General features: G+C 35.1%; 6 protein-coding genes across 36 annotated transcripts; 4 read left to right on the top strand and 2 right to left on the bottom strand.

The window, feature by feature from the left end:
* Positions 1–7120: 7120 nt before the first annotated feature.
* Positions 7121–7444, bottom strand: LOC146883570 (uncharacterized). The gene has a single exon (XM_085666621.1). It carries the CDS (start codon positions 7442–7444, stop codon positions 7121–7123), a length of 324 nt encoding a protein of 107 aa, XP_085522747.1.
* Positions 7445–9604: 2160 nt separating this feature from the next.
* LOC146883569 (uncharacterized) lies at positions 9605–10162 on the bottom strand. The gene has a single exon (XM_085666620.1). The coding sequence runs from the start codon at positions 10160–10162 to the stop codon at positions 9605–9607; it is 558 nt and encodes a 185-aa protein (XP_085522746.1).
* Positions 10163–16138: 5976 nt separating this feature from the next.
* Positions 16139–18098, top strand: LOC114163461 (putative pentatricopeptide repeat-containing protein At1g64310). 4 transcript variants are annotated; one of them, XM_085666267.1, is made up of 2 exons: positions 16139–16786; positions 16954–18098. In XM_085666267.1, the coding sequence occupies exon 2, from the start codon at positions 17126–17128 to the stop codon at positions 18074–18076; it is 951 nt and encodes a 316-aa protein (XP_085522393.1). In that variant the 5' UTR covers positions 16139–16786; positions 16954–17125; the 3' UTR covers positions 18077–18098. The 4 variants fall into 4 exon arrangements, with proteins under 4 accessions (XP_085522393.1, XP_085522392.1, XP_027903572.2 ...); XM_085666266.1 differs by having other exon boundaries at positions 16942–18098; XM_028047771.2 differs by having other exon boundaries at positions 16145–16786; positions 16887–18098.
* A 2314-nt stretch (positions 18099–20412) lies between these two features.
* LOC114163459 (BTB/POZ domain-containing protein At5g03250-like) lies at positions 20413–23312 on the top strand. The gene is made up of 4 exons (XM_028047770.2): positions 20413–20767; positions 21277–21346; positions 21504–22721; positions 22803–23312. The coding sequence occupies exons 1-4, from the start codon at positions 20709–20711 to the stop codon at positions 23310–23312; spliced, it is 1857 nt and encodes a 618-aa protein (XP_027903571.1). The 5' UTR covers positions 20413–20708.
* Positions 23313–26445: 3133 nt separating this feature from the next.
* LOC114163380 (uncharacterized) lies at positions 26446–27910 on the top strand. Of its 2 annotated transcripts, XR_014984554.1 has the most exons (4): positions 26447–26693; positions 27000–27126; positions 27203–27510; positions 27599–27910. XR_014984554.1 is itself a non-coding variant. In XM_028047686.2 (3 exons), the coding sequence occupies exons 1-3, from the start codon at positions 26533–26535 to the stop codon at positions 27278–27280; spliced, it is 366 nt and encodes a 121-aa protein (XP_027903487.1). In that variant the 5' UTR covers positions 26446–26532; the 3' UTR covers positions 27281–27795. The 2 variants fall into 2 exon arrangements, 1 of the variants encoding a protein (XP_027903487.1); XM_028047686.2 differs by having other exon boundaries at positions 26446–26693; positions 27203–27795.
* Positions 27911–28837: 927 nt separating this feature from the next.
* Positions 28838–47342, top strand: LOC114163376 (putative pentatricopeptide repeat-containing protein At1g64310). Of its 27 annotated transcripts, XM_028047683.2 has the most exons (10): positions 31728–32181; positions 35298–35326; positions 36018–36080; positions 38964–39159; positions 39256–40013; positions 40125–40974; positions 41358–41406; positions 44032–44141; positions 46516–46624; positions 46753–47342. In XM_028047683.2, exons 4-6 carry the CDS (start codon positions 39132–39134, stop codon positions 40929–40931), a joined length of 1593 nt encoding a protein of 530 aa, XP_027903484.1. In that variant the 5' UTR covers positions 31728–32181; positions 35298–35326; positions 36018–36080; positions 38964–39131; the 3' UTR covers positions 40932–40974; positions 41358–41406; positions 44032–44141; positions 46516–46624; positions 46753–47342. The 27 variants fall into 27 exon arrangements, with proteins under 27 accessions (XP_027903472.1, XP_027903484.1, XP_027903483.1 ...); XM_028047671.2 differs by lacking the exon at positions 31728–32181 and adding an exon at positions 28838–29063 and having other exon boundaries at positions 39256–40974; XM_028047682.2 differs by having other exon boundaries at positions 31732–32181; positions 39259–40974.
* Positions 47343–62331: the final 14989 nt, after the last annotated feature.

The raw sequence follows: 62331 nt of genomic DNA, 5'->3' as shown, positions 1-62331 counted from the left end.
AACAATTGATTTATTTAGAACACATTCGCCTATGTATCCAAGCTCAAACTTAGAAAGTTTTAATTCTCTTTGAAGATGAGTGAAGATTTCTTTATCTTTTAGCTATTGACATTCCTGTTTTGTCAAGTATATATTTCGTTTGGGGAAAAAGAAGCATTTGAAAGATCTTTTACTTCAATATTTAAAAGGTATTCAAGATCACTAAGTTGTTTGAGGACATGAGTTTAGTCTAGATATTACATATTGCAACTAGAAAAGGAGCCAATGAAAATTATGTAATCTAAATAGATGAGAACATAAACACAACCTACATAAGATTTAAGTATCAACAAAGAGGGAAACACTTGCTTTGAGAAAAACCAAAACCAACAAGAATGGTGGTAAGCATTTCATACCAAGCTTTAGGAACTTATTTTAATCTTTGAAGCTTGCAAGCAAGAGTTAAATTTGTGGACGCAAGTAGGTGGTTGGGTCATGTAAACATATGCTTCTAAAATGTCACTTAAAAAGGTATTATTGATATCAATATGTTGAATAAACCATTTGTTTATAAAAGCTAAAGTGAGAATAAGTTGAACTGTGACAAGCTTCACAATTGGAAAAAAGTTTTAGAATACTTACGCTTAAATTTCCGATGAAAGTTTTGTCAAGTATACTTTTTAACAGTATTATATGAATTTTATTTAATTCGAAATACCCATTTTGCAACTAACAACAATTCGTCCAACGAAAAGGGAGATGCAATACCATGTACTATTAGCCAACAAAGCACCAAATTCATCTTGCATGGATTTTTGCCAAAGAGGTGGAGGATAAGACCTGCTTTATAGTAGATGGTTTTGCAATTGTGAGAAGTAAAGTAGGACAACAATAAGGATAACAATATCATATTTGGCACATGTTTGCATGGATGAATAGGATTAAAAGATAATAAAGCAAAAAAACTCAACAAGATTAGGTCTATAGAAGGACTAGATGTAGTGGGAATAGGAGAAAGAACAACAATAGATGATTCACGGGTAGCATGCTTAATTGGAGAGTCAACCACAAATGGAATTATCCAAGAGGAAGTATATGAGAAGGTGAGTAAGGCATCAAAGGGGTTTGTGTTTGAGTGGTAAAGGAAAAAAGTACTCTCATCAATACAAAATTTTTATAACAATATTGTAGTGTATTGGTATTATAGGGACGAGTGTGGATAATAAGTATAACAGAAAAAATTAAAAAAGTTATAGTTGAGATTTTTTGTGAAAAATAATGAATTAAGGGATAAAATAGGGGAAAGCATAATAAAGAATCATGTTTATAAGATAAAAAACAATATGAAAAGCATGATCCTAAAAGATCATATTTAGGATAATAGGAAGATAAGATTGAGAAAGAAGAGTAAGACACATTTCAACAATACGATCGTTCTAAAACATTGTTTTGATGATGTGTGTGAGGAAAAATAAGATGATGATACATTATGAAAGAGGTAAGATATTGAGTAAAAGGTCTAAATTTAATCTAAATAATCTGTTTGAACTTCTTTAACTTTCTAATTTAATTGGAGTTCAGTTGAATCTTTAAATTGTTTAAAAGCCTATAATGTCTCAAGTTTATTCCTAAGAAAATAAATTCAAGTGTATTTATTATATACATCAACAAAAGAAGCATAATAATTATCCTATTGAAGATTGAACATGAGAAGATCCCAAAAAATCACGACAGATGAGTTGTAAAGGTTGATTATAAGTAGTTAAAGAGGGTTCATAAGAAAATTGATGGGACTTTCCCATACAACATGCTATACAAAAATCAACAAATGTTCTATTTGTTGGGGAAATATTACAACATTTGAGAACATTACGTAAAATGATTATTGAAAGATGACCTAGTCTATTATGCCAAAGAGAAAAGAAAGTGAAATTGTGTATGAGTATAATGGAGTAACTTTTTCAACAGTAGAATTAACACTTGGAGAAGTAAATGATGGATCAATTTTATTAGGACCTCGATTAAATATTTAATAGAATTAAGGGAAATTGATAAAGACTATCTTGACCTAAGTAGCCTTCATGCATAACAAAATGATCAACCTAAGATTTGACAAAGCCAAGAGACAAACACAATTTAAAATAGACATTATTATCTGTTCCTGCAAAGAACAAACAAAATATGTTAGACACAAGTATTACCTTACTCTGGTCCGCCATCTCCACAGTAGGCTTCTTCCCGGTTGATACATGTCGCTCATGGGTATCTCGGTGTGATCGGTTTGGTCCCGAGAGGGGTTACCTGCAGAAGGGACTCCGAAGCTCAAGTCAGCAAAATCTCTAAGAAAGTCAAATCTGGTGATTAGGGAAGTAATGAATGCGTACCTTTAATTCGTGGGGTCCATGCATGTTTATAAATTATTAATTATGTCTGGCCACGTCATGGGCTGTAGGTGGGCCTGGGCCCTAACCCAGGCCCCTAGTTTGATTATTGTAGGCTTGATGAATCTTAGATGCGTTGATTTCATTAAGTTTTCCAGAGTGGCCGGTTTATACCGGCTACTCTTTTAGCGGCTTAGGCCACTATTATTCTTCTGTCGGCTTAGGCCACTATTATTCTTCTGTCGGCTTAGGCCGATTACTATATAGATTATTAATTATGTCTGGCCACGTCATGGGTTGGGCCCTTGTTTAGGCTGTAGGTGGGCTTGGGCCCTAGCCCAGGCCCCTAGTTTGATTATTGTGGGCTTGATGAATCTTAGAAATGCTTTGATTTTGTTAAGTTTTCCAGAGTGGTACCGGCTACTCTTTTAGCAGCTTAGGCCGCTATTATTCTTCTGTCGGCTTAGGCCGGTTACTTTATTTGCTCTGCGTATATATGGTGATTGTTTATTATTATTATTTGGTTAGACCGACTAGGTGTGGTACACCAGTCCCCCAGCCTTTGCCGATATATATATATATATATATATATATATATATATATATATATATATATATATATATATATATATATATATATATATATATATATGGTGGTGAAGGATGATAAGTGCTGACGTGTTAGCGAGGCCGGCTAGGTGTGGTACACTAGTCCCCCAGCCTTTAAGTGTGATGAACAATGTTAAGGCTAAAAGTGTAAAGAGGTTTGTGGCAGGTGAAGGGGTTTGTGGCAATTGAAGGGGTGTTAGAAGTCTAATCTAAAGGGGTTTTGCGTCGTCATTTTTGATGCTTCATGACTTTTGGTGTGCCTTGTGACGATTGGAATGGGTTGTGACTTTTGGCAGGAAGGAGTTGTGACGTTTGGAATTCATGTCTATAAATGAAGATGTTATTGGTAGTGTGCCCATATTGCTTCATTTGCAAAAAATCTGAGATCAGTTACTTCGTGTGCGTTAGAGTTGTCCGATATCTTCCTTATCTCCTCCGTCATCCTAAAAAGAATCAGGTATGTCTAGTAGTAGTGATAGGGTTTCCATGTCGAGTTCGAGTAGTGAGAGGTCTGGGGGAGCGGGAGTAGTCGGGCGGATAATAGTGATAGGGAGGAATCAGGAAACGTAGGGAGGATCCCCATGGAGAGGTTAATTGAAGTTAGGGAAGATCCACCTGAGGAATTGGCGAAAAGCAGCTGGCCGGTGAAGACTGGGTACGAGTGGGTAGCGGCAGACGTGTGAACACAACAGTCGTTATTTCGGTGCTCGCGGTTACTGAAGTCGTGGCCAACTGTACGCCAATCTTTGAGAAAGGTGCTCGAAGGGACATAGTGGTGCCAGAGAGGGTAATTGTTGTGGAATGTGTCTGCCATGTCCGAGATGGAGCTGCCGAGGAGTTCTTTTATATGTACATGTGTCACTTCTCACAATTACACATCCGGCTGTCGTTTGATGAATTCACCATGGGAGTGTTACGATTGTTGAATGTTGCTCCCACCTAACTGCATCCGAAAAGTTGGGCGTACTAGCAGGTGTTCCAGTTGCTGTGTATAACATTGTATTTGCAATCGTCTCCGCGGACGTTCCTTTATTTTTTTGTTATGAGGCCGAGAAGTCTGACGACGTGGTTGTCGCTCATAAGCCGGCCTGGTTTTAACAGACTGGATGCTTTTACCTAATCTTTTAAACACTTTAAAGATGGGTTCTTCAAGGTGGTGATAAAGCAAGCTGGTCGTCCACATTTTTATACTGTTGATGGCAATACTAAGTGTCAACACCCAATTTTGCAATTCCGGTTGCGACACCAAGTTCTCGTTTTTCTCGACCGGTAACCCTTGGAGGTATAAGGTGATTTCGAAGGAGGATTTGTCTGTGGTCAACAAGGAGGTGGTGGATACCGTGATGCTCTTTAGCGATAAGATGTCCACTAAGGGCTTAGTTAGGGTTTATAATTCGGTTCACCCGATTATAGATATTGAAGTTATCTTTCTGTAGTTTTGAGTGTTATTTTATGTTTGAGCATTCTGATGGTTGTATCTTGTGGGTTGCAGGACATATGGCACAAATGGGAAAGAAGAACTTGACACTTTTCCAAGCATTGCGAAAGGAGAAGGCGGCGAAGGCTAGAGCTGCTGGGAGCACTGAGGTTCCCAACCTGCAAGAATCGTTAGTAGACGTGCATGTGCATGGTGGGACTAAGAGGAAGGCGGAGTTGCCGACTAGGCTCGACAAAGGAAAGGACGTGAAGAAGGTGCGGGCCGCCTTGATGGGGCCAGGATTGTCAAGCGGAGGGAAGGGTTCAGAGGCTGGATTAATTGAGCTTCCAAAGACAATTGTACGAAAGGATATTGAGATCAATATGCCGGAATCGCTGATCGATTCGATTGATAATATGGAGCTGAACGCTTTGGTGAAGGCTATGGTCGAATTTAACAGTAAAACACTGATATTGAGCCAGCGTGTTGGATCTTTATATCAGAGAGAGCTGAAAGAGGGGAGTCAGACGAAGGTTGAAGAATTACAGGAAAAAGTGGACAAGCATGCGGAGGAAAAAGAAGCCTAGAAGAAGGAGAAGGAGGAATGGGAAGAAGAAAGGAAGAGGCTGGCTACATGGAGAGTTCGCTGCCTAGATTCAGAGGAGAAGTTGAAGGGCCGGATTGCAGACCTTGAGGCCAACTATGATGAGATGAAGGAGAAACATGACGAGTTGGAGATGGAGATGGAGGATTTAAAGAGTTGTATTATCCAGGAGCATATAAACGGCTTTCAGAAGGGTTTGCGGCAAGCAGTCTTCTTCTATAAGAATGTTGATGGTAATGGCGCGAGGTTTGATGTAAATAAGGATGTGGTTGATGGTGTGCTTGTGGAAGAGGCGGAATCTAGTCCCGAGGGGGATGCGAGGAAGGGGGCGGAAGATGCGGATGCGAACGTTGATGGTGCGACTGCGAAGGATGCTGACCAAAAGGCGACTTAGAACCGTTATTTTAATACTTCCAATTTGATGTTGATTCTAAGTTTGTAATAAACCGTACACTAATTACTTTTGTACTAATGTGACGAATGCTTTGTGTATGCTATGTTAATTGTTTCACATCGATAACTTGTGTTATAGCGACACGTTTATGGTATGATATAATTGTGAGTGGGAGTTTGATGTATGTAGTGTTTGTTTTAGAGTGTTTAATTCGATAAAGAAGTGTTTTGGTTTGCAAATACGATTTTACATTAAGGATGTTCGACCTAGGCCGCTTACTTGTGGTAAGGGTGGGGAACTAAAAACGAATTAACATCAAGTTAAGGGTGTTCGACCCAGGCCGCTTACTTGTGATAAGGGTGGGGAACTAAAAGCGTGTTAACACCAAGTTAAGGGTGTTCGACCCAGGTCGCTTACTTGTGATAATGGTGGGGAACTTAAAACGAATTAACATCAAGTTAAGGGTGTTCGACCCAGACCGCTTACTTGTGATAAGGGTGGGGAACTTAAAATGAATTAACATAAAGTTAAGGATGTTCGACCCAGGACGCTTACTTGTGATAAGGGTGGGAAACTTAAAATGAATTACCATTAAGTTAAGGGTGTTCGACCCAGGCCGCTTACTTGTGATAAGGGTGGGGAACTTAAAACAAATTAACATCAAGTTAAGGGTGTTCGACCCAGGTCGCTTACTTGTGATAAGGGTGAGAAACTTAAAACGAATTACCATTAAGGTAAGGGTGTTCGACCCAGGCCGCTTACTTGTGATAAGGGTGGGAAACTTAAAACGAATTAACATCAAGTTAAGAGTGTTCGACCCAGGCTGCTTACTTGTGATAAGGGTAGGGAACTAAAAGCGAATTAACATCAAGTTAAGGGTGTTCGACCTAGGCCGCTTACTTGTGGTAAGGGTGGGGAACTTAAAGCGTGTTGGAAGTGAGGTAAGGAGTAGTCGTGAGGTGAAGAACCCTTTGTTTTATTCATGAAATTTGGGGTGCCTTGTTAAAACGTCCCTGGCGCAAACCCTCCTTAGGGAAAAAAGACCAGGTGAGGGAAAAGAGTACACTCAGGGTTACAAGTATGTGCTACAAGACATGTCTTTAACTAAAGTAAAACTTGAGATGGGACACATTCCATGTATTGGGTATTTCTTCCCCCGATAATTGCTCAAGCCTATACGCTCCTCCTCCAACATCTTCACATATTCGTTATGGGTCGTCCCAATTGGTGGAGAACTTGTCATCCTTCTTTCTTGCACTACTGGTCATTCTCCAAACTAAGTCCCCCTTTGCGAACGATCTTGGGCATATGTTCACATTATATTTTCTGGTCGCTCGCTGTTTGGCAGCTAAGTTGCGTATTTGAGCTTTTTCTCTTAACTCGGGCAGGAGGTCGAGGTGGGTGCTCATATTTTGATGATTTTGGACTGAGTCGTTTAGTTTTCGGCACAGAGATGGTTCACCAATTTCAACGGGTATCATGGCGTCTGTGCCGTATACTAGATTGAATGGAGATTCGTTTGTTGCTGATTGAGGGGTACACCTGTAAGCCCATAGCACTTCCACTAATTCTTCTGGTCATCGGCCCTTGGCGTTGTCCAACTACTTACGCAGTTCTACTAGTATAACCTTGTTTGCTACCTCAGCCTGTCCATTGGTTTGTGGGTGTTCAACAGAGCTGGTTACATGTTTGATGCCTAGGTCGGTATAGAATTTAGCAAGTTCTTTGTCTATAAACTATCGGCCATTGTCGGTGATGATTGTATGTGGGACGCCATACTGGCATATAATATCCTTCCAAACGAATTGTTGGACTTGTTGGGCTATAATGGTGGCCAATGGTTTGGCCTCTATCCACTTGGTGAAGTAGTCGACGGTTACTATCAAGAACTTTACTTGACCTTTGCTGAGGGAGAAAGAGCCAAGGATGTCCATTCCCCACTTTGCGAAGGGCCACGGGGATAGTATAGAGTGAAGTTGCTCCTGTTTCTGGTGGATAAGGTTGCCATGTTTCTGGCATGGTATGCATTTTTTGACGAAGTCGTGGCAGTCTACCTCCATGATCGGCCAGAAGTAACTGACGCGAAGGATTCTAGTAGTTATGGTGCGTGCGTCGGAATAATAGCCGCATATGCCTTCATGTAATTCTTTAATGATGTACTAAACTTGTTATGTAGTGACACATTTGAGAAGTGGTTGGCCGTATCCGCATTTGTACAGGTCATCGCCTATCATCGTGTACCTGGTGGCTTTAGTTATCCAAGTCTTGTCAGCGTCAGGTGGGAGGTTACCGGTTTGAAGGTATTGGATGTAAGGAGTTGTCCAATTGTCGGCTTAGTGTTGGGTTAGGGTATGACAAGTATTTGTGATGGAGGGGGCGGACAGTGTTTGATGCAATAGTGATCGGTGGCAGCTTTTTAACTTGGTGCTGGCTAGTTTGGATAATATGTCGGCTCTGACGTTTTCGGATCTGGGAATGTGTTGGATGCAGACTTGTTCGAAGGTAGACTGGACGACTTTCCGGACCAAATGGTAGTATTGTAGGAGGGTAGGGTCTTTGATCTGGAACTCGTCATTTAAATGGCCAACGGTAAGCTTGGAATCGGTTTTACATGTTAGTGACTTGACACCAACCTCGCGAGCCAGGGATAAGCTGGCGAGGATGGCTTCGTACTCGACTTGGTTGTTAGACGTCTTGAAGGCGAAATGGAGGGATTTTTCGATGAGGATAGTTGCCGACACCTGCCCCCTTTAGGTTTGACGAACCATCAACATAAAGTGTCCATTGGTCCTCTTTAGGAGTTCGTTGGAGATCATTGACAAAGTCTAGAAGGCATTGAGCCTTGATGGGGCCGTGAGGTTCGTAGCGGATGTTGAATTTGGATAACTCAACGGCCCAGGACGACATCCGCCCCGCAAGGTCTGGTTTCTGCAATATCTTCTGGATCGGGTAGTCGATTTTGACGATAATGTTATGATTTTAGAAATACGGGCGTAGGCGTCGGGCTACGTGTACCAGCGATATGGCTAATTTTTCTACCATCTGGTACCTGGTTTCAGGGTCCTGCAGGGTTATGTTGACGAAGTAAATAGGATGTTGGGTGACGCTGACATCTTGAACCAGCGCGACGCTTACGATGTGATTTGTGGCAGTGATGTAGACCAGTAAGGGTTGATGAGTATCCAGTTTATAGAGGATGGATGGTGAGGTGAGGGTGGCTTTTAGCTTTTGAAATACTTGTTCACAATCATCATGTCAAGTGAACTTGGCGGATTTTTTGAGCAGCCGAATAATGGATTAAGTTTGTTCAGCTAGTTTGGGAAGGAAGCGGGAGATGGCAGTGAGGCGGTCTATGAGGCGTTTTACTTCTCTGACACTGGTGGGGCTTCGTATTTCAATGATCACGTTGCACTTTTCAGGGTTAGCCTCTATGCCGCGCTGGGTCAGCATGAATTCAAGGAATTTATCGCGGTCGACGTCGAAAACGCATTTGTCGGGGTTGAGGTGGAGGTTGTACTGTCGTAACGCGGAGAAGACTGCTGATAGGTCCTGAGCGTGCTGGTGATGGCTTGGGGATTTGACAACCATGTCGTCAACGTATACTTCGACACATTTGCCCATTAAATGGCTGAAGACTTTGTCCATCAGTCGTTGGTAGGTTGCTCCTGCGTTTTTGAGACTAAATGGCATGACCTTGTAGAAGTAGTTGGCGTCGTTTGTGATGAAGGCGGTTTTGTTCTTGGGAATTTGGTTATAACCGGAGTATGCATCAAGAAAACTGAGGACCTTGTTACCGGCTGCGCCATCGACAAGTCGGTCAATATTAGGTAAGGGGTAGGCATCCCTAGGACAGACTTTGTTAAGATCCATGTAATCAACACACATCGGCCACTTGCCATTGGCTTTCTTGACCAGGACCACGTTAGAGAGCCAAATGGTGTAGTGGGCTTCTTCGATAAACCCTGCGTTTAGTAACTTATCGGCCTCGACCTTGGCCGCTAGGTGTTGTTCTTCACCAAGTTTGCGTTTTTTCTAGGAGACATATCGGGCCTCCTTGTAAATGATAACTTGTGAGATGCCACGTGAGGGTACTCTTTAGGTAAGTCAACAACTGACCAAGAAAAGAGGTCCGTGTTGCTGACAAGGGTGGGTGTTAGGATGTCACGTTGTTCAAATTCTAGCCCAGTACCGAGTTAGATGGTGCGGCCATTAGGGAGCTCCTAGGGGCTGGTTTCTTCGAGAGGTTCGAGGCGGATATCCCGACCCACTCTGGGGTCTAGATCGTCACGAGATAAGGCGATCTCAGAGCCGGGTGGTCGTTCAATATGATTCGTTTGAAGGATGGGAAGCTGTGGGCGTAGACTGGCCATGTAGCATTCGCGTGCAAGGCGTTGGTCGCCATGAATGGTGAGGATGTCGCCAGATGGGAAAGGGAACTTCATGGCCAGATGAGGTGTGGGAACAACAACGCCAAGAGTGTTGAGTGAAGGGCGGCCGAGGAGGACATTATAAGATATAGGTGCGTCGACGATAAGGAAGCGAATAGGAATTGTCTTTGTTTGGGTGCCATCGCGAAAAACGGTATGGAGGTCAATGTAGTCGCGGGTGAAAACTTTTTCCCCAGAAAAGCCATATATCGGTTCATCGTATGGGACCATGGCGGTGTTTGGGAGTTGAAGTTTCTGGTACGTAGCCCAATAGAGGATGTCGACGGAGCTGCCTTGGTCGACGAGGACTTTCTTGACTGCGTAGTTTCCTATTTCAACGGTGATGACCATAGGGTCATCTTGCTAGTGATCAAGGCCTTGAAAATCGTCGTCCGTGAAGGTTATGGGGGGCATGTGACGTCTGTGATGAGAATGGGTTATGTGGTTGATGGATTGGATATGGCGAAGGTGTCTCTTCCTGACAGATGAGGTGGATCCTCCACTAGCAAAACCACCAGAGATGGTGTTGATAGTGTTGCGTAGGGGAGGGTCGGTGGGGTGACGTCGGTGTGAGTCGGTTCGGGGTCAAGGTTTGCGGGTTGGTTTGGGCTTTTATCGTGGCGAGAGTCGCGGGGAAGGCGTCGGTGGTCGAAACGAGGAGGGTGATGGGATCAGGAGGAGTGGTCATCTTTGTGGACAAAGCGACGGAAATGGCCAGCACGAACTAGTTCTTCAATTTTATCCTGGAGTGCTTTACATTCCTCTGTGGTATGGTCGCGTTGGGGGGAGTGGTCTTCTTGTGTAGTGGTGGGATGAGGTCGGCCTGAAAGGCCTCATCAAGGAGGTGAGATCTGGGGACATTTAGGGGGGCGTATCTGGTGAAGCGGGGTTGTCGGGGTTCTCGAGGTCTCGGATCAGGACGGGGAGGTTGTGGAGTGGGGGTGGCAGTAGAGGGTGTGTAGTCATTGCAAAATTTTGTATGGAAAGTTTGCATTTCCTCCATACGGACGTAATCGGCACCATGCAGTTTCAATTCATGCATAGAGGCGAGTGGGTGCAGGTAGACATTATTGGCGAAGGGGTCGAGTTTAAGAGTGAGGGCCATGCACTGAAGTATCATTTCTTAGTTGAGGTGCGGTGTGCGAAGGGCAGCCTTACTGAATCGATCAATGAATGCCCGGAGCGTCTTGTCTTGTTCTTGTCTGACGCTGAGGAGTGATATTGTGGTAGTTTAATGCAGGGGGCTGCCGACGAAGTGAGTGGCAAACATGTGGGAGAGGGTGTCGAAGCAGACAATGGAGTATGGCGAGAGGGTGGTAAACCATTCAAGGGTAGGGCCTTTCAAGGTGGTAGGAAAGACTTTGCAAAAAATGGCATCATGGGAAGTGTAGAGGGCGACGTGGGTGATATAGACTTTGAGGTGTTCATCCGGGTCGGTTTCACCAGTGTAACGTTCCAGCGTGAAAGGTTCCCACTGGATGGGGAGGGGGTGTTGGCGATGAAATCATTGAAAAGGTGATGGCGTCTGGGTTGGTGAGATGGTAGCGGGTGAGGAGGGATGTGATGGTGGACGAGGGTGGAAAAAGTGGAGGTGAAGTTGTGAAGAGGGATATGGGTAGTAGGGAGGTTGTGAGGGTTGTAGGGTGGGATATGAGTGGTGTGTAGTGTGGTGGGCATGTTGTAGGGCGGGATGTGTGTGGTGGGCAGGGTGGCGGCGGGGGTGGGAGCCGTAGTATTTCCTGGGAGGGTGGAATGGAAGTGAGTATGATAGGTTGAGAGGATGGGAGTTTGTTGGGTGGTGGTGAAGGTGTGCGAGGTAGGGTTGTACTCGCTTTCTTCTTCAGTAGGTTGGAAAGCTGGGGACCCTGCGGCATCCGATGTTTCCTTGGCCTTAGGCGAGAATTTTTCTGTCGTAGTGCCTCCATCTCATCAGCACTACGCTTCTTCAAGTCATCCAGCTCCTGTTGCATCTTGGCTTGACTGTCTAGGATGGCGGCCAGATCCGGGGTGATGTTAGCAGGTCCTGAAGGGCCTGCTTCAACTTGTTTGTTAACTCTTGCTCTGCTGCGGGTAGAAACCATTTTCGAAAAAAACGGGTGGTAAGGTATTATCTCGTGTCCCACGGTGGGCGCCAATTGTTCTTGCAGAGAACAAACAAGATATGTTAAACACAAGTATTACCTTACTCTAGTCTGTCATCTCCTCAGTAGGCTTCTTCCCGGTTGATACATGTCACTCATGGGTATCTCGGTGTGATCGGTTTGGACCCGAGAGGGGTTACCTGCAAAAGGGACTCCGAAGCTCAAGTCAGCAAAATCTCTAAGAAAGTCAAATCTGGTGATTAGGGAAGTAATGAATGCGTACCTTTAATTTGTGGGGTTCATGCATGTTTATAAATTATTAATTATGTCTGGCCACGTCATGGGTTGTAGGTGGGCCTGGGCCCTAACCCAGGCCCCTAGTTTGATTATTGTAGGCTTGATGAATCTTAGATGCGTTGATTTCATTAAGTTTTCCAGAGTGGCCGGTTTATACCGGCTACTCTTTTAGCGGCTTAGGCCACTATTATTCTTCTGTCGGCTTAGGCCACTATTATTCTTCTGTCGGGTTAGGCCGATTACTTTATTTGCTCCGCGTATATATGGTGATTGTTTATTATTATTATTTGGTTAGACTGGCTAGGTGTGGTACACCAGTCCCCCAGCCTTTGCCGATATATATATGGCAGTGAAGGATGATAAGTGCTGACGTGTTAGCGAGGCTGGCTAGGTGTGGTACATTATCTTTGACAAACTTTCTAATGCTAACAAGATTCTTATGTGTGGAAAGTACCAGTAAAATATTGTTTCCATACTTATATATTACAAAAATAATACTACATCCATTACAACTACCTTTACAACCATGATTGTTTGTGCCTTGTTGGAAATAACTACCACATATAAAATTTCCATTCAAGTTGACTATATTTTTGAAGTTAAAGTTATTTGGTGTGAGTAAGATTAAAAGAAATAGTGTCATTAGTTTGCTTAGATTTCTTAATTCTTACTTCTCGAGCAACTACTACAAATTCAATTTCATCAAACAAAAACAAATCTAACTTATTAATAAAAGAAATGTATAATTCATACTCAATAGGAAGACCTTGAACAAAAACATAAAGTTATTCACATTCAGAAATATGATCTCCAATAGAATTAAGAGAATCAATAAGTAAAAGAAAATCATTAATCACTTGATCTCCTTTTTTATATTACATAATGTCAACACCCAATTTCGTCTGGGTGAATAAATTTATTTTTGAAAAAAAAATGAAATGTTTTTTTAGTTAATGGTAAATAAAAAAGGTGAAATAATTTTTTTTTCAAAGATTTTCAAACTTTGATTTTAGTAAAAAAAGAAAAAAAAACGAGATATAAAAAAAGAAAAGAAGAAGAAGCAAGAGTCCAATTTGTTTTTAATTATTACACCACTTCTCATGAGTCCAACAACCCAACATATCATATCTTCTACCTTTGCTCCTGATAGAAAAAATAGTTATATGATTCTAATAAGTAGAACCAATATATCTTATAATGATTAGAATCAATATTATTGATGGTGATTGATATTGTGCTCTGATTTGCTACGATTTGATTCCCATAATGTACTGCTATCATGATCAATTCCTTTCTTATATTGTTTATTACAATTAAGGCTATAATTGCATTGATATTGCAATGTGTGAATATAAATATGCACTCTGTCATAGGAAAATGATTGAAAAAGAAAATATTCTCTACACTTCTATCTTTCTCATTACCACTCACACGTCACACCTCCTTTTAATCTGTTATGGGAGAAAAGCAAAATTCTTATTGGAGGAAGTAGGAAAAAGAAGAAGAAGAGAGAAGGAAGTTATAGTGGAGGGAACAAAAGAAGGGAATTGATATAAAAGAAGAGGAACTAAAAAGTTTAAAAGATATGTCAATGTCAATATTTTTTATTTATACATTCCCAAATTTTCACTTTATTTTGTTTTAATATTGTACGTTTTTTTTTCTACACTTAATTTTGGCCTTCTTTTTTTTTATTTTATTCTAAAAATCATTACAAAAAATAGTTTTCCTCATTTCTTTTAGTGTTTGTCCAACACAATTTTCAAAATTCTTTTTTTTTTCCAGAAAATATAAAAAATATATAAAAAACTAAAATAAAAAATAGTTTTCTTTGTTTACCTTTTAGTGTCTGTCCGGTCGCTCGTGTCGTAGAACACTCATTTCCAAATAATTAAAAATATAAAAAAAATAAAAAAAGGTTTTCAAAATTATAAAAAAAGAAGTCAAATTAACAATTTTTAAAATATTCATATTAAAGAGTTTTTCCGACGTGGAATATGAGAAAATGATTGATGATGGAGTTGATGAAACAATTGTAGGCAACAAAGGTGTTGGTTGAGGAATGATAGCCATGAAAGACAATTTTCAAGCTCTGGATATAATGATAGAAAGTGGCATGCATAACATAGAAGAATCATATATATAGAGAATAAGAATTTATACTTGATTGTCAAAGGATTCAAAATGTACATTTATATAGGCAATTAGGAAAGTGCACAATACATGCAAAGACTAAAAGCAATATAACAAAAAATTAGTACTAGTAGAATAACAAACTAATAAAATTAGATTTCACAAGATCATAAATTGATATACACTAACAATTTCACATCATACTACCTATGTTTAAAGAGAAGGAATGAGTATAACAAGTGACTTTTCAAGAGGGGTAAGTCTGTGCAAACTAAGTACTTGACAAAATTGAGAGAAATATACTATAGTGCATATATAACAAATGGTAATTAAGGCAAGTTTCCTTTACTTATTTTGAATGAGTAACCAAACTTGATTTTGAATGAATAACCAAAATTGTAAGGATATGAGGTAACAAAAGATGGAACCATGCTAGCAAAAACATACGAAATGATGAACTTTCCTTTATAAAAAACATGTTATGGGTCGTGATCAATTGTCCAAACTACTATTTCTCCCATGAAGGTTCCAAAAACATTAAGACAAAAAAGACTCGTATAAATGTGGTTTCATATCATTGATAATCAAACTTTGGGTTGTATTGATATATATTCTCATAGACACAATCTCGAAGATCATCTTGAAGACACATGAAAACAAGGTAATTGTAAACTTGAGAAAAAAAGTAGTATATGTGATATTCCAAATACAACAAAAGAAAAGGAAAACATTTATAAAATTGTAACATTTACAAGATACATCTTCATACATAGTTCTAAGTACTATTCACTTAAAAATTATGTATAAATTCTACAAGTATAATATAAATTATGCAATTCATATGTGATTCTATAAGAAGATTATTAAACAACTTGAATGACTAATGTAAATCTATCTCTAACATAATACTACACTTTGGTCTCTAAAGAATGTGAAAAATTGATTCATGGAAATGAGAAGTGTTGTATTAGGATAAATGACTTACCATGAGATAAGATTTGCATAGACCTTAACTTCAATTGGAATTCATCTATCCATCTATCCTTTTGGCTCAAAGATATGATCTTCCTTTTTCTTCTAACACTAAGTTGCATGCAATAACATCTCACACAATTTCCAACTTCAATGTTTGTTCGTAAATGTAGCAGCATATTTTAAACTCATGCATGGATGCATACTTAATTACTTTCTAAATCTTTATGTCTTATCTCAACAAAATGAAAATTAGCACTTTGTGAAAATTCTACCCAAACAACTTTCACCATTGTACATTGTTTTCTTCTAATAATTCACTTATCAATGGATAATGTATGTCTTTTAAGTAAGGATGATCATGGATCAAATTTTGGATGATCTAAACCAGATCCAGAAAATTGGATCAGATAGTGAATCCAAATATGCTTTTCTTGTGAAATGGTTTGAATTTTTTTAAAATTTAAATCCAAATATTTGGATCAAGTTCTAAATCTAAATCGAGAAATTTGGATCCAGTTTTAATCCAAATCCATTTCTAAATTCATATTTTTACTTCTAAATTAACTTTTTTATAAATCTAATTTTAATTTTAAATCTATATTTTTAAAAATAAATAACTATTTAAGTTAAAATACACAAATATAGAAAAAAGTTAAAAAAAATAAAATATAGTAATAATATTAAAGATTAATGATAATATAAATATAAATTTTTAATATTAAAAAAAAATAAAAATTTTACTGCTCCAACTCATTCGTTATGAACATTATAAATTTTTTATGTAAAACTTGCAAACTCTCTTTAGTCATATATTTACAAGCTCATGTACACAAAAAAAAAAAAATTATTCTACTTGATATGACAATTTAAAATTATCCACATTCAATATTATTCAATATTAATAAGTACAATTCCTGATAAACATCAAAATTTAAAATAAAAGTTCATTAAAAAAACATGAATAGTTCGTGATCATTGTTCATAATATCACTATTCATATTCGTACCAAAAATACATTCACAACAAATATAATTATAATTTCCGATAAATATCAAATTTAAAATAAGTCACTACAAAGAAACATGAAAAATTATTTATCATAATATCATTATACATCTATAAAAGTCCATTCTCGATAAATATACCTGCATTACCTGTTACATGCAAATAAGAATCTGATCATTGAACGGCTAATTTAACAAGATTTCCTCTTAAATTAAATTACATGTCATTTATGTGACTTGTTTGTCTCTCACAATCCCCAACTCCTCCATTAATTATTTTATATTTCAGACCCATGGCCTTCATCTTCTATTTCCTTTCCTCCATCAAATCCTTCACTGCATGCAACAATTTCCATAATCACCTGCAGCTACAAAATGTTCAAGTACTCCAATAGAACCCGTCTCCCTCTTCGCCGAAGGCGCAGACTCCATTTTTGCCGACCAGCGCCTCTGTTTTATGCATAAACACCAACACCACCTTCCTGGTAATCCGATTCTCACCAAGCTTTATTTTTATGCAAAAAAAAAAAATAAAAAATCTCATGCTTACCAACTCACAAGTGTTGTCTTTGTTGCTGTCAGAAGTTAACATTGTAATCTTAATGTTCATTCCGTTTGAATGGCTTCATTCCGAACTCAGCAACATTTGTAGGTCCCTCTTGAGGGTGAAGCAGTTACACGCATTCCTTTTGAAGACCCATCTCTCAGAAGACCCTTTTTACGCAACAAAAATTCTCAGGCAGTATGCAGTCAACAGCGACATCAACTCGGCCCATCATGTGTTCGACAAAACTTCCGACCGAAGTGTCTACCTTTGGAATTCCATGATTCGAGCTTTCGCGCAGTCCCAAAGATTTTTCAGCGCAATCTCTCTGTTTAGAACCATGCTTGGGGCTGACATAAGTCCTGATGGTCACACTTATGCTTGTGTTATACGTGCGTGTGCTGACAACTTTGATTACGGTATGCTAAGGCGTGTTCATGGAGGTGCTGTGGCTGCAGGATTAGGACTGGACCCTGTTTGTTGCAGTGCACTTGTGACTGCTTATTCAAAACTTGGTCTTGTTCATGAAGCGCGTAGAGTGTTCAATAGGATCACTGAACCAGATATAGTTTTATGGAATTCATTGATTTCTGGCTATGGGAGCTCTGGTCTATGGGATGTGGGGATGCAGATGTTTAGTGCGATGAAACTTGTCGGGAAGAAGCCTGATGGATATACCCTGGCTGGGTTGCTTGTGGGTATTGTAGATTCTGGGGTGCTGAGCATTGGCCAAGGATTACATTGTTTAAGTCAAAAGAGTGGGCTTGATGCTGACTCTCATGTTAGTAGTTTGCTGGTGAGTTTTTACTCGAGATGTAAGTGTATGGATTATGCATACAGAGTCTTTTGCAGTATTTTGAATCCTGATTTGGTCACATGGTCTGCTCTTATTATGGGGTATTCTCAGGCTGGGGTGTTTGAGAAAGTGCTGTACCTTTTTAGGAAATTAAACATGGAAGACAGGAAGGCAGATACTGTCTTGGTTGCCAGTGTATTGGCTTCTATTGCTCGGACGGCAAATGTAGGACTTGGGTGCGAGGTACATGGATATGCTCTTCGGCATGGATTGGAACTAGAGCGGAATGTTGTTTCTTATAATTCTGTAATTTTGGCTTTTGGCTTGCATGGATATGCTTATGAGGCTTTTAAGGTGTTTGAAAAGATGCTGGAAAAGGATTGGTGTTTCAAATGCAAAACCATGTATCATAACGTAAAATCTGAAATATATTAAAAACCATACATTTCGAAATACACATTTCAAAACATATTTTTATATTCAAAATACCTTTGGATTACATAACCCAAAATATATTTAATAAAATTACATGAACATTTTGAAAAGTGTTTTTAAATTTGTAAGTACGTTTTGAAATACATTTAAATAAACCTTTTGGATTCAGTGTTTCAGAAATATTTTCAAATTGCGTGTTCCCTTCTTTCATATTAGATGTCCCCATGTTTCTTCTTTCCTTCCTCCACCATGCTTATTCTTCTCACTCCTTCCTCCTTCATGTTTCTTCTTCTCCTTATTTTTTTATTGATGACAAATGGTACAAGACTAGGCATAAAGGAAAAAATAGGGGATAAAACTGTCATTTCCTCACATCTATGGGTGCAGGAACAAAAAATAAGTGCGTCATTTCCTGTCATTTAATTTCATCACATAAATGTTAATTCAAGTCGACCGGCCCAATCAGCCCAACCAATCCATTTCTCTTCTTGTTACCAATACTCACTAGATTTAACTTCAAGAAGTGAGGAAATGAGGGATTATAGATAGTTTAAGCTTATAAGATATTTTTAATAATAGATCATCACTTTCTCACTTTAAACTGATCTAATTATTTATACATGTGAAAAATAAAAGTGTTGGATCTATCTTACAGGAACTTCTTTTAGGCATGAACTTAGGTTAAAATAATTATTTTAAACTTAATATTTTTACATGATAAAAAAAAAGTTGATTCTAATGTCTTTTTTTGAAAATGAAAATTGAGAGGTAACACATGTTTCCTTTTATAATGCAAAAGTATTTACTTATCATCATTGGTCACTTCTATTTAAAAGTATGTCAATTTTGATTCACATAAAACCATTCCTTTTGACAATTTAAATTCGATGAACATTTGTTAAAAATATTATTCTACAATAAAAATAACATGTAACTTAATCATGACTGAACTAATTTATTAGGCAACAAAACAATGTTTATATTGAATTTGATTAATTTTTACTACTGGATCCAGTAAATATTTGTATATTTTAAAAATTGTATTAAAATTTTGTCAAATAATTAAAAAATACCTGATTCAATGCCATCATAAATAATATATTTCTTAAACCTAAAAAGATGATATAGTTTCAGGAATGATATTGTGTCTAATTGACCAATAACAAAACAATACATACAAATATTATTAAAAAGAAAATGAATTAATATATTATTGTAATGGTAAATTAAATTTTCAAACTTTAAAATAAATATAAGTATTGCTAGAAAGAACATATTGAATATATATATATATATATATATATATATATATATATATATATATATATATATATATATATATATATATATATATATATATATACACACACACCTTTATATCTAAGAAAAAAAAATTATAATACTATTTATTATACTTTATACTTTAAGCATCCTAAAGATTATTGGCATGAACATTTAAACATTGTGTATACAAAGTAGTCAATGAAAAAAAAAAATTGGAGCTATTTTAAATCTATGGAAAAACATATGTGATTAGAAATATATAAGAATATAAAAGTATGATAAATTGACTCTCATATATCATAGGTTTCCTTACCTGGATTTCATGGGTGAAAATACCACTATGACTGATTCATTTATTAAATGTATAAGAATAGAAAAAAAGTATTCAATAGTTTTTTCCCTTTCACTTCCTTTTTTATTATAAATTAATTTAACCTAAATTTAGGCATGATCTAATTGAAAATTATTTTCTACTAAAGTTTTGTACATATTCTATGAAACTCCGTATTAGATTTGCATACCAAATTAGTAAAATATAATTTTCAAGTGCGAAGTGTATTTATTTTTAATTATTAATTATCCATTTCTTTTATGTTTATACTAATATATATATATATATAGAGGATAATAATAATAATAATATAATGTATGTTTACAAAAATACACTGTGAGAAATGTTTTTACCAAAAATTTATTTTCTTTTATAAAATCAAATATCAGCTCGAATAGATAACAGAATATGCATATGATATTATTTTTTTTTTCAAAATAATAATTTGTTTACTTTAGATGTAATTCTTTTAATATATACTTAATTTATAATAATTTCTTGATAGAAACTTGTAATACATTTTATTAACGTGATCTATTATTGTTTATAAATATAAAATTCAATAGATTTGCTTAAATTAATTATTTATTACAATTTAATGAATATATTCTTTAATACTATATATATATATATAATAATAATAAATGGAGCATTCATCAACATGCTTTAAGCACAAAGAACTTTTGTTAAACTCAACCATGATATAATGTTTTATTTTTATTATTACGATAACGAAATTTAATTCTAACAGCCTCAATAGAGAATCACTCTTCTCATTACACATTAGCATAACAGCTGTAGCTTATTTTTCTTCCTAAATTTTCCACCTTTAGAACCGGAATCAGTATACACACTACAACACATTGGCATAACAAATTATTTCTGTGAGAGAAAAACGTGGAAAAAATCTCAGTACCCAAAACAGAAACAAAGAGAAAAAGGATAATAGCTATCATGTAGCTTTTAATTTTGTTTGCCACTTTGAAGGAACATTTTGACGTTAATTAAGTGCCACAAATGGCGTGCATGAAGCTGGGATCCAAATCTGAAATGTTTTACCTCTATGGCCAAAGTTGGTCAGTTCTTTTCCACTTCTTTCTTATTGTTTAATTACATCTCTATAATCTCATAAGTGATCTTTGTCCCTTTTTTGTGTCACTGTTATAGCATGTTTCCTTCATCCTTTGACAAGCTTAAAACACTAGTTTTGGTTAATCGGAGGAAGTTTCTGTCTTGTCTATTGGTGGCTGATGAATACATGCATGGCAGTGAAATATGTTTTCACTGTTACAAACAAAGTAGATCGGTTGTATAACCAACATGATAAACCTCTGTGTGTGTTTCATCTAAAGATCTTTTGTATGCGTGGATGATTCCATTCGTCGTGTGTTTTTCCCAACAAATGTTCAAAATTGAATTCACAATTGAGAACATTATAACTTCAATTAAATTATACTTGTTCTTAGGGTTAAATCAACAATGGCTATATATTCTGTACATAATTCATCATTTTATTTATCAGTGAAATCTTGTTATAGTTTATCAGTTATCAGTAACCTTGTTGGCTTCCAAATGATTATTCTAGGCTTTGCTCAACTGGACTTCCAAGTGATATCATCATTGAAATTGGTGATACATCTTTCCATCTCCACAAGGTGTGTTTTCATACTTTCTACACAATGCGTTTTGAAGATATATCACTGAATGCATCGCAAAACAATAGGAGTATCAGTTATGCTTCAACCTATATATTTGTTTGTTGTCATTACCAGTCACATTGCATGATTAATTCGTTTGTTGCCGCGTTACCAGTTTCCACTGATATCAAGAAGCAGAGAGCTAGAAAGTTTGATGAGGGAAGTACCATGCGAACCTGATAAGTCTGTTTTGGAACTGCCTGGTCTACCTGGAGGAGCCAAGGCGTTTTTGCATGTTGTTAAGTTTTGTTATGGTGTCAAAATGGAGTTGAATGCATCGAATGTGGTTGGTCTCAGGTGTGCAGCAGAGTATCTGCAAATGAGTGAGAACTATGGAGAGGGGAATCTCATCATGCAGACAGAAAAATTCCTTAATCATGTGTTTGGTTACTGGACAGACACTCTCATTGCTCTTAAAACATGTGAAGAGGTTTTACCTATGGCTGAAGAGCTTCACATCGCTTCACGTAGCATAAACTCTTTGGTGCAGAAAGTGGCAGATCAAAGTTTGGTTAATTTGCCTGTCTCATCAGGTCCAAGTGTTGCTCAGAGTCCAGAAGATGCAGAAGTGTGGAATGGAATAAGCCTGACACCAAAGGCATCAGGTGAAGATTGGTGGTTTGATGATGTATCTTCTCTTAGTTTGCCATTGTACAAAAGGTTCATACGAGGTGCTAGTGCACGAAACATTAAACCTAAGAGAATCGCTGGATCACTTGTTTACTATGCAAAAAAGCACATTCCCTTGTTGGGAAGTCAAACAAATTCACAGAGTGGAAACTCGTCTTCTCTTAAGTCATCTCTTTCTACCCCTTCTGAAGCAGATCAGAGGAATCTTATTCAGGAAATAGTGGAGTTGCTGCCAAATGAAAAGGACATAGCACCAACCAAGTTTTTGTTGGGGTGTCTGCGGACAGCAATGGCCTTATATGCTAGTTCATCTTGCTGCTCAAGCTTGGAGAAAAGGATTGGTTCTCAATTAGATGAAGCATATTTAGAAGATCTTTTGATTCCAAATATTGGATTCTCAATGGAAACTATTCATGACATCGACTGTGTCCAAAGAATGCTTGACCATTTCATGATTGTAGAGCATGATCTAATTGATACTACGTCTAATGATATAGAAGAGGAAGAAAGGCGCATAGTTGGAAGTTCTCAACCTCTGAGCCCAATGGCAAAAGTGGCTAACCTGATAGATTCTTATTTAGCTGAAGTTGCACCTGATGTAAATGTGAAGCTACCAAAATTTCAATCACTTGCTGCTGTAATTCCTGATCATGTCAGGACCCTGGATGATGGTTTATACCGCGCCATTGATATATATCTCAAGGTACAAAATAAAATCTACAATTTTCTTTCCTTATCTTGTAAATGTAGCATAATAATGATACTAACGGACTCAAAATTTCAGAATCATCATTGGCTGACAGACTCTGAGAAGGAACAAATCTGCAGGCTCATGAATTGCCAAAAGCTGTCATTGGAAGCTAGCACACATGCAGCTCAAAATGAAAGATTACCACTTCGTGTAGTGGTCCAAGTCTTGTTCTTTGAACAACTGAAGCTGCGCACATCTGTTGCTGGCTGGTTTTTTGCTTCTGACAACGTTGAGAACTCACAAAACATGAATGCAAATCTGTCTCTGATGAGAAATGATGGCAGCATTCCACACAACCCGGTTGTGGCTTTTGATAACATGAAAGAGAGAGTGGCTGAACTTGAGAAGGAGTACTTGAGCATGAAGCATGATTTGGAAAAAATGATGAAGTCAAAGGGAGGTTGGAACATGTTCCTTAGGAAATTGGGTTGGAAGCTTGTGCCTAAACCCTCTAATGCCAATGTCTCCAAGCCATGCCGGAAGTCCAAAATATCACCGGCAACTACTGCCCAGATGGAAGAAAAGGCCATGCAAGTGAAATGAAAGACTTCAAGTTGAAAAACAATTTGCAATTCTTTCCTTTTTTTTTTTTTTTGAAGTTTTAAGATCATCTAGTTGCTTGCTTTATTCTACTTAGACATTAGAACTTGGAAACAGTTTCTCTTCTGGCAAGGCCATTCTAGTCAGCATAAATGGCTATTGCCATACCCTCGTTTATGTTTAGTTGGAAAACTGAAGAAGCTTTTCTATTGTCTGTGTTCTTCCATTCATGTTCACTTTCTCCAAATTCAAAGAAGAATATTTGAACATTCAAGTTTTAAGAGTAGTTCATTGCACAATGAAGAGGAGAAATACATCAATAAAATAGTTTAGTTGAAATTCTCTCATGTTTAGTACTTTACAACTTGCAAAACCCTCATGTTAGCTGTTCTTAAACGTTTTTCAGCCTTTTATCTAACTAATCTTATAAAAATGTGGCCAATTTGCTATTAGTAAATTTGCTTTTATCTAAAGTTGGAAGTAGAAAAATTTGAACAGTATGTTTTTTCATTACTGAGAAAGAATGTTGGCTATATGTTGTTTGAAACAAAACATTTGAAAAAATGTCTAGACATGGTTATCCATGAATGTTATCAAGTGGGAGTTGTACTGTAGAATTTTAAAAAGAGACACATTTAAACAACTGTGAGGGTTTCTGCAAAAGAACTATAAGTTTGCAAAATCATGATAATCAAAATAATGATTTGTTTTACAAATATATTGTATATTTTGTTCATTAATTACAATGTAATACTTTTGTTTTATTTATATAATTAAATATTTTATTATAATACAATCTTAATACAGATAATATGTTTACTTATCTTAATGATGTTATAGACAGTTCAAAAGAATTGAAAGAAAAAAAAAAAAAAAATATATATATATATATATATATATATTTTTAAATTATCAACCATTATGAAACTATTGAATGTATTCAAAGAAATTTATGTTATATAAAATATTATTTATGAAATAAAATTATATTATTAGTGTATATATATTTGGAAAAAATATACACTTTTGAAAAGGATTAAAATTAAAAGCAAATCAAGATGAGTTGAAATCTAATCCAAAAAATGAGTTAAAAAAAAACTTTTAAATCTAAATCTGTTTCAGAAACTATTAGGCATAATAAGTTTCAATAAATTTTTTGAGATATAAAATTAGCTTAATTATACATTTATTCTCAATTTTGGCTGTTTTTATTCAATTTGATCGTTATTTTCGTTTTGTATTCAATTAAATCATTATTTTCGTCAAATTTAGTCATTTTTACTATAGGTGTTTAAATAGTTAACGCTTGTCAACAGTACATGTCATGTGTTAGCTTCTGTTTTTTTTTTAATTTTAATTTTATAAAAATTGGCAACGTGTCAAGTCATTGTGTCACATGTCAAGTTATAATTGTGTCACGTGTCAATGTTAGTGTCACATGTTAGTTTGTGGTTGTGTTATTTCTTGTGTTCAATTTAGTTCCTATATTCATTATTTTTGTTTAATTTAGTCCTAATTTTTGTTAAATGAATAATTTTTTTCCTTTAAAATTGACACCAAATTTAATTTCTTTTATAAAAATTATACTATTTTTTTAAAATTGAAATTTTTATTAATTATTTTTGAAATTCAATTATAAATTATTATATTTAATTATAAATTAAATATAATTTTTAGATTCAATTGTTAAATAGAATATTTCTAATTTTTATAAATATTAGTTTACTTTTCTTATTAAATATAAAAATTTTATTCAATTTATAATTGAATTTCAAAAATAATTAATAAAAATGTCAATTTTAGAAAAATATTGGTATAATTTTTATAAAAGATATTAAATTTAGTGTCAATTTGAAAGAGACAAAATTGATTCATTTTAACCAAAATTGAGACTAAATAGAACAAAAATAACGCATATAAGGGGTTTCACAACAAGCATACCATAAACGTTGTCTATATAGGAGTTTGATGTATATGTCAAATTTCAAAAAAAAAGAAAGAGAAGAATTTTAAGGGGTGTACTTGAAAAAAGACAACCTACCAATACTTGAAGTTAGAATAATGAAGACAGAAAACAAGACAAGATGTGCAACTTAGAAAAAAATAGGTTAGAATATTTTTTACTAATATATATATATATATATATATATATATATATATATATATATATATATATATATATATGTGTGTGTGTGTGTGTGTGTGTGTATGTGTGTGTGTGTGAGGGTATTTTTATGAATTAAAGTTTAACGGGTACGGGTATCCACGGGTACGGATACTATGATACCCGTACCCGCGCCGTTACCATGTGAGTATCAAAAATATTCGTACCTGCGGGTAGCAGGTATCCATTTTTAATATCTATTTCCTACCTTTTGTGGGTTTTATCCGCGGGTACGGATTTTTCTTACATCCCTACACGTGTACGGTTCAAAAACGTTAACTATTTAAACACGGTTACTAAAAATAACCAAATTAACCAAAATTTGACAAAAATGAAGATCTAACTAAACAACAAAACAAAAATAAAAACCAAATTAAATAAAATCAATAAAAACAAGTATTAAATATGTATTTAAGCTTATAAAATTGAACGTGATATATATCGGTATGATTTGTAATAAGTTTTCATTAGATATTGGCATATAGGAGCGGATTATTTAGCAAACAGAACAATATCATTTAAAAGTTTTTTCTTCGGATCAAAACTACATCGAAAAAAACAAAAAAAAAAAAAGCAAAAATCGTTGGTGTATGTGAAGGACTTGAGTTGTGAAGAGGTAAGTTTTATTGTTCTGATGCTCCCCTTCTTAGCGTACCCTTTTTCTTCACACAAGTAAATCACTCCCTACACCAATCATTTCCATTCATTCCCTTTCTGTACAGATCAAATCGTTTCTAACAATTAGTAAAAAATTACAATTTTTCATTCCCAAAACTGAATGGCCCAATCTTCTGAGCCCTAAGGTTTGTTAACAACCCTATATTGTTGGCGTGAAAGAGGCCTTCTTCAGTTTGTAATCGCATCGAGGCTTGTGTGTGGCTGGAGTTTGCGTGTATGTTTTCTTATTGCGACTCTGTGTGTAGCTTGAACATTACATGTTTGATAGAATGCCAAATCCAGTGGCATGAATGAATTGGTAATCGGTTGGGTTTTCTTTTCACTCATCATGTCACTCGGCTGAGATTTCAGGCCAACATTTGAATTCTGTGACCAATAATAATGACTACAGTCCAGAGCGAGGGGGCAGCAAAAGGAACTGCCATAACTGAGAAAGCATTCAAAAGATGGGGCAGGAGAAGCCCATTTTTGAGATATGGCCTTCCTATGATCTCTCTCACTGTCCTCGGCTCTCTAGGCCTTGCCCAACTCCTGCAAGGCAGGTTAGTAACTGCCCAATAAGCTTTATGTTTGAGAGAAAATAGTTGACGTGTTTAGAATTGTTACTGTGTTTGTTGTATTTTTCACTGTCATTCAATCACACACACACACATATTTTTGTTTACTTTACAACAACTATCTTTAAATTTACGTTTACCACAATTTCTTATTATTTGACTATGTAAATATCTTGTAGAGACAGTGTATAAAAATTTGACTTTTTGTGTTACTCAACCCTTCTTTTTTCATTGCTCATTTTGTTTTACTTCGCCCTCATTCTAAAATATAATGCAACTTTGTCTGCCCAGCAAGGATATTGCAAGGGTGAAAGATGATCAAGAGTGGGAAATCATTGAAACAAGAAAAGCATTGTCTAGGACAGGACCAGTGCATGCGTACAATCCAAAACAGATTTCCTTGGACGATGAGCTAAAGGTTCGTTTTCCTCTTCATTAACAATACAGCGTCGTCTAGATTGCCCATGATTTAATTTTTATTTGTTGTTGGATAGGCTTTGCAACAAAAGGTGGACATTAACAGCTATGAATACAAGAAAATTCCTAAACCAAATGAAGGCAATCAAGACTAGTGTTGAGTTGTGGATTGGAAACAACTTTTGTCAGAATTTCTCATGTACCGTTCTGAAAATAAACTTTTATGGAGTCAAAAGCCAATTTCATCTTGCTAGTGAAGTTGGTATTGCCCTTCATCTTTAGTGTTTTGACTTTTGCTTACGACATTATGGGAGTTGAAGTTGAGGTAAAATTTTGAAATTTGTGTACCAAGGATTTTCAAGTACGGTGCTGGGAATAGCTAAAGGTACTCGCTTGGTTCTACTTTAATAAGGGTGAAAAAGTGTAAATGTTTCTTGTCATGTTTTAGTTTGTCTTTTTTACCTATCTTGCAGTGATGCACATTGGATGTTATAACGTTAATCCTGATGGAGCTACTTTTGCCGTCACAAAACTCAGCACTCGTGGTTCATTTTCAGTGTTATCAAGTAAAATTGCTTGTAGAATTACTGGAAACGGTAAGCGGATTTACTTCTCTGTACCGAAAGTTTATATCTATAGGCTCCAAAAAAAAATTAGTACATTTCTGAAATTACTTTGTAAGGACGTGGTTACTTGTTTGCAAGCGAAGTACAACATTCCATCCATTGTTTAAACTAAAATTTAAAATCCCAACTGCCTCTGCAGCATTAAACTTTTTACTCTCAGGAATTGCATGATGACTGCAATTATGGCTTTAAAAGTTACATCTATGCATAATTTTCTACTGTATTAACTACCACCACATAACTGCAAATACAATGTAGAACACTGTCACATTCTAAAGTCCCCAATATATGTACAATGACCTAGAAAAAGAATTCGCACTATATCTTTGATATTGTTGAGATCCACAACTTTGAGGCCAAGGACGAAAATATCCATACACCACGATAAGTGGTCTCAAAAGGAAACGAATTAAGCTTCTTGGTGAAAGTTATGATCAAAGTGTACTTTTTCCAATGATCCTTGTGACCTAGGGTACCCAGTGATCTCCAATTTTAGGCCGTCTAGATATAAAGTTTGTGGGGGATGCATCCCGCAAAGTATCTCGTCACTTTCTTTGTATATCTCTTCAATGATCATTACTTGAATTACAACAATATCCGCTTAACATCCCAGCAGAAAATGTAATGTGAGGTTTTGCCCTTAGCTATGCATGCTCTAGACTTTTAACAGAAGCATGAGGTTGTATGTGTCAACACCCAATTTCGTCCGAAAAAAAAAAATATTTCTTTGACTTTGATAATAATTAAGAGAAGAGAAAAATAGAAAGAAAAAGTGAACATATAGTATATGCATATACTTTTATTTTTACTTTCTATCTTATTTCAACTTTTTATTTTCTATTTCTATACATATACATATTTTTATTTTCATCTTGTTTTTTATTCTTTTTATTTTATTGTTTGTATTTTATTTTATATATTCATTTTATTTTATTTTATTATTATTGTTTTTTATTTAAATTTTCATCCTATCTTTTATTTCCCTTTTATTATTTTCGTTTTGCTTTTTTAAAAAAAAAAATGATATTAAAAAAATTAGTTAGATGAAGTAAAAAAGGGACAAATTGGAAGGTAACGTAAGTCAATCAATCCTCTATGTCAGTTCCCCTCCAGCAGCATGACAGTAGCAATGCAGCTATGGCTAGATGGCAGCAGGAAGTGACTATTCATTCAAAAAAAAAGAGAGAGCACCAACGGAAAAAAAAGGAGAGATTCATATCTCTGGACATCTCATATAGATGGGCATGGCAAAATTAAAAGAAAAAAAACCATTTTGAGACGTGAAGCCACCAACTAAGAGAGACTGCAAGAGGTAAGTGCTACTTGAATCTGATGATGTTGTATTGTGCTTGAGAATGAATACAATGTAGACATATATTGAGCTTGCATGTTATTCATTTGATTCATTGAATCTGCTTTGTACATTACTACCTTATTATTGTTGCTTAAGTCCACACACCACTCTATTCTTCTCCGTCGCACCCAACATGAACGCCAAAACAATAACCCGGAAACAGATCACCATCACCAACATCACGCCATCTGCTTTCGTTTTCACCAACCTTCATCTGAATCCCTCACTTGCGAAAAATCAAAGAGCAAACCCCCAATTCCAATCCCAAACAGCACACAAACCCTCACATTTCTCATCATCAACCTGGCACAAACCGAAACAGAAAACCAAGAGAAGAGAAACCCCCGCCGGCGGCCTCGCCGCCGGCGAATCGAAGCCCGTCGACGGTGGAGTGTGGCCGCGTGGCGTTCTCAAACCTGGCCGCGTGCGGTCGCGAGAGCGGAGGAGGGATGGTCGCGCGGTGACGAGCCGCGGAGCCCTCGCGCACCAGCGGCATCGCGTTTCCCTCGACGGTGACGGCGAGACCGACGACGATCTTGAGGTGGCTGAACCCGCTGGCGACGGCGTCCGGCAAGCGAGACCACGCGGCCATGGAGAGGATGAGTGCAGCCCCGGTTTGGAACGCGCTAGGGAGAAAGGGTTTCGCGCGTTGCAAAAAAAAAAAAAAGGGTGTGTCGCCGGCGTCGATGGGTGTTGCCGGCGAGCTCCGTGCGGTGGTGCGGCGAGGCAGAGACGGAGGTGGTGTGCTGATGGTCGGCGGCGCGGGCAGTGTGTGCGGATGGGAAGAGGAGATGCATGTGGGTAGGGAAGATTAATTAGGTTTTAATGTGCACCTCCCACCTTAATATCCGCACCCCCTTTGTGTTGCACCTGTTTTTACTGTTTGTACCCTTTCAGTTTTTTTCACCCATTTCAGTTTTTACTCTGCACACCTCCATCCGTACTCTGCGCACCTCCACTGCACGCCCCATTTTTTTGTCTTTGCGCACCCCCTTTTTCTTAATCTCTGCACCTTATTTACTTCATGTACTTCCCACCAATTACTCATGTATCCTTATGTTTTGTTTTCCACTTTCATCCTTCTTAATTAATTTGTTTTTTTATTTATTTATTTATTTACCTTTTCATTATTATTATTTATTTTCGTTTTTTTTTTATTTTTCTATTATTTCTAAAAAAAAAAAAACAAAAAAAACAAATATTTGAAAATTATTAAAAATTACACAAAAAACTATAAAAAATAGAAAAAATCTAAAAAATGAAAAATACCCTCTTTCACTTTATTGTGTCTGTCCGGTCGCTTGCACCGCGTGACACTCATTTTCAAAATACCAAAAATAGTTTTCTTTCCCTTTTAGTGTCTGTCCGACCGCCCGCGTCGTGTGACACGTATTTCCAAGTAATTCAAAAATACAAAAAATAAATAAATAAAAATATAAAATAAAAATATAAAATTTGCAAAAATATAAAAACATCAACATTTTCAAACAAAAGTCTTTTTAAGAACTACGTGATCCTTGATTCTTCGTTGTGAGATACGTAGGAGCAAGGCCAGTCCTTGTCAGGTTCACTTCCAAAAAAGTCAAATCATTTTTCTCAAACTATTTTCCAAATATCTTTTAAAGAACTACGTATCCCTGATTTCTCATTATGAATGAGAATACGTAGGACCAAAGTCAATCCTTGTCGGGTCCAAAAAATAAAAAAAAAATATTTTTGTTTCTTTTTAACATCTTTGTCTTGTTATTTTTGGGGAAAATTAACATTTTGAAAATTACATCAACTTTACATTTTTAATTAATGGTATCGCCCTTGGGCGGGCGCTGTAGGGTGCTAACACCTTCCCTACGCGTGACCGACTCCCGGATCCAAAATCTGGTTTTACGCAGACTTGTCTTATTTTTATGGTTTTCCATAGTTTTTCAGAATAATTATGGTGGCGATTCCCAATTTTTTTTAAATCCGTTTTTCTTTTTTGGTTCGTCGTCCCGTTGCGAATCCGGTTGCGACAGTATGCATATTGAAGACTGTTCTTCGGGTATTGGTTCAAATGAATGTGGTCACCCTTCGTAAGCAGGTGACTACACTTGGTAAACAATTCCTTATCCGAAACACTAGAATTGAATTGAACAGAAGCGGAAATATTATAATTGAATTGAACAGTAATTATTTGGATTCTGCTAAATTCTTCAAGAGAATAGTTCAGAATTTTCCAAAATTCTGCAAAATTATTAGTGATTTGACAGAATTTGCATGAAGCCAGCTACCAAATTCTAATCATGAAATCGTGATCCCTGACAAGTGATGACTCTTGTTGAAATAGACTAAGACAACTAGAACTTGCCTCCTTTGTGCAAGTTAATCGTTGGTCTTTTAGTGGATAGTTCTCTGGTATATTCAAGTTGCGAACCCTATAATTGAGATAAAAAGGTTTCGGTGTGGTCGTTAATGCCCAATCCAAATACCTATATTTTGGCTTTTGTTGTACAGATACCAACACATGGACATACTATTAAACTCTGGTTTTAATATTTGGTTTAGACTAAGTTTAGTGTATGCAACCTCTGGGCAGGTAGTAATGTCATGCCAGAGGTCGCAGACACTAAACTTTTTTGACCCCAATTCTCTACTTTTATCATCTACAACATTATCTTGCCAGTTTCACTTCCAGACATTATAAACCAGTCTCAATCAATTAAAAATCAAATAATTTAATTTTTAGAAAACCAGAAATAAAATAAATAAAAAGCAAAACTAGATATATTATATATATATATATACACGTAACAGAACAACAACAAAAGCCAGAGAAAAAAAATGAAATAAAAAAACAAAGAAAGATATATAATATATTATATATGTAATGATCAGTAAAAGTAAAAAAAATGAAATAAAAAACAAAGAAAGATATATTATATACGTATGTCATTAATTCGAAAGAGGGAAAAGAGAAGAAGGGAACAACGACGCCACTGAACCAGCGACCCGACGGAGCTGCCACGCGAGGCGATCAGAGCTGCCGTGCGAGATGATCGGAGCTGCGACGTGAATGACCGGGGCTGAGATTTCGAAATAGGTCAACGTTTTCAAGTTCGATCTTCTCTTCTTCTTCGATTAGGGTTTTCGAGTTGGGTTTCAATCTCTATTTTTGCTTGGATTTTCGATTTGGGGCATTGGGGTTTTGGTTTGGGCTTAAAATCCGAAAGCCAACAACATGTTTTTGTGTCAATTCGTCTCGTTCTTCGAACTCGGTGACTCGCTCTCGAACTCGCGAGTTTGGTACGAGTCGACGAGTTTACTCCGAGTTCATTACGAGTTTGAAAAAAAACGAGTTTATATGCGAGTTAACCCGTGAACACTGTCATGACTCGCAGACTCGTACGGGTGTACGAGTCAACCCGCGAGTTTGATAACCATGGTTGCAGCCATTAATTTAAAAACCAAAATATCAGAGGAGAGGGTGGACTAAATGGATTGAACTCAGTTGCTAAAACATATTTAAACAAAATCTCTTTGCTGGTGCAGTTCACTCCTTTTAGTCCTACTATGTGAAAGAAAAGAGTGGCATGCTAAATGAAAGTGCTCCTTGTAAATTATAAGAACTACACACTGAAGTTTTGAGAGTAGCAGAGTGTGACTCTTGCAGCAAAACTCTTGCAGCATAAAATGAAAGCAGAGACATGCAAGGATTACATAATAATCGTAAACTTTGTGGCCAAATTATGCGTGCAATGGGTTAGGTGGCATGATGTTTGTTGCTATATTTAAGCATGAAGGGAATATAGTTGTAAAGAACACTCTTAATTGCAAATATGTACTATCTCTAATAGAAATTTAATAGTTGTGATCAATCATTTTTCTTTTTTTCCTTGATTATTGTTTTCTGATCATAGGTTGTACTATATGAAATCCATTAGTTATGTCTGTTACTAAAGGCTTACTTGGATAAAGACTATCAAAAGTCTTCTCTCTCAGGAGTAGAGCTTCTCTAGATTTTTTTCATCTGCTTTATTTTGTATATTTAAATATATTTTACTTAATTATTTCTTCTTTTGGATTGTATTTAGTGAATATTCTTCCTCTGTGTGCTCTCATTTCCTTTTTATTAGCAGAAATGAAGAGAAAACACACTGATCTCATGTACTGGGTGGGAGTCATAACATTTCCTTTGGTTGTCAAATAGGAAACAAAATGGAAAAGAGAAGAATATTTTGTTTATAAAGTCAACTTTTATTTTTCATCAAATAAAGAGGAATCATTATTTGTGTTGTTTTTCCTGTTTTTTTTTTTTCTTTTCCAAATAGACCAATAGATTTTTATGACTAACTTCTGAGTTGCTCTCCATAAGATATGTTTTAGCCTTTTGTGTTCATCTCTAAAGGTGTGATTCTCGAGATTATCAGACAATTATATGTAGTGACTGTTTTCAAATTTCAAATAGAATGTCAATACAAAAAATAATTCCATAGAAACTTCTAATTTTAATCGAACTTAGGAAGCAACATTATTTAGTTGCGCATTATTAAAGCACCATTTCTTCAATTGGCTTACCAGTACTGCTTTTTTTTTCTTGTGAACAAAACAAGAACTGTTAGAATATCAGTATCAAACTTAAATGAGTTAAGGACCAAAGGCCCAAAGAAGATAATGGACTCAATGTACATCATGGAGATCACTTTCAAATTCACGTGATTTCTGTAGTCTCTTTCAAACTTGAAATGAAATTTCTTAAACGAGGCATGGAATAAATTAGTCATTCAGAGTCACAGAATTCCCTCCTAGATTAATAGGTGCACTGGCAGAAACATTTTAGGAGTAGTAGCTTTGAAATTAATTAATTACGAAAATTCACCAAAAGGAGACACACTAACAAGAAAATTGTGATACTACTTTATTGTATATGTCAAAATGTATGAGTTGGTGTGTAGAGTGTGTTCCCTTCATGAACGTACCACCCAAATATGAGTTGGTTATAATAAGCACCTGGATTTTAATTTTTTTTTTATAATTGAATAAATCAGTTTGAACTATTTTCACGTAAGATATAAACTATTTTTATATCTTAGAAAGATTCCCTTTACTTTCCTTTCACCGCACACCATAAACCTTTTTCTTTTTAATTTGCTTCTTGCCAGGCCAGTGTGATAAAATCTTTAGAACTGATAATTGAAATGCATTGCCCTAAACAAAAAGTGTGGCCATTGCACTAGGTTTCTTTTTTGGTGTTAAAGTAGTGGCAGGTTTTCCTATCTAAGTCTTTTCTTCCAATCAATGACTCATAATTGTTGAAATAACGTTGATGATGAGAGGAAAGTGGAGTTGATGATGAATGTTAATAATTGATAATGCATGCATAAATGCAAGAGTAGAAGTAGTACTATGATGTGAGGGCATGAAAGAGTGAAGAACATAAATTAGAAAGCGCTGAAGGAGAGAGACAGAAGAAACAAATCTATAAGCGAAACGATGTGTTGGCTCTCTCAACAGCTGAACATTAAATTGGACAGAGTTCTGAGTCTCCTTTCTTGTTCCCACCATTAAATTGGGCAGCCTCTTTTTGAATTTCAACCATCTTTTAATTAAAACCTTCATACCAATCTTCACATACGTTGCTATAAGAAAAGAGAGACAATACAAACAATTGTAAGTATTAGTGAAACAATAAGTTTGTATATAATTACTCTAATTATTTTATCTGTCAAATTTAGTTATTTGCTTTTGCTTTTGTACTCTACCTACTTGTTTTTATGTTATTTTTCTTTTCTTTCCTATGTGTCAGACAAACGTATCTCTGTTTTCTCCCAATTGCTTAAGCTTAAAAGTTTCTCTACATGATGTGTGTTGAAGTGTCACCTCTATTGAATTACTTTATGTCGACTTATTTAGTTTCTCAGATTGGAAGATTGGGGATGGGGAAATCGAGTTGTTATATTTTCTGATAGACGTAAGTAGAAGGTAAAACACAGAGCAGTGAGAAAGTGAGGCAATGTTTTGTTTTGGTTTGCTGACTAAAATAAAATAAAATCGAATGTCTAATAAATGAGGTTAATATCTTTGATGACACACGTCACCTTTTATGTCAGTGTGCAAACTTTCATGATCTCTTTAAGGAACTTCAACTTTATTTCTGTTTGTCTTTGTTCTTCACTTGTTTATTTTCTCTCTCTTTTTTTCTGTTTTCTTTTTCTGCAGAGACAGCACAAGAAGGGAAGATCCTTTTGGTAAGAAGCAACATTGACTATTGTATAATGCTTCACTCTCCTCTTTTGAAGTTATGTTCATTTATGTCTATTTTCTTTTGAAAATTACGATCATTTCGTTTTTAAGTTACGATAATTTGTTTAGTTCTAAGAAATTATAATGTTTATACGTTTTACATATTTATAATTATTCTTAGTTTTCGAAGGCACGAAGATTTTTCTTTTTTTTTGAAATATTTTATATATGTTCTTTCAAAATTAAACCAGCTTACTTTTAAGGCATGTTTAAACTTTAGTTAAATTCAAGACTCTAGTATTACTCACTACCAAGTCAAGATTCCGAGAAAAAAAAAGCATGTTGGAGGAGCTTAGACACATCACGTGATGGATTTGTAAGGTTTTTATTATTTATTGAGATTTGATTTGAGAGTAACTTTATTCATTCGTGTCGTGTTATTCAATTATTATGTACATATTTTTGGGAAATTTCTTTTATCAGTATAAGGTAACTTTTAAAGTTATCAAAGTCTAATTTAAGAAAGAAAGAAAAATCGTGCTAAACCTCATTTCCAGCGAATGACATTGCATCCAACGAATCTCATTCTAAAAGTATTTGAAAAAATTATTTGATTTAATCGGGAATGTAATTCGTATTTGGATGTAAAAGTAGAAGCATTTTTGTTTTGAAGAGGTTTTAGTTTTTGTTTTGCAGAGGTTTTCATTCTTGGGAAGACTTTTGGATAGGTAATATCGATCTTCTGTGCATCCTTCCAAGGTCAGTTCGGTGGTTACTATACTTGTAATGAATTGACTTCTGATTTAGTTTTCTGGTATGGATCTGATTATTTCTTTCTTCTTTAGCAGTGGTTTATTCATATACTGATGTACTCAAACTAAATCATACATGTTTTTTATTTTCTACACATCATTCATGTTTTAGACTTTGGTTTATTGTTTAATTTCATTTCACAAAACTCACTTTTAAGGTAATAATTTTCTCTCACCCATCTATTTTGAATCTCCATGGTTCGTTTATTATTTTCTTTCAGTTGATTCATAAGGATTCCTATTTATTTTAAGAAATTGACGAGTAGAAGAATTTGGCTTTTCTCATTGTTTAGTAATTTAACTTGTGAATTTTGTCCTTCTTTATCTCATATGTCACTTCTCTTTCGCCACTTTCTTTTCTTCTATTCAATAAAAACTGTTGTTAGGTGTTTAAATAAGATGATGTTATGTGTTTTATGACTTATATAGTAATTCGTTTTGGAGTAGTATTATATTTCATATAAACATTAGATTCTATTTCATGTAAATATTAGATTGAATGAGACTTGTTTTCTGGATGTTTTGGATAATTATATACAGTATATAAGATGATGTTAGGTGTTTTATGACTTATATAGTAATTCGTTTTGGAGTAGTATTATATTTCATATAAACATTAGATTCTATTTCATGTAAATATTAGATTGAATGAGACTTGTTTTCTGGATGTTTTGGGTAATTATATACAGTATATAAGATTATGTTAGGTGTTTTATGACTTATAGTAATTCGTTTTGGAGTAGTATTATATTTCATATAAACATTAGATTCTATTTCATGTAAATATTAGATTGAATGAGATTTGTTTTCTAGAAGTTTTGGGTAATTATATACAATATATAAGATGATGTTAGGTGTTTTATGACTTATGTAGTAATTCGTTTTGGAGTAGTATTATATTTCATATAAACATTACATTCAATTTCATGTAAATATTAGATTGAATGAGATTTGTTTTTTTGATGTTTTGGGTAATTATATACAGGTTTGGTATGTGGTAAGAAGCATAAACGAATTTTTCATAAAAAAAATAATAAATCACTTTTTATACCAGTTGAGGTCATACTTGGTGTAAAATGTGTAATTTTTTATACCAGTTGGAACTATAATCGGTATAGTAAGTCATTTTTTCTTACATAACTTTTCATTTTCAAGAGGACTTTCTATACCGGTTTTAGAAATGGTATAAAAAATAATTTTTTTATACCTGCCATGGAACCGATGTAGAAAGATCAAACCATCTATACCGCCTGCATCTATACCGATGCTAGAACCGGTATAAAAAGCCTTTTTTTAACCGGTATAAAAAGCCTATTTTACACTAGTGATACATAGTTCTAAGTACTATTCACTTAAAAATTATGTATAAATTCTACAAGTATAATATAAATTATGCAATTCATATGTGATTCTATAAGAAGATTATTAAACAACTTGAATGACTAATGTAAATCTATCTCTAACATAATACTACACTTTGGTCTCTAAAGAATGTGAAAAATTGATTCATGGAAATGAGAAGTGTTGTATTAGGATAAATGACTTACCATTAGATAAGATTTGCATAGACCTTAACTTCAATTGGAATTCATCTATCCATCTATCCTTTTGGCTCAAAGATATGATCTTCCTTTTTCTTCTAACACTAAGTTGCATGCAATAACATCTCACACAATTTCCAACTTCAATGTTTGTTCGTAAATGTAGCAGCAAATTGTAAACTCATGCATGGATGCATACTTAATTACTTTCTAAATCTTTATGTCTTATCTCAACAAAATGAAAATTAGCACTTTGTGAAAATTCTACCCAAACAACTTTCACCATTGTACATTGTTTTCTTCTAATAATTCACTTATCAATGGATAATGTATGTCTTTTAAGTAAGGATGATCATGGATCAAATTTTGGATGATCTAAACCAGATCCAGAAAATTGGATCAGATAGTGAATCCAAATATGCTTTTCTTGTGAAATGGTTTGAATTTTTTTAAAATTTAAATCCAAATATTTGGATCAAGTTCTAAATCTAAATCGAGAAATTTGGATCCAGTTTTAATCCAAATCCATTTCTAAATTCATATTTTTACTTCTAAATTAACTTTTTTATAAATCTAATTTTAATTTTAAATCTATATTTTTAAAAATAAATAACTATTTAAGTTAAAATACACAAATATAGAAAAAAGTTAAAAAAAATAAAATATAGTAATAATATTAAAGATTAATGATAATATAAATATAAATTTTTAATATTAAAAAAAAATAAAAATTTTACTGCTCCAACTCATTCGTTATGAACATTATAAATTTTTTATGTAAAACTTGCAAACTCTCTTTAGTCATATATTTACAAGCTCATGTACACAAAAAAAAAAAAATTATTCTACTTGATATGACAATTTAAAATTATCCACATTCAATATTATTCAATATTAATAAGTACAATTCCTGATAAACATCAAAATTTAAAATAAAAGTTCATTAAAAAAACATGAATAGTTCGTGATCATTGTTCATAATATCACTATTCATATTCGTACCAAAAATACATTCACAACAAATATAATTATAATTTCCGATAAATATCAAATTTAAAATAAGTCACTACAAAGAAACATGAAAAATTATTTATCATAATATCATTATACATCTATAAAAGTCCATTCTCGATAAATATACCTGCATTACCTGTTACATGCAAATAAGAATCTGATCATTGAACGGCTAATTTAACAAGATTTCCTCTTAAATTAAATTACATGTCATTTATGTGACTTGTTTGTCTCTCACAATCCCCAACTCCTCCATTAATTATTTTATATTTCAGACCCATGGCCTTCATCTTCTATTTCCTTTCCTCCATCAAATCCTTCACTGCATGCAACAATTTCCATAATCACCTGCAGCTACAAAATGTTCAAGTACTCCAATAGAACCCGTCTCCCTCTTCGCCGAAGGCGCAGACTCCATTTTTGCCGACCAGCGCCTCTGTTTTATGCATAAACACCAACACCACCTTCCTGGTAATCCGATTCTCACCAAGCTTTATTTTTATGCAAAAAAAAAAATAAAAAATCTCATGCTTACCAACTCACAAGTGTTGTCTTTGTTGCTGTCAGAAGTTAACATTGTAATCTTAATGTTCATTCCGTTTGAATGGCTTCATTCCGAACTCAGCAACATTTGTAGGTCCCTCTTGAGGGTGAAGCAGTTACACGCATTCCTTTTGAAGACCCATCTCTCAGAAGACCCTTTTTACGCAACAAAAATTCTCAGGCAGTATGCAGTCAACAGCGACATCAACTCGGCCCATCATGTGTTCGACAAAACTTCCGACCGAAGTGTCTACCTTTGGAATTCCATGATTCGAGCTTTCGCGCAGTCCCAAAGATTTTTCAGCGCAATCTCTCTGTTTAGAACCATGCTTGGGGCTGACATAAGTCCTGATGGTCACACTTATGCTTGTGTTATACGTGCGTGTGCTGACAACTTTGATTACGGTATGCTAAGGCGTGTTCATGGAGGTGCTGTGGCTGCAGGATTAGGACTGGACCCTGTTTGTTGCAGTGCACTTGTGACTGCTTATTCAAAACTTGGTCTTGTTCATGAAGCGCGTAGAGTGTTCAATAGGATCACTGAACCAGATATAGTTTTATGGAATTCATTGATTTCTGGCTATGGGAGCTCTGGTCTATGGGATGTGGGGATGCAGATGTTTAGTGCGATGAAACTTGTCGGGAAGAAGCCTGATGGATATACCCTGGCTGGGTTGCTTGTGGGTATTGTAGATTCTGGGGTGCTGAGCATTGGCCAAGGATTACATTGTTTAAGTCAAAAGAGTGGGCTTGATGCTGACTCTCATGTTAGTAGTTTGCTGGTGAGTTTTTACTCGAGATGTAAGTGTATGGATTATGCATACAGAGTCTTTTGCAGTATTTTGAATCCTGATTTGGTCACATGGTCTGCTCTTATTATGGGGTATTCTCAGGCTGGGGTGTTTGAGAAAGTGCTGTACCTTTTTTGGAAATTAAACATGGAAGACAGGAAGGCAGATACTGTCTTGGTTGCCAGTGTATTGGCTTCTATTGCTCGGACGGCAAATGTAGGACTTGGGTGCGAGGTACATGGATATGCTCTTCGGCATGGATTGGAACTAGATGTCAGGGTCTCCTCTGCTCTAATAGATATGTATTCAAAGTGTGGTTGTTTGCAGTTGGGAATTAGTGTTTTCAGGATAATGCCAGAGCGGAATGTTGTTTCTTATAATTCTGTAATTTTGGCTTTTGGCTTGCATGGATATGCTTATGAGGCTTTTAAGGTGTTTGAAAAGATGCTGGAGAAAGGATTGGTACCTGATGAAGCCACATTCTCTTCTCTCCTTTCTGCCTGTTGTCATGGTGGCCTCGTCAAAGATGGTCGCGAGATTTTCCGGAGAATGGAGGAAGAATTTAACATCAGACCTAGGGCTGAACACTATGTTTACATGGTGAAGCTCCTTGGAAGTTCTGGGGAGTTGGAAGAGGCTTACAGTCTGATCCGGTCTTTACCAGAACCTGTAGACAAGGCCATCCTGGGAGCCTTATTATCTTGCTGTAATTCTCGCGGAAATTCTGAGCTGGCAGAAACTGTAGCACAGCAGCTTTTTGCAAATAATCCTACCGATAATGTATACAGAGTTATGCTTTCTAATATATACGCGGGTGATGGGAGGTGGGATGATGTTAAGATGTTGAGGGATAAAATAACAGGACGTATGAGAAAAATGCCCGGACTAAGCTGGATTGAAAGCAGTTAGCCAGTTGCCTCTCTTTCCTGAAACAGAGAGGATTCTCCAAAAGGTATTACAATGTTAAACGTATATTTGCATATCTTTTGCTTCTTCTACTATTTTGACTTCTTGGAATGCATAGAATTGGTCTTTGGGAATTGTCTTTTAAGAAAAAAGCATGGAATTCTCATCTATAAAATCACACAATCAGGAGTTTCTTTAAAGTCTATGCCTGGTAGAAAACACATTGAGAGTAACATCATTCATTTTCTGTTTATTAGATCAAATTGATTGGAATATATGTAATAAAGGTGTTCATAACAGAGTCCAAAGTAACCGTGCATTAACCAATCCATGTATTTACATACTAGTGCGAACTCATGCCTGAGTTAGATTTCTGAAATAATGATTAAATTCTAATCTCACTTATTTTTAAATTATGCATTTGTTCAGTTAGTTTCAGTGGCTGATCTCACTCAAGTGCTGCCTATATGTTCTCTTGGTATATTTTCAAATACCCTCTTTCTCTTGCTATATTTTTCATATACATGGTTCCGGGGGGTTTTGTTCTATTCAAAGTCAGTTTATGTAAAAAAAATACTTAAACTATGTGACTATGTGATAGGGTATTGATCTCCAACTTTTTTGTCTAACCTAAGATTGATGTTCTTTTTCTTTATACTCTGCCTGTGGTTCCAAAGCTTATCTCACACCTCTAAAGTTCTAACTTTTCCATTTATTTCCTTTCTCAACACTCCTACTAAGATTACATTATTTATAAGAAGCATGCCATTGACACCTAGATATACTCTGTTGGCAAGTCTACAAACAAGCCTCAGGGTAAAAAGATTAGGGTTCAAATTGATCATTGGTACAAACCTATAGACACAGGAAAATCTGTTGTGACCTCAATTTTTCATTTATTTCGGCTTTTAATGCTACCCATTTTTTAATTTAATGTCCAGTTCGGTCAACTCGAACCGATTAAAGAGATCAGTTCTTTGCAAATCTGCAACCAAAGTACTTTTAATCCAAAGCCAAATTTCACATGTTCTAGGGTAAAAAGCAAGATTAATTGTGTGATCTATGAACCCACCCTAATCCCTTTTCTTTCTAGTTCACAATATGCACATCCTTCTGTTCTGATGATCTCACACAAATTGAGCGGAGATCTCAATTTAACAAGTAATTGCACTTGTAGCGTTCAACCTTGTTTGCAAATTCTGCTTTGGTTGATCCCTCCTTGAACTTAGCTTCTAGGTGATAATGCCTCCAAGGAACATCTTGGTGAATTCTACATCCCAATCCTTCATGATCCATTGCATGAGTTTTTTAATTGATATAAGGAAACTTTTCAAGAAATTTCATGATCAACTTAACTTTTATTTTTCTATTTCTCTTTTCTTCAATGATACTTGTTGATGTATTAGTTTTGTTTTGTTCCTCTGATTGATGATGTAGTAATTCTATGAGTGCGAGTGCAATGTAACTTGAGAATGAGAGAATACTGTGATTTGGAAATTGGAACCATTCTTATGTTTCTCTTTGTATTACATTAATGATTAATGATATCCTACTGATACGAAGATAGAACACCATTTGATTGGGTGAAAGGAAAATTGTAGGATTGTTTGTGACTAAAAGCTTTAAGATTTTTTTTTCTGAGGTTTCTATAATAACAGAAAATTTCAATATTAAGGCAGTTTATTTATTTTTTATTTTTTGACTGGGTTGTAAGAACCAATGGTTTTCCGTATTATCCTTGTGCTTTAGTTTGCAGTAGATAAATGATATTCTACCAGATGGCTTGTTGCTGTTACAGGCTTGATAGTTGGCTAGGTTCCCTGTTTTTCATATTTTTGTTAGCTATTATTCCTTTTCATGGTATATGATGCGCTGATTTAGAAAGTTGAAAAGAAAGTTGTGTTATATAATGGGCATCCATATTACTTTCTGCATCTAGGGCGGCAAGTTCTCCGTTAAGAGTTCAAGAGATGCTTTATTAAAAAAAAATACAATTTTTTCATTGGTAATAATTATGATTAGACTAGGTGCTTTCTGAAAAAATAGAAAATCCCTATATTAGCTTTCAGATGTGATTGGACAGACTTTGGTTCTAATAGAAGATCTGCTTCCAAATATGGTGTTTTCATTGGTGATAATTTAATCTCTTGGAAGTGCAATAAACAAAATTATAGGCACCAGTGAGGACGTGCAAGCATGTCAAAGATTTGATTAGTGATTTTTGCGGCGTGGAGGTTGCCTAGCTGGGACAATCACAACTGTGGTATTGCGAGTCCAGACGCGATAGTGACAAGGATGATGGCACAATAGGGGGAATAGACAGGGCGGTGGTAGTACATTGGTGGCAAAAAACGATGACTGGAAAAATAACACCTAAGAACAATGCCAGAAATTAAAAAAAAGATGAACAATTTCCAGACGAAAAATTTAGCACGAGGAACAGAGGGTTTACGTAGGAGGCAAGGATTTAACCTAGCTCTACAGACAATGTTAAAATAAAAGAGAAGTACAGGCAAATCCCTAATGTGTGTAGAGCACACAAAGTTATGTATTTATAACAAAAAAATACAAAGAGATAGGCATAAGCCCGTTATATCTAATAGTTTCTATTAAGCGGACATGGTTATAGGCAAGAACTTATTGAATCCATTGGTGCTACAAGGAGTATGCCCTTTTTAGGGAAAGGGTAGCGGTGTGGATGAGGCCACTAGGGCAGAGAAGCCACCTTCTCTAATATCTTTTCTTTTTCAGAATTTCCTTTACGCTTTATTTGTTTAAAGCTCATATTATTAGTTCTGGTTCTGTATTTTGTTTAATCATCAAGTACATATCTGAGTTTGTATCAAGTATCATTTTCACTGTCAGACAAACAGTTTGCCTAAGGTATCGGCAGGAATTTATGTCCGAAATTATGTTTGACAAGTTGAAGGAACAAAACCCAAAAAGGTTTTATTTTGATACAATTTTCTTTATATCATCTTTTGTGATGATGAAAGTGTTTTGTTGAGCAATTAAGTTGCTCAAGTTTATGGATTGCCTACTGGATTGTGTAGTCAATTAATTTCGTGTTTTAGTTGCTTATTTGGTGGTTTTCTGAGAGTAGCTTGTGTGGTTGCCAAGCATCTTTCATCTCTTTCTGCATCTCATGTCGGCTGTTTCAAGTTTTAGGAAAGCTGTATGACCAACCAATGACTTCCTTTCCAACGTCCCCTTGTAAGTTTTTTTTTTTCATTTTTCTTTTCCCATTATTGACGTATTATGTTATATTTATTGGATTAGATGCTCTTTTTGAATTATTAAAGAACTAGGGTATGAAGTATGATCTTGGGCTGCATATTATCTAAGTGCATTATCAATATTATATTTCATAGTAGTAGCTGGAATTTATGTGAAAATGTCTTATTTCCGAAGTGGTTCGTGATATTTCTTTCCCCTCACTGAACCCAAAACACAAGATTGAACTTGGACAAAATTCAGTTTTCCATATTGCAATGATTGATTGTGTGTGATAGTCAAATTAACTATTATATTGTAGGGAAAAGGGAAAATTAGCACCTTCAAATTTGTCACGTCCCTTTTAGTCCTTGACCTTTAAAAAGGTGTATCTTTTACTTTTACACATTTACAATGCTTGTGAAAATTTGTTTTTCATGTTTTAGTCCTTTTGACCTAAGTATTATTCATCTAACGTTTTGCATTCACATAACAACAAAATGGTGATGCCAATCAATACTTGGTTGGAATTGTTTGAACCATAATCCAGCATGATGATGTTCTTCACTTTTGGAGTGATCTGTTTCTCAAGACACGTGATAGAGCTGGGATCAGTTTAATAAGACCAAGAAACAGTAATCAAAGAAACAAGAAGGTCTTTATTTGTATAAAAAAACTTCCTCAAACCGAACAGTTCTCACTTGAATTGCTTCTAGATATTTCGAGGAACCTAAACCCTCCGACACAAAACTATTCAGTTGTATTCTCCCATCCACAACTACTAACAACTTCCTTTAATAATAGTCTCTGACAGCTGCCCACCATTAATTATTACGCATAAATTTTCTTATTCATTCTCTTATAATAGAAGGTTGTCTTGTTCTATCGAATGTTATCTTATCAACACTAGTTCATCACAGTCAGATTTCCTAATCTCTCTTGTATTCCCAATAGAATTTTTATCCTTCTCTCCTTGTCTTTTAGTTTAACATGTTTTGGTCATGACCTCAAACCAAGAAATAATAAGCTCTACCATCAAATGTATTGTTTGGGGTACTCACACTGTGAAAGGACTGTCATTGTTTTGCACATCAACTGCAAAAACATATTATCTTGGCTGGCGTTACCCTTTTCAACACCTGCCCCATCTTTTTCATTGTACTTAATGGTATTGTCAAAAGAAAGAATCGATACTTGGTTGAAATTACTTGTACCTTAAGTCATCATTATGTTCCTCTTCACTTTTGGGATGATGCATTTCTCACATGTCATCTTGTCCAAACGTTTCTTCACTTTTGTTTTTTTCAATCAGGTTCCTATTATGTCTTGTATTGCAGATAGACTTTTTACCTTGTTTCTCTCCTTATATTTAGTTTCACATGTTTTGGCCATGACCTTAAATAAGGTATTTTTAAACTTTCTATCAAATCTCTCGAATGCATTTATTTTTAGGTTACTCAGATCTCCAAAAGGGTTATCATAGTTTTTTTACCTCAACTTCAACAATATATTTGTCTTTACCGAGTTACTATTTTTTTTGAGACCTGCCCCCTCTCCTTCACTGTACCTGATGATAATCACTACAAAACCTTTGTATAGTGGACCTATTGGTTTGGCTCCAATTTTTGCTTTTGCTCCACCTCCATTGATTACTTGCCAACAACGAAAACACATTCCAGTAACATTACACCTACTCTGTCTCTTCTTTAAATTTTGCGTCTATTCTTAAGTTTACATATGAAGCCACAACTAACCATATTGGTGCTTGGCAATGTTGGATGGTATGAGAGCTTTACACTCCATTGGCATTTGGGAGCTTGTTCCCTTAACTCCTGACACGACTAGTAATGGCTTGGGTTTATACAGTAAAGATTGGATCAAACGGTTTTCAATTAAATCATCTGCTCTAATAGACTTCCTTTAACTTCTACACTAGTTGTATATTAAATATGCCTTGTTACATGGTAAGTTGCATGAAGTTTATCCGTATTAGTATCACGTTTTAGTGTTTTTGGTGAGTCTTGTCTTGTTGTTTGCTTTGTCATTCTCCCAGAGGTTTGAAGTGGTCTCATCATGCCTAGTAGTTTGGCTGTTTTATCTCCGCCTTAATACATTTCACCATAACTCGATGTAAAGTTGATCACTCTATTTTCTCCATTCACTGGCGGTGCATTTATTATGTCATCTACGTTGATGACATAATCACTAGTAAATGACATAATAAAGACTCAAAACTCACCTCTTCATTTAGTTTTAGACAAAAGACTTAGGACCCTCAAATACTTGTGAAATTGTCCAATGCTTTTCTTATTTGCATTACCCAATAAAATATGCTTCGATATTCTGAGACTGATGTTCTTGATTGCCATCTCAGTTATACTTGGGTCCCAATGTCAATCTTCAACAAGGTTAAAGGGGCCGTTTCGTAGGAAAACTCAACCATCTCATTGTCACCATACCTGGCATCACCTTTATAGTTAGTGGTAAGTCACTTTCTTAATTTCACTTGTGATAATCAGTTAGATGTTGTCATTCATATTGTTTGATACATATATATAAGAAAATAAAGGAAATGCCAAAATTACTTGTTACTCTAATATGATTTTGGCAGTATCATGATCATACAAGAGACCCACTTCTAGGTAATGTGGTCTTATGGGAGGAAATTTCGTTTAATTGAGGAGAAAGAAGCATAACATATTTGTGGTTGAAAATTGTGCTACGGTATCGTTTGCATGCAAGTACGTGGCTAAATTAGGAGACATTCAATATATGAAATTTATATGTGACAATCAAGTTGTATTTCTGATAGGCAATACATCAAATCCAATCTTTCTTGATCGGGCCAAACACAGATAGATTGCTACTAAGAAAAAAATCTATTTTAAGAGGAATTTATAAGTGACTTTGTCAACTCTAATGACTGGTTGACCGACATTCTCAGCAAGTTCTTGGAAGCTTTCATCATGATTACATTTTAGCAAGATTGTGCTTTAACCTGGAGAGGAGTGTTATATTTGAAATAATTATCCCCATAAATAAGTGTTGTTGTTACAACAATTTAGGAGTTTAATTATTCTTTTGTATTTGTGATTGATTTTGTTGTACCCTAATGTGCTCACATACAACACAATATTCAGATATGTTCTTTTTTGTATGATAGTTTACAAATAAAGTACCACATAAGTGATTTGGTCGTTATGTTTGCTAGTTAAAAATGCATTACTTGAACCCAAAGACAGTGGGTTTGAACGGTTTGGTTTAGATACTATCCAAATATCATCCTAATTCAAATCAAGATGCTTCTGTCGGTTGAATTAACATGCTACGGAAGCCATGAACACCCTACATTTAACAGGTGCTATTAATATTTAATTGAAAATTTAATAAAGGTTTTTTCCACAATGTAAAGACCTTAAGAATCAATCCAATGAGTTGATGTAGTAGTTAGATACATTACTGTAACACACTGTAGTAATTAGATATATTACAATAACATCATGTGGGGACGATTTATTTAGTGGTGAATTCTGTTTTTGGTCTTTGTTATATGTGAAAACTCGCTAAGCAAGACACTAACAATATCACAAATGAAATGAGATTAATCAATGATTTGATCGGGGTAGAGAAAACTTATGACAACAAGAAGAAAAACCATAAGAATCAAGATACTACTCTTTTAAGTTTAGATACAAAGTGGTTGTTGTTTCACACACATGATGCAAACGTAAAGAGATTAATTTGCGCTTTCCCCTTTATTTTATCGGTGAGTATCAATCGTCACAATTCTTATTAAGTTCCCTGTAAATATTTAATAAATATTATGGTGGAATGTCGATGAAACCTTGCCCAAATGGTCACTGAATTCATCAATAAAAAACGAAGTCAATATCCCAAAAACATATATGACATAAAATATTTTTATTTTGTCTATCTATTCTTTTTAATGGAGCAATTTCATCTTATCAAATTGATACAAAAATTAATTTTTATATAAATGTTACTTGAATATTTTTACTAAAATTAATTTTTAACTCTTAGTCAACTTGATATGCGGAAAATGTTTATTTCTTAAAAAAAACAAAGACCCTGAATTGACACGTGACACTTCTTTTCTTTAATATTGTTAGTACAATTCTTATGAAGAGGACCTGATTACTTTAAATTTTCCAAAACAAAAACCAAATTAAGACGCATAAAAAAAAGAAACCTATTTGAGATTTTCCAACAAAATAGACACAAAAAATATAATTAAAAAAAAGAAGCTTGTATAGAACATCAAATATCGCTTTTTTGTGTTATTCTCGATTAGGCTACTGTGCCGTTATATTATTTTCCATGCTTGCCCTCTCTATTTTCCATGCCTTTAACCAAATTTGTTGTATTTCTTTTTTAGAATTATAAACCAATTTTTTGTTTCTATTTTCCTAATGTTTCCAGTTCAATTTTTTTAATTTTTCTTATGAAGGGGTATATTGGCCCTTTGGATTAACTTTATCCACAATCTTTTATAGGTAGAGCTATCAATTTTACCATTTTATAGGTTTGGCCGTGACCCACGTCGATTTGAGCCAAATAGTCCAGACCAAAAACTCTCCTAGAAGAGAAGTCCACAAGATGACAAACCCAACAAAAGTCTTATGGGCCAAGGTCAAGCTATAAGTTTTTTTCATAAACATGAAAAATTTATTGTTAAACTTTCGGTTTAGGTCTTCTACGTTGTGTCGATCTAGCATCTCTAATGTCGGACCTCCTCGGAGGTTAAGACGGGCTCGCCCGTCACTGACATTGGCCCAATGTGGTATCTTTACCCCGGGCCGACTCGTCTCTATCGACGACCCGAGCCCACTCATTTTAGTTATCGACACAAACAAACTTATTTAGGCTGTCGGCCCAGGCCGACCTATCTCGGTTGTTGATCCAAACCGGCCCATGTCAACCATCAGCTTGTCCTTGATCATCTCGGGCGTCGACCTGACCAGGCTTGTCACAACCTTTGGCCCACCTCAACCTTTGGCCTGACCGAATCCATCTCGATTGTCAGCCTTACCAATCACATCCTAGTGGTTGACTCAGGTTGGCTCTTCTCGCCTGTTGGCCTAAGCCGACCAGTTTTGTCGATCGGCCCAAACCAACCTCTCCTATCTGCTAGTCAAAGCCAACCTGTTTTGTTCGTCGAGTCATACCAACCTATTTTGATCGTTGACATGACAGGACCCAATTTGGCCATCGGTTCAGGCTAGTCTTTCTTGGTCATCGATAGAGACGACCTATTGAGGCCATTGGACCGGCCTTGTCGTACCGTCAATCGGCCCAGGATAGACCCGTGTCGACCATTAACACAACCTAGCCCATCTCGGCCATTGACGTGGGTCAGCCCGTCGATCCAAATAAGAATCCTTTAAAAAGAGCTTTAGTGAAGTTTGGGCTAGGACTGACTCGTGAGTTATTGGCCAAATTCACATCTCGATTTACATATGCAAGCAAAATTTCACAAGTTGTTCTTCGTCTAATAAGAAGTCAAATTTTTTCTATATACACTTTACCATGCTTCAAATTAATTTGCAGAGCTAAAAGCATGTGTAGTTTTCAAAAAAGTTACATCTCATTCCATTATGCATTAATTCCATTGAAGGGCCTAGAAATAATTTCATCCTAAAGTCATCATCAAATCATTAAATGGGAATGACACATTACATTAAAAATTGGGAATATCATTCTATTTGTGTAGTTTTTAGCTCATTCCGATTCTATTCATATCCAGTGGAATTATCCGGCATATCAGTTACCCTGACACCAATATAATACGAATATGTTAGACTTTGATGACACAAAACCCACAAGAGAGTAAACAATTCAGATGCTGAAAATTTTAAATTCTTGAAAGGAAAATGTTGTGCAGATGACTCGACCCACTTGATCGAATAAAAACATTCTGCCAATCTTTTTCTCAGTTTGATTCCAAAATGCATTCTTCTAAGCTGGTAGAAGTAAAATTGGTAGATCTAGCGTTCCACCAAGTGGTTCTAAAACAAAAGCAAGTATTCTTTTTTTTTCTACTTTTTTGGGTGCCCTTCTTAATGCTCATCACATAATTGCTATAATAATTCCTCACTACGTTCTTAATAAATCTTGGAAATGCTTCTTGTTAGTTAACACATGGACTTTAAGCATAATTTAAGGTTATAAAACCGATTTATAAAATGAGATGGTTCTAATCTATGATTTTGATACAATGTTAAAAAGTAGACTTTAACCTAACTCAATTTTATAAAATCAGGAGGAATTATAAAACTGGCGACTCTAATCGATCACTCCGATTATATTAAAAAATGAATTTTTAACCTAATTCAACTCTACAAAATTGGTTTGTGCTATAGTTATGGTTACGAAAACAACTTTTTTGTTATATTTTTTTTAAATTTCTCAGCATGATGTTTTTGAATTTTTTCTTCTTTCCATTGACTACAATAATTAGAGAGTCCTATACAGTTGGCGCCATTAAGATTCCCTTGTCACAGTTTTGCATTTGGACGTTATACTATTGCTCCTAATCTTGTTATTCTGCAGCTGCACGTCCTCATCCCTTTTGTATCACGGACTGCAATTTTTTCGCTTGCCCCAGTGGCCCACCCACGATGTTTTTCCTCCCCAAACCCCACAATTTCAAGAATCTCATGTTTGGACCAACAATGAAATTACTCATTTCTGCTACAACACCTTCCAAATTCTTCAAAAATATTCTGGGATCATGCAGATGGTAATAACAGATACTCAGCACTAATTGTGAAGAAAAATATACCGTTTACCAAGGAGGAGAGTCACCCAGAATCTTGTTAAAACCATCACATTAGATTGCATTATTCAACACTGAGAAGGGCCCCTCTTGGTGTTTGAGAATTTTTATTTTTTAAATTGTATTGGATAGGGTGGCTGGTGTTGTTGGCATAACAGTGAGTGTAACACAAATGATTCTGCTATAAAGCAGAATCAGAATCTTGTGTAAATTGTGACACCCCCTCTTGGTAGCACTGAGAAGCCTTCAAGAGCTATAACAATGAGTGACTCTTATTAAAGTATTATTCTGATGAATTATCTTTCCGAAAGCAAGATTGCACAGTCCAAGTTTATATGTCCTCTAATCATTAGGGCCATTTTATTAATCATACATAAACCCACATGCACTCATTTTTATCCATCACATTGGATCGCACACCGATTTGGAACTTGCCTATTCCTCCAAACATCGAATTTGGAACACTACCATGTGCCTTCAGTAGTCCACTCCCACTAAAAAAAACACTACTTCTTTTCTGTTTTTTCCCCCATGGCCCAACTACAACAAAATTTGCTTCGATTAACTATGAGGGACCAGGTATAGGGTTTTTAAGGAAAAATACAAAGTGCCTTTTCTCTTAATAAGTTTTTATTTGGTACAAATTTCACATCACTTAGAAAAAATAAATTCACATATATAAATTTCATTTTACAGGTCCATTTGATAAAGTTGAATAAATTTTAAAATTAATTGATAAAACAAATTTATATCATAAAACAGACATGAATCTTACTGTAAATAAATAACATAACTGCTAGTTACATGTCTGGTGTTTTTTAAACAACAATGTACAGTGATTTCGGTTGAAAGTGTCAATATACATATATACATATGATGAAGGAGTTTTTTCTTATTACTTAAATATGGAATTAAAAAGTACAAAAAGGTAGGCACACAGATTTAGCCATGATGAACACATTAATTACAGGCAACCAATTATTCATTCATGGGATGGTTCTGTAGTGCACTAGTATATCTCACTCTCACTCTCACATCACATGTTTGTATAGTAAGGAATTAACAGTGTGTTGGTGAAAAAGGAGGAATTTCACAACTGTTCCAAACACATAATTATTAAGATTACGTGTTCCCACGTGTACACATTTACACACTGTTTCCGTTTCCTAGAAAATGTTTCTCTAGAGTCATAATCTTTCCCAGGAATGTGTGGAAAGGAAAGATCATTACTAACGACATTGGAAATGTTCATCAAGAGTCATAATCTTTCCCAGGAATATATGGAAAGGGAAATGCAGTAACGACACGTCGTGTCGTGCAATCTCATCATGCACACAACTTATCCAACCTCAAATTAAATTGCTATAAAGCTACAGTGTTTTCCCTTAATCCCCATTTGCTAACAGTTCTTAACTCCTGTTCATTGATGCAGATAACAATCACAACATTCTTAACAAGTACATGTGAAGATAATGTTAGTCTAAGAAATGATATATATTTGATACTATGTGTTATTTGGTGAAACATGCAACTTCTGTACCAAGGGGGGAAAATTAAGCACGATGGCACGTTCCCAAATGTAAGAAGATAATGTAGGGATAAGAGAAACAAATATCTGTGGACTGTAGTTGTGTGAGACAGATAGAACGAGTGAGGGAATGATGATGCATTTTCCCCCCCTCATTAGTTGATACAATAATCATGTGGTTGAAACTGTAAATATTGTTGATTTGCCATATTTTTACATAGGGTGTAAGTTAAATATAAATTTTTCATCATATAATATATATTTGTAGAGTGCTTATTTTGGGAAAAGAAAGTGAAGGAAGTAGAATTAGGGCAAGAAGCACATGAGAAGTGAGGAGGTGTCAAAATCAAAGGCTATGGGGGAAAGGAAAAAGGGAAAAGAAATTGGTGTCATTCTGATTATGATCTCAACTGGAACACATGGGGTCCGAAGATTGGGGAGTGAGTTTGAAATTGTGGTTGGGGAGTGAAAGTGATGATAAACAATTGTTGTGAAAATCATAAGGAGTAAGGGCAGCTGCAACAGTAGTGGACCACTCCTATTTCCCCTCTATTGTGCTCTATTTTCAAGTGTGATTGTCTAGGTGTTTATAATAATTCACTTTCTTATATGAGCTTTTTCTAACACTTCTCAAGGCTCCTCCTTCGAATGACTAAGGTCCCTGTTGGCACTAAAGTAGTGCAATTCTTTTTTTTTAATTATTGAAATGGTGTAAATAAAAAAAAAACACTATAAAAATGGATAAGTTGTGTGTGAGGATATAAAAAAAATCTGAACCCGTGGGTATCTACGGATAAAATCAATAACGGTTAAGAAATGAATATTATAAATGGATATCAGCGTATAACAGATATAAGTATTTTTTATACCTGCATGTTAACGGGTGGGTACATGTATCATAGTATCTATACCTCTGGACATGTGTACCCGCTAAACTTTAATTTACCATAGTATCAAAGCACTTATTAAAGAACTTATATTGTGTTGAATGTGATTTCATATTTACTTTTATAATTTTATTTAGACTTGCATGAAATTGAGTTGATTTGGACTTCGTTAGAAACTTATGATAGTGATGTATTTTATTTTATTTTATTTTATTTTATTTGAATTTATGGCAAAATATTTTGTTAGATATTTTTAGACTTAATTTTTTTTTTTTGTAAATACATGAACGTATCCGCAAATATCCGTGATATTAATAAAATATGTGGGTATTTGCATAACGAATACTAGCACAAATATGAAAAACGAGTACAAGGCAGATATTTATCTAACGGGTAGGGTACGAGAGAGCTACTACTTATATCATACCCACCCAATTGACATATTAGTTGTACCAACATGATTATGACTTCATTTGGAAGAGGTCACAATAGGTAATCTACAAGTTAGGTGTAAGGTTTAAAAGGAAGAAAATGAGGGAAATAATAAAAAATGAGAGAAAAATAAAAATAAAACAAAATTAAATATTTTTTAATTTTTAATTTATAAAAATATTTAAAATAATTTAATTACAATCTATATGTAATATCTTTATATAGTATTTAATTTATCTATGAATTATAATCGGTAGGTAATATCCATATGTAATGTTCATATTACTTATGGATTATATTAGGAAGATAATATCGTATGTAATGTTCAATTTGTCTACGAATTTGTATTCGTAGGTAATAACTAGTTGGTAAATCATGATTTTCTTATAATGTCATGCTAGCTCGACACGACTTCAACTAAAATTTAAAAAAATTACAATACATTGAAGTGTAAGCATAAATGCAGAATATGATCCTAATAATCAATCATAAACTCATACACAATGGGATATTGATAATCATGTAGTAAAAGGTAAACGGAAGCGTACCTGAATTGGCCATAACGATAATGTTAGAGAGCACTAATGATACAGTGATCTTCCTCCTGTAGAGCACCTTTATTTTCCTTTGGTTTTCTCTTTTGATGGGGATAGGGAGAAAGGAATAGGAAAAGTACGTTATAACTCTGTGTGTGCTCTCAGAAGGGGACCACAACCATTTATAAACTAAATTACTTAAGTTTTAGTATTTCTAATTTGGCCCCTCATCAAATTAGAAATTACTAACCGGTCTCTACACAATATTTATTTTCATGACATATGCCTTTAGCCAAATCTTTAATTTAGTCAGATCACTTTATTATTTGGCTTTATAAATAATGGCCCTAACACATTTAATTATGTATCATATATATGCATGACCCAAAATTACTAACAATCTCCCACTGGTCACGAATATATATGTACTTACAACCTTATAAATGTGTTAGACTTTATGAGCTCAAAATTGCCATTATATTACTCGAGCATACTCCAAAAGTCTCGTCCATTGATTATATCAGTATGTAGAACCAAACCAGTTTTTCATTGCATCAATCGCAACTAAAACCAACAATGATCACTAATCTTGACACAACCAAATGACATGGATTCATCATGAAATGTGTAGCATGAAAATTATGTGAAGGTGATCTGTATATACACATCTATTTTCAACTGGTTCAAACTTTAACTTAATGAGATCAATATAAAAACTTAATGTAGAAAGTGTAAAATTAAAACAACATATATAAATAACCAAATATGTCTGAAAGTTTAATGTATGCATACAAGAAATTAAACATAGAACATAAAACATATAAAAATGACTATCTCCCACTAAACCTCAGATTCCTCAAACTGTAAAACACCCATGTGAGCAACATGTTCATGAAAGACCTTGGGTGGAAGTCCTTTGGTTAGAGGATCTGCAATCATGGAGTTTGTCCCTAAATGTTCTATGAAAATCTGTCCACTCTGTACTCTTTCTTTAACAACTAGGAACTTAATGTCGATGTGCTTCGACTTAGTCGAGCTCCTATTGTTGTTGGAATACAATACAGCTGATTTATTGTCACAATATAACTTAAGTGGTCTTTCAATGCTTTCCACAATTTTCAGCCTTGTAACAAAATTTCTCAACCATATCCCGTGATTAGATGCCTCATAGCATGCTACAAATTCTGCTGCCATGGTGGATGAAGCTGTAAGGGTTTGCTTGACACTGCGCCAAGAAACCGCACATCTGCCAACATAAAAATGTAACCTGAAGTAGATTTTAAGCTATCTTGACATCCTGCAAAATCTGAGTCAGAAAACCCAATGATCTCCAACTGGTTTGACCTCCTATATGTGAGCATATAACCTCTTGTTCTCTTTAAATATCTCATGACCCTCCTTGTTGCTTTCCGATGGTCCATTCCTGGATTGCTTAAGTATCTGCCTAAAACCCTAACTATGTATGCAATGTCTGGACGCGTACATACTTGGGCATACATCAAATTCCCTATAGCTGACGCATAAGGAATCTTCTGCATTTCCTCAATTTCTAAATTTCCCTTTGAGCACTTATTGAGACTGAACTTGTCTCCCTTAGCAACTGGAGTATCCCCGGATTTACATTCATGCATGCTAAACCTTTTAAGAACTTTATCGATATAGCTCCTTTGTGATAATCCTAGAATACCCCGAGATCGATCTCGGTGTATCTGAATTCCTAATACAAAGGAGGCGTCACCAAGATCTTTCATTTCAAAATTCTTTGACAGAAATTTCTTAGTTTCGTGCAATATGCCTATATCATTAGTGGCAAGCAGAATGCCATCAACATACAAGATCAGGAAAATAAACTTGCTCCCCTTAAACTTGTGATACACACAATCATCAACAAGATTCATCTCGAAGCCAAATGAGAGAATTACTTGATGAAATTTATAGTACCATTGACGGGATGCTTGTTTTAGTCCATAAATGGATTTAGTCAATTTGCAAACCATATTCTTTGGGTCTCTTTACACAAAATTTTCTGGTTGCACCATATAGATCGTCTCGTCAATGTCACCATTGAGAAACGCCGTTTTGACGATGAAGCTCCAAATCATAATGTGCAACAAGAGCCATAATTGTCCTAAAAGAGTCTTTTGATGAAACTGGAGAAAAAGTCTCTTTAAAGTCAATCCCTTCTTTTTGAGTAAATCCCTTAGCTACAAGACGAGCCTTATACCTCTCCACATTAACGTTAGAATCCCTTTTGGTCTTAAATAACCATTTACAACCAATGGGTTCACACCTTCTGGTAATGGGACAAGTTCCCAAACCTTATTGTCTTGCATGGATTTATACTTTTCCCTCATTGCTTCAATCCATTTTTCTGAATTAAGATCCTGTATGGCTTGACGGACGGTGATTGGATCATCTTCCATCACACCATTGTTAGGATCTTCATTTTCTTGGAGAAATACAACATAATCATCTGAAATGGCACTTCTCCCTTCTCTCATGGATCTCCACAAAGGTGCTGGCTCATGAAGCATAGGTTGTTGAGGATCTTGAGTTTGTTCTTCACGAACAACCAAATCATCTTGAGTATGGAGTTCATCAGTAATGTTTTGTGGAGGTTTCGAACTTCATCAAAAGTAATTGTTTGAATCGGTTCTGGAATTATTACCGATTCTTCCTCCAAAACAAATTTCCTAATCTGATTCTTCCCCCCAAAACTCAATATCCTCAAAGAATGTAGCAGTCCCTGTCTCAAAAATTGTCTTTAATATGGGATCATAAAATTTATATCCCCTGGATCTCTCAGAATAACCAATAAAGTAACTACTTACTGTTCGGGAGTCCAATTTCTTTTCATTTGGCTTATAAGGCCTTGCCTCAACTGGACAACCCCACACATGGAAATGCTTTAGACTAGGCTTTCGCCCAATCCAAAGCTCATAAGGTGTTTTGGTAGCTGCTTTAGTTGGTACTCTGTTTAGAATATAAGCTGTTGTCTTTAGTGCCTCTCCCCAGAGTGACTCTGGTAAGGTGGAATGACAAATCATACTCCTTACCATATCCTTAAGAGTCCGGTTTCGTCTCTCAGCTACACCATTCATACTGGGTGATCCCGACATGGTGTACTGTGGGACAATTCCACACTCCTCTAGGTACCTGGCAAAAGGTCTTGGACGCTATTTACCTGATCCATCATATCTACCATAGTACTCACCACCACGGTCAGATCTAACAGACTTAATTCTTTTGTTGAGTTGATTTTCAACTTCAACTTTAAAAGATTTGAACACATCCAAAGACTGTGACTTTTCATATATAAGAAATAAGTATGCATATCTTGAGTAATCGTCTATGAATGATATAAAGTATTGTTGACCATTCCAAGAAGGTGTAGGAAATGGCCCACAAATATCCGTATGAATCAACTCTAAGACGTCTGAAACTCTATATGCACCTAATCTCTTCGCTTTGGTCTGTTTGCCCTTAATGCATTCAACACAAACATCAAAGTTTGTGAAGTCAATGGACTCTAAAATTCCATTTGACACAAGTCGTTCAACTATATTTTTAGAGATGTGACCTAAGCGCTTGTGCCATAATGCTCTTGATTGAGTATTGTCAATTTTACGTTTAGTACCATGAGATTCCGTATTGAGGGTTTCATTATAGGTGGTCACGGTATCAAGCAAATATAGATTATCATAAGCCAAAAGTGAACCAGTTCCAACAATATTTGAATTAAAAGACAAACTAAATTCATTATTTCCAAATGAACAAGAATAATCGGATTTGTCCAAATAAGAAACTGAAATTAAATTTCGTCTAAATGACGGCACAACAAAAGTGTCTTTCAAATCCAAATAAAAACCAATACATAATAATAATCTAAAATTCCCAATAGCCTCCACCTCCATCAATTTGCCATCTCCAACATATATCCATCTTTCAGAATCAATTATCTTCCGGTAGTTTAGGCAACCCTTCATAGAAACATTGATGTTAGTAGTTGCACCTGAGTCTAACCACCAAGTGTTACTAGGTACTGACGCTAAGTTGACCTCAGAACATACCAAAGTAAGAAACATACCTTTCTTTGCACGCCAAGCATGATATTTGGCACATTTCTTCTTTACATGTCCAGTCTTATTGCAAAAGAAACATTTGCTTTCCTGAGATTGTTTCTTTTGTTCTGGACCCTTAGCAACTTTCTTCTTGGGATCCTCCGATCTCTTTCTTTTGCCCTTAGCCTTTGAGGTGCTTGCAAAATGAGCACTTTCTGTCTTGTCTTGCTTTTGTCTTTCCTCTTCTTGCACACAATATGAAATGAGCTCATTAAGAGACCATTTATCCTTTTGACAGTTATAAGATACTTTAAATTGATTAAACTGTGCAGGAAGAGAAATCAACACCAAATATATGAGTAAGTCTTCTGAGATTTCCAGCTTTAGTGCCTTGAGTTTGAAGACAATATTAGACATGCTCATAATATATTCCCTGATATTTCCTTTACCTTGATATTTCATGGAGATCAAGTTCTGAAGAAGAGTACTTGCCTCCGTCTTATCGCTTTTTGAAAAGCGCTTATCAATCTCAGCAAGGAATTCTTTGGCAGTTGTAATGTCTTCAGAAATAGTGCCTCTAAACACCTCTGGGATGCCGCGCCTAATGATCATTATGCTCATGCGGTTTGAGCGATCCCACTTCTCATGATCTCTCCTCTGTTCAGGAGTACTATCCGCTGTAGGAGTAGGGGGTTGCTCAGTCCTTAATGCAAGATCCAGATCCATGCAGCCAAAAATAATTTCAATATTCTCCTTCCAGTACTTAAAATTTGTTCCATTGAGGATCGGAACAAAATTCACATTGGCAGATACAGAAGCAACTGAAGCTATGTATAAAATAAGAGGAATAACTTATTATGCTCACATAATAAAATAAATCATTATAAAAAAATTCAAATAATGGTTTAACCCATCCCAAAACACCCAATGAACCATTAATATCAAGTCTTTGGATAGTAATATCAACTACTAGAGGTATCTGGTTGTAATGATCAAACATTGATAACAAAGCTCGTCCAACAACAAACCAATCTGTGGATTAATTTATCATCGACAAAGCAAATCCTTATAATTATCACATGTTTATCATCACATGTGTGTATGCAATTCGGCCAAATATTAATCCTCCTTTGGACCGATCAACACCAACATTTAACATTTTTCACGAACTATCTACTCAAGAGAGGTCACTTTGGTGACTTCTTGATTCAATTAACTCATTTAAAATGTTAAATAAAACCAAAATTTGATTATTTATTTATTCCAAAACCAAATTTATATTTATTTTATATATTAAACAACCAAAAAATATATAAAATAAATAAATAAAATTATTGACGCATATGCGACGAACCAGATCATCACCACCGTGACTGCAGATGCGGCGGAACAAGAAACAAAATGCGAAACCCTCGCGATGCGAAACTGCCATAGACAAAGCCATCATTGACGCTGTGATCAATGAACCACCACGACGCGCAGGCCACCACATCCTCCACCATGACTGGCGCTGACGCGAACCACCGTCGCAGTAACAACATGCAAACCACCACGACGCAGCCGTTGCGGCAGCCGGAGACGAAGAACGATGACGCGAAGATGGAGAAGATAACGTGATTAGGGTTCCAATTTTGAATTTGGGGATTATTCCAAAATTAGGGTTCTGAATTTGGTTCACACGAGAGAGATATGGCAGTGCAGAATTAAGGTTTTAAGAAACCCTAGGATTCTCAATTTGGGGTTTTTTATCCCAAAATCAAAATTGGGATTAAGGGTTTTAGAATTAGGGATTTAGGGTTCTGATTAAAATTAATTAAATTAACCAAAGACAGACATGAATCAGGTATGGGTGGCTTTGATACCACATGTAAGCATAAACGCATAATATGATCCTAATAATCAATCATAAACTCACACAATATCTCATACTGATAATCATGTTGTAAAAAGTAAATGGAAGCGTACTTGAATTGGCCATAACGATAATGTTAGAGAGCACTAATGATATAGCGATCTTCCTCCTGTAAAGCACCTTTATTTCCCTTTGGTTTTCTCTCTTGATGGGGATAGGGAGAAAGGAATAGGAAAAGTACGTTATGACTCTGTGTGTGCTCTCAGAAGGGGACCACTACCATTTATAAACTGAATTACTTAAGTTTTAGTATTTCTAATTTGGCCCCTCATCAAATTAGAAATTACTAACTGGTCTCTACACAATATTTATTTCATGACATATGCCTTTAGCCAAATCTTTAATTTAGTCAGATCACTTTATTATTTGGCTTTATAAATAATGGCCCTAACACATTTAATTATGTATCATATATATGCATGACCCAAAATTACTAACATGAAGTAGTAACAATCTGCATGACTTCGGTTTATATGACAACATTGAAGGGGTACCAAGCTGACATGACTTCTATTAATTCTTTTTTAAATTACACCGGACCGTAGTCGTACTAAGCTGAACGACTTTAGTTTATATCACAATCTGAAGATATACCATGGTGGAACAACTTCTATTAAAGTTTAAAAAGATATGAGAATGCACTAAAGTCATGCCAAGCTGGCATGACTTCTTCATAATAAAGTCGTACCAAGCTATCACGACTTCTTCACAATAAAGTCGTACCATAATTTTTTCACAATGAAATCGTATTAAGCTAACACAACTTGTCCTTATTTTCAATTTTTTATAAACTTTCACCATTTCGATAATTTTGAAAAAACATTGTACTATTTTGATGTTTTGTCTATCACTCATTCTTATGTGTTTATGATTATACATAGCAAACATTTTTCATGTGTTGTACTAATTAACTATATGTGGGATTGCCAATAAAGAAGAAAGAGAAAAACAAATACACTACAAAATTTCCATTAGCACATGATCATATATGTAGTAAAATTATTTAAAGAAAAAAATATTAAAATAAGTTTTTTATCATCAAAATTTTATATATATATATATATATATATATATATATATATATATATATATATATATTTATTTATTTATTTGGATGCTTCAATCTTAAAACAAAACTATAGACTCTATGGTATGTATGTTAGAAAAATAGTTAGTAGTGTATAAACTCTTTCATCTAGTAATAAATTGTTAAGATATATTGTTTATGTATTTATCTTTGTTGCTAATAAAAAAAATTGTTAAGAATGATAGATTTTTTAATATAATAATAATAATTTTTCAAATTACATCGGTAATAAGTATACATTTAATTGATTGTGAATATGTAAAATGATAAGAAAAGTTATGATATTTGTCCAGCAGAACTTTTAAAAAATGGAATAATTGTATTGTTTCGTTCAGATATTTTATTTTTAGTTTATTATAAGAATTTTTGTAATTATTGATGTAATTATATCAACAAAAAAAAAATTCATCAAAAAAGTTAAATTTATTGACAGATTTTACCAACTATCAATGAATTCTCTATCGACAAATGTTTTTGTGGGTCATGAATCTAACGGTAAAATTCACCAGTAAGTTTTGTCAGTAATTTATAATTCACATTTCTTACGAATATTTTCGTGGGTAAATACATCATTAAAATGAGTGACAAATTTTCTATCATGTTTAATGGGATTTTTTATTTTTAAAGTAAGGCGAGATAAAAATTGGAGAGGAGAAGCCAAAGCCAGTGGCAGCAACAACAATGTGATGATTGTCGTTGTTGTAAGACCCGTGAAATTTAATTAATTAATAAATGCAGGTGGCGAGAGCCTTTATGGAATTAAATTCTAAATTGTATGACATGGAAAAGTACTAGCTCATATGGTTGAGAGTACTTAATTGTGTGAGAGGACTTAGGTTCAAGTTCTATGTATGCCAAATTTTGTGTTATTTATTTGTTAATTATTTTAAATATATGTTGATCATGTTGAGAAATAATATAATTATTGAATCATGTCAATCAATAAGAAAT

This window comes from Vigna unguiculata, chromosome 9 (assembly GCF_037176805.1).
Source record: "Vigna unguiculata cultivar grain cowpea cultivar isolate G323 ecotype 2 chromosome 9, ASM3717680v1, whole genome shotgun sequence".
Lineage (NCBI taxonomy): Eukaryota > Viridiplantae > Streptophyta > Magnoliopsida > Fabales > Fabaceae > Vigna > Vigna unguiculata.
This window is presented reverse-complemented; position numbering and strand designations above follow the sequence as displayed.

Excerpts from the sequence above, each read along its gene's own strand:
- LOC146883570 (XM_085666621.1), bottom strand. The coding sequence starts at position 7,444 with ATGGAGGTAGACTGCCACGACTTCGTCAAAAAATGCATACCATGCCAG.
- LOC146883569 (XM_085666620.1), bottom strand. The coding sequence starts at position 10,162 with ATGGTCATCACCGTTGAAATAGGAAACTACGCAGTCAAGAAAGTCCTC.
- LOC114163461 (XM_085666265.1), top strand. The coding sequence starts at position 16,759 with ATGCATAAACACCAACACCACCTTCCTG. Across the intron at positions 16,787-16,883 it reads ACACCAACACCACCTTCCTG|AAGTTAACATTGTAATCTTA; the intron begins GTAATCCGATTC and ends TGTTGCTGTCAG.
- LOC114163459 (XM_028047770.2), top strand. The coding sequence starts at position 20,709 with ATGGCGTGCATGAAGCTGGGATCCAAATCTGAAATGTTTTACCTCTAT. Across the intron at positions 20,768-21,276 it reads TACCTCTATGGCCAAAGTTG|GCTTTGCTCAACTGGACTTC; the intron begins GTCAGTTCTTTT and ends TGATTATTCTAG. Across the intron at positions 22,722-22,802 it reads CCATTGATATATATCTCAAG|AATCATCATTGGCTGACAGA; the intron begins GTACAAAATAAA and ends TCAAAATTTCAG.
- LOC114163380 (XM_028047686.2), top strand. The coding sequence starts at position 26,533 with ATGACTACAGTCCAGAGCGAGGGGGCAGCAAAAGGAACTGCCATAACT. Across the intron at positions 26,694-26,999 it reads GCCCAACTCCTGCAAGGCAG|CAAGGATATTGCAAGGGTGA; the intron begins GTTAGTAACTGC and ends TTGTCTGCCCAG. Across the intron at positions 27,127-27,202 it reads CCTTGGACGATGAGCTAAAG|GCTTTGCAACAAAAGGTGGA; the intron begins GTTCGTTTTCCT and ends GTTGTTGGATAG.
- LOC114163376 (XM_028047671.2), top strand. The coding sequence starts at position 39,132 with ATGCATAAACACCAACACCACCTTCCTG. Across the intron at positions 39,160-39,255 it reads ACACCAACACCACCTTCCTG|AAGTTAACATTGTAATCTTA; the intron begins GTAATCCGATTC and ends TGTTGCTGTCAG.